At 42.6% G+C, this 72,089-nt stretch overlaps 1 protein-coding gene across 1 annotated transcript; it reads right to left on the bottom strand.

Moving 5' to 3' along the window:
* Positions 1-27,857: 27,857 nt before the first annotated feature.
* PIK3CG (phosphatidylinositol-4,5-bisphosphate 3-kinase catalytic subunit gamma) lies at positions 27,858-58,934 on the bottom strand. The gene is made up of 10 exons (XM_082662397.1): positions 56,928-58,934; positions 53,782-53,847; positions 53,444-53,669; positions 51,847-51,950; positions 49,252-49,398; positions 47,760-47,850; positions 46,715-46,845; positions 45,625-45,736; positions 44,271-44,428; positions 27,858-28,478 (listed from the first exon to the last, which is right to left on the bottom strand). The coding sequence occupies exons 1-10, from the start codon at positions 58,920-58,922 to the stop codon at positions 28,200-28,202; spliced, it is 3,309 nt and encodes a 1,102-aa protein (XP_082518523.1). The 5' UTR covers positions 58,923-58,934; the 3' UTR covers positions 27,858-28,199.
* Between the last annotated feature and the right edge of the window lie 13,155 nt (positions 58,935-72,089).

Genomic DNA, 72,089 nt, shown 5'->3' with positions numbered 1-72,089 from the left:
GGAGACCTTTGAGTAGACAAGGACAAATCCAGCTCTCCCTGATGCTTCAGCTCTTCATCTCTCTCCCTCTGCCTCAGGTTGCTTGAGTGCTGTCCTGCATGCTCAGTGCAACACGGTGGTGAGGAAGACAGGTACAGTCCCCGTCCTCGTGGAGCTTACAATCTAGAGGGAGAACGATCACAAACAGGTAAAGGACAAATAAATAATTTCATGTTGTTGAAAATAGTCCCATGAAACATACAATTACCTTCTGGCTCTAGAATTGCTCCTCATACTTTCTGGACTACAGAATAAATATGGGCTATTTTAAAATAGAACATTATCATTTCCTTATAGATAATCTATTTTTATTTCTCTAATTACCATGTAAATTACCATCTCTAAGACTTTGAGCTACACAAACGAATATGAAAGATTTAATAAACTCTCAACAGTTGAAAAAAGCTTAAAATATGTATCACAACAGAAAAGGAAAGTTATATTATCCAATAACAGATATACATTATTTAGCATAGGCAATCATTAAAGATACAGATGAAACTGTAATTTTTTTTTTTTTTTTTTTTTTTTTTTTGCGGTACACGGGCCTCTCACTGCTGTGGCCTCTCCCGTTGCGGAGCACAGGCTCCGGAGGCGCAGGCTCAGCGGCCATGGCTCACGGGCCCAGCCGCTCCGCGGCATGTGGGATCTTCCCGGACCGGGGCACGAACCCGTGTCCCCTGCATCGGCAGGCGGACTCTCAACCACTGCGCCACCAGGGAAGCCCTGCAACTGTAATTTTAACCTTTTAAGTGGACAAGTGGAATCATTGTGTGATTGTCAACATCAGTTGCTACACTATTCAGCAGCAGCAAGGATAAAGTATTTTATCTCATTGCTAATGTTTATATTATTGCAGAAAAATGCTAAGCATGATAATATTACAATTATTACTAAAGAAAAGAATTATTGCAACAAAAGATGAATATCTATTTAAATTAATATATATATTAATTGTAAAATGTAGAGATATGGGGTAATTTTTAAATTGTTATAAGACTAAAATATTCCATTAATATGTTTTAGTTAAAAATAATAATTCAGGGCTTCCCTGGTGGCGCAGTGGTTGGGAGTCCGCCTGCCGATGCGGGGGACACGGGTTCGTGCCCCGGTCAGGGAAGATCCCACATGCCATGGGGCGGCTGGGCCCGTGAGACATGGCCGCTGAGCCTGCGCATCCGGAGCCTGGGCTCCGCAGCGGGAGAGGCCGCAGCAGTGAGAGGCCCGCGTACCACACACACACACAAAAAATAATAATAATAATTCATGTTGTAACCAGAGCTTCAAAGGAAAGGTATTGGGATCATGCAAAGACCTTGTTCCCTCTGTGGCTCTGAGCTCCTCTGAATCCTGGTCCATAGCAGCACCACTGGGCTCCCCCAACCTCCCAAAGGGTGGCTCAGGCCCACGGTGCCCGTCCTCTTTTACTCCTGTGGCGTCCTAACCCGGACACCAACTCCTTGGGGCAGAGGGCCTGCGTGAGATGTTAGGAGGAGAGCAGCTGGCCTGAGCTAAGGAGCATTGCTGCTGAGTTAGGGGACTGACTGAACTTGACCTTGGACAGAAGAAAAGCGGGCTAAGTCAGACAAACTTTGGCTTACGCTTTGCCTTTGCCACTTGTTAGCTGAGAGACCTTGTACAGGGGATTCTCAGGCTCCCCTGAAAGCCTCAGGGAACCCTAGGCACCTTTCAGATTTTGAAGCCCATCACCCTTGGATTTTTTTTTTGTTTTTTGAGATATAATTCACATACCATGAAAAGTGTACAATTCAGTGGCTCTTAATAAATGTACTAGGTTGTGCAACCATCGCCACTATCTAATTCCAGAACGTTTTTCTCACCCCCAAAAAGAGCCCCGTACCTATTAGCATTCACATAGCATTCCTCCCCACCCCACCCCTGGCCCCAGCCATAGCCCCCAGGAATCTACCTTCTGTCTCCACGGACTTGCCTATTGCAGACATTTCATATAAATGGCGTCCTACAATATGTGGTCCTTTCGGACTGGCTTTTTTCCCTTAGCATAATGTTTACAAGGGTCATCATGTTGTAACATGACTCAGTACTTCATTCTTTTTATGGAATAATATTCTCCCTTGGGTTGAGTTAGCACCAGGGGTTGGCGAATTTCTATAGCGCCTACTTCTCTGCACAGATTTGCTATTGACGAGCAGTCAATGCCCACCTTCCCCTGAACCTGAGGCCTGTGTACGAACGCTTTTGCTTTTAGTGACTCCTAGGTTCTAGAGATGTGTCTTTCTTGGGCTTCTGTCGAGATGTAAAACAGAGATCATAGTTATCATCTCACAGGTTATTGTTAGGATAATTGAAACAGGTGATAGGAGCATCTACCCTCTCCCTTTGTATCGCCTATGCCGCATAGAGAACCCTCTGTTCCCACATTAAATAAGACCCCATCTAGCCTCCCTGCTCCTGTGACCTGGTCTGGGCACGGGGCTCTCTGAGGTGGTGGGACTTATGATTAAGCTGCGTCCTAGGTTCTGGGGGTGCTTCTGACTCTGGTGCCATATATATATATATATATATATATATATAGTGCTACTTGCTTTAGCTCCAGGGAGGCAGTAAGCAGTGGGTGTCTGGGAGAAGCTTGGTTCAGACAGTTTGTTCGCTAAATGCCTGAATGGCAAGCTAGTGAGTGTAAGTGACTCTGTGAGGCCCCCCAGTCTCCACTGAAAGTGCTGAGTGGTAGCTGGTATCTCTGTGCAGACAGTTCCTCGTCTTATGCTGCGGGTCCTTGGCCAGCCAGTCACCCTTCTCCTTGGCACTCCTTTCCATCAGGGAGTGACACTTTGGAATTGTCTTTAGAATAGATGGGGGACACTTCTTGGGCACTGAGACTCCTGGCTGGGCATTGGGATTTGGCAGAAAGTTAGAGCCTTGAACAAACCAGCACTGCAGGACTCAGAAATTCAAGTTAAAAGGGAATGGTTTGGGGAAAGAGTAGAGAGGTGACAGCACACTGGTTCAATTTTGGGGTACCCCTCTTCTGTGAGCCACCCTTCTCATCATCCCACTTATCAGCCTCACTCATTCTTATCACCTGGAGCAGCGATTCTACATCATCCCTGCTCAGCAGAATGACCTGGGGAGATTTAAATCACCTGGGGACCAGACAATCAGTAGGTCTAACAAGGCTTCCAGGTGGTTCTAGTGAGGCCCACGTTGAGGGGCACGGAGTTGGAGTTTCTCCTCACTCACGTCCAAGGAAGCCTCCTACAGGCTGCCATTCCACAGGCAGCAAGAAGCAGTCTCCTGTACATTTGGGAGAAAGGCAGCTCCAGGAGCAGCAGGGACCTCTGACCAAGCAGGCCTTCATCGGGGGCGTTCGTGGAACTCCATTCTCACTCTTTCGGTCCCTGTTACTGCTCACCCGGCTCTGCGGCTACGGGCAGCCTCTCCTGGGGCAGGAGAGCCTTTACCCCAGAGCCATCCTCGGTTCCAGTACTCGTGGAGGGCAAGCAGTCAGAAGCAGAGGACTTAGGCTCCAGGACCATCTCTAATCAGCTCAGATGTTTGATGGGCAAGTTATGTGACCTTTGTGAGGTCCACATTTCTAATCTGAACAACCTCCCTTCTGTAGCTGTTGTGAGGCTCCAACAAAATAATGTAGTCACGAAAGGACATTGTAAACTGTGAAGTACAATAAAAGTTCATTCTTATCACGGACCTCCAAGCCCCCTTCCCCTCTCAAGTGCTTCAACATCTCGCCAGTGGATCAAAACTCATCTCTGTCCCTGGAGTTGGGGTTCAAACAACAAGGAGTTGGGAGCAAACCTGTTGGTGAGTAAACCTTGCTAAACAACGTACCGCCAAACTGGATGGTGGGCACAGAGGTTTTGTTGTTGTTTTTCTGACAAAGCGGAAAAGGAAAGAAAACACAGTGAGCTCTGTGTGACTGAATTTGTCAGAGTCCTCGGTTCCAATTTGGGTTGAAAAGATGGGAGAGCAGGAAACCAGGAAAAGGTGGAGACAGCAGGGGGGATGGGCCAGTGCATTGGGGCCCATGGAGGCAAGGGCCTGGGGAGGGCCCTTCCAGGGTTGGGCCGGATGGCAGTGCGGTGCCGGGGGGCTGCAGCCTGAGTGCATGGAGAGGGAATGAAGCCAGGACCACAGCCTCCTCTGAGACCCTCCATAACCCCCCAGCTGCCTCAGTGCCCCTAAGGGAGCTCCAAGAGGGCCCCCAACATTCCCTCTGGGCCTGGGGTGCCGGTGTAGCCCATCACAGGAAATCCCCACTGCTCTCCCTGCACCCTCCTGGCCAAGGCAAACACGATTCCCACGCTGGCAGGAGAAAGGGGCATCTTTTGTTGCATCAAAGGTAGAGGCAATTGGAGGGTGCAGTGGACCCGGCAGGAGGCCTGGTCCTCGTGAGTAATGCCCTTGATGGGGAAGTGGGGAGATGAGGAATCCAAGCAGGGGGAAGTGGGTGGGGAGTGCGGGAGTCTGGAGGGCTTGTAGTTCGCTGTTGCTGGGCAGGGCTCTGAAGAAAGAGAGGAGGGAGAGAGAAGAGAGCCCCGGGCAGCATCACTGTAGCCTCCACGGCTGCTGCTGTGCCACAGCTCCAGCTTGCCCGAAAGCAAGTGGCAGTCCTCAGAATGAACATTGCTGAGGCCCCCAGAGAGCTTGTACGTAAGCTCGCGTGTGCGCAAGTCCCAGGGATGCGGCTCTGCGGAAATACCTATACCCAACTCCACTCGTGTGTGATTCCTTCCCATTTACGAAATGCTTCCTCTTATAACTTTCCGATTCTCACAACAATCCTGGAAGGCCAGTGAAGCCACTTTTATCAACGCATTTTATAGAGGAGAAAACCGGGGTCCTGAAATGTGTAGTAAATTATCGCCGAGTCCGGATTTGGAAGTGGTAGAGCTGGGAGTGCAGCACGCGTGTGCTGACCTGGAGTTGTTTGTCTCGTGCACTTTTTGGTTTTGCGTCTGCAGTGATTTGGAGGTGGCCTTACCGAGTGCGTGACGCTGCCAGGCCCTCTGGTGCGGCATCCCTTCATCTCGCCCTGCTGGGCAGGTGCTCCGCCCGACCACTTTTGTGTCTTGGCTGCTCTGGTGAGAGACTGTGGTTTGGCTGATGTGTGAACTTGAGCTCCTGCTTTTGCTCTAGGCATTGTGTGTATTTAATCATGTTTGACCGAATTTACTTTAGTCCAAGTTCAGGCCGTTCGCTTTCTTCCTCTCATTGTTGCTTTCATTTTTACTCACGCTCCGGGTCAGTGATTTGTCTTCTCTTAGGCCTCAAGTACACACTTCCCTCCCCTTGTTACCGAGTCCAAGATTGAGCGCTGGCCTCACGACAGGCCGATAAATCGAGAGATGAGCTGTTGAGGCAAGGAATAGCGACTTTATTTGGAAAGCCAGCACACCGAGAAGATGGTGGACTAGTGTCCCAAAAAACCATTTTACCCAAGTTTGGACGCTAGTTTCTTTTCTAGAACAAAAAGGAGGAGGTGAGGACGTAAAGTAAAAAGGCAATAAGTGGTCGTAAATATTTTTGGGTTCCGGCCAGACTCTGTAGGGGCTGTGTTAATTTTTTCTTTCCTGCAGCCTTTCACAGGTGGGCCTGGTCAGGATGTTTCCCCTGTGCTAAACAAAGGGATTTTAGCTTAACACGCAGGCATGGGAGATGGGGTTCCTGGAGATGCGCTACTGTGTATACTTGAAGCTATAGGCACCATCCCTTTAGTGAATAACTTGCAGCAAAAGCAATAGAATACAAAAGTTAAAGAAAAAGAAACAGATCCAGTATGGAGTCAGATTTGTTCTTCCTGATTACACCCTCACCAACCCCGACTGCCAGAGAAGATGCTCTCCCTCTTCCCCTTGGAAGGGCCTTTGCTTGTACGACAGACTGTTGCCTTGGGAAAAGAAGCCAGAGTTCTCTTAGCTTCTTGACTCTTTTTCTTCTTTAACCTGAAATTTGTTTTACTCTTCTTTCTCTGGCTCAGGTTTTCCAAGGTTCCCTCCTGGACTGTCTTGAGACTTCCCTGGTATAGACTGCCTGACGTTTTCCTGCTGCCTCTGGACACTTTCCCATTTAATTATTTAAACTAAGAATTATCATAACTGCTTGTTCTGGGTAAAAAAGGAAACTAGGAGCTAACATTCATAACGTGCAGCTCCCTTCTGAGCTCAAGAGGTTGCCGGGGGCCGGACTGTGTGATGCTTGCATTTCCTGGTGCGTCCAGGTTTGCTGAGTGTTCGCATGATTGCCACACCAATGGTGTGAAGCTGGCAGAGAAGGAACTATCATACCTGTTTTACAGAGGAGGAGACAGAGGATAACAGAGTCAAGTGTCATCTGACTTCATGTTTTGGCCTTAAACCTATGTATCTGAATTTTGCATAAGAAAACCCATTGTTTCAGAGTAGAGTATAAAAGTTCAAATATAAAAGTTCAAATATAGAGCCCAGGTTAATACTGGGTGTTGTCTCAGTCTGCTTGGGCTACCATAACAAAATAGCACAGACTGGGTGGCTTAAACAACAGAAATTCTAGGGAATAATTAAACTCAAGGTGTGGTCTTGAGAGCTCAAGGTATTAGGAGACTAAGGTGGTTTATGTATGGTCTTCTGCAAAGTGCTCCAGAAAGAAGTGGTGACACAAGTGACTGAGTTTGAGGTGAATGTGTAGTGAGGTCAGAGTCAAGAATGACAATGAGAGACTAAAGGCAGTATTAAAATTTGGAAGTGGAAATGGTAGGATTCTGCACACAAGCGGACCTTGAAAATACAGCACAGCTTCTACCCCAGATGACTGCAGAAAAGTGGGAGCCTCTGCGAGAGTGGAGAGCGGAGTTTCCTTCTCTGCAAGGATAGCAGAGGACCTAGAGTGTGGGGAATATCTTTGAATAATAAAAGTGTTTGTTTACCATCAAACAAGGAATGACAGCCAACAGTAGGTCTTAAGAAGGAGGCGAAGAGTGGGAACTTGGGCTTGAGGAGGAGAGTGGGGAAAGGGATAGATGATTAGAGGGTTTTGCAATGCTGATAATATCCAAGGATGGTAGTGGGGTGGCTGGAACTCGGATGCAAGTTGGGTTAACGTTGGTGCCGCGAACCTGGCTGTTCTCCATGCATAGGGCCCTTTGCAGTTCTTTGTCCTTCTGTGGGCAAAAGTGAAGTCGACGGGGACACAGGGAACTCTGGGACTTTTGTTCCCTCCTAAGGGAGTAATTTTCCACTCTAATCTAAAGAAGCAACTCTCCTGATAGGAATATCCACTGAGGGATTAAGTGTTAATCTGAAATTTTAATGCCATAAATACTTTAAACATTAAGCATTTCTCAGCTGTTTGCCTTTGCTACACTCTATAAACTGAGGTCAGATAAAAATGTGCATCTGTGAAAATGGTTTTCTGAAGAGTGTTTATCAATTATAATTTAAATTTATATAATGAAACTTTTCCCCTGAAAATATACATATTGTGGTTTTGTAACAAGGAGGAAGAATTCTGTTGGTGTGAATAGAGGGCCTATTTGGTCTAAGTTGGCAAAGCAGAAAGGAACATTCTTCTTTGCTAAAGGATTAGGGAAGACTTAAAATAGTCATCAAAATTGTCAGATCAGGAATGTTTTTTGTTTTTGTTTTGCTTTTTTTGCGATACACGGGCCCCTCACTGCCGTGGCCTCTCCCGCCGTGGAGCACAGGCTCCTGGACGCACAGGCCCAGCAGCCACGGCCCATGGGCCCAGCCGCTCCGCGGCATGCAGGGTCCTCCCGGACCGGGGCTCAAACCCGCATCCCCCGCATCAGTAATTGGACTCTCAACCACTGCGCCACCAGGGAAGCCCCTGATCAGCAATGTTTTTCTGCAATATACAAAACATTCATTAGCTTACTCACCATGATTTTGACATTGTCTTCTCTCTGTCATTCAGACCTACTCCTATATCACCAGGTGATGATGAGCAAGAAATTATTTGGGGAAAGCCCCAATTCTCTCACAACTGATAAGTGATTACTCTCCAGGGAAACAGAGCTGAGGGTTCTTGAGCTAATGATCAAACCCCTGAGTCCACATCTAGTTTGTTCATTCTGACCCCTGGGGGTCGGCTTCTGCAAATGCACCTACACGCTGGGACAGTATACACGTGACTACACTTCGGCCGGCACTGCCTTTAAAAAGAACTTTCATTGAACTGGAGCAAGGATGTGGAGCCATTTATCACCAAACTGAAGAGAAAACAGGTATTAAAAGGCACCTAAATGCAAAAGTGAGCTCATTGAAAAAATAAAACCAAACAAAGGACTCTGGAGTTTACTGGCAATTATGATTCCCCAGAAAAGGATGTATTAATTTATAGGGTGGTTAGGGAAGGCTCTATGATGAGGTGACTACGTCTCAGCTTTTCAAAACAGAAAAAAATGATAACCCAATGGCCAGTAAGGTGTTACCTGATTGGCCTAAGATGTCACCTGTCACTAGAGTATTTTATTCAATACTTGACACAAAGTGCATTGGGATAATCCATTTGCTCTCTACATGTGGCTGGAGAGCAGGCAGGGGGTGAATATGTGTGAGATGTAGAGGAGGATTCTTGGAGAAGACGGGCTTTGAGCTGAGCTTTAGGGAATGAGTAAGGTTTTGACAGAAAGACAAGGGAAAGAATGACATTCCAGGCTGAGGGAAAGACTTGAACAAAAGCCCAGAGGTACTGGAGTACTTACTGTGCTTATTGCAGTTAGGTACAACAGACTGTGTTAGCTTTTTATTACCGTAGGAAGAGGGAATAGGGCATCGTTCTCAGTCCGGAAAACACACAGCACCTGAGGTATCTCAAAAGGAGAAAATTTAATGCAGAAAATTGGTTCCATGGCCAATGGAAGAGCTAAGAGGTCTCACCACCTCTGTTGTCTCACCAACAGAGACAGCTCTAAGTTTATCAACAGCAGGAAGCTGCTACCTCCAATCGGGCTGGAGGGACAAAGAGTGATGTTATCAGAGCCTGGGATCTGGTACCATCTTGTGGGAGCAGCAACCAGAGTAGACCTCCCTACAGATGCTAGGTCCATGGAAGACCATGTCCCACGGCAGCTGGCGATACAGTCAGATGAAGATCTGAGCCGAGAGAGAGGGAGAGATACCCTGGCTTCTTCCCAGCTCCTGCCAGGACTCCTGCTGGCCAACTCAACCGGAAGCTGAAGGGCAAGGGAGCTTGGGAAATGTAGTTTCCTGTGACAGAGCAAAGGGAGAAGGGCGGGGAGTGGATCTGAGAGTGGACGGGCAAATTATCCCCAAGGGGGTGAGGGGAGCAAAAGAGGAAGGGCAAGGCAGTTCTGATTATAGGAGATTATAGGCTGAAAGGGAGGGGCGGATAAGAAACAAATCATGGCAGCCTTTGGTGGGCTAAGGAGTTCGGGCTTTATTTTTTTCCCCAAAAGGAGCCACAGCAGGATTAAAAAAATGAATTTCTTTGAGTTTTTAAAATTATAAAAATAATATACATTCATTATAAAAATATTCTAACAGCACAGGAATGTGTAATATAAGAGTAAAACGTAAAGGTTCTTGAGTTCCTTTCTGAGTGCCTTGCTTCCCACCCACCACCCCACTCCCCAGAGATTAGGAGTTGGGGATACTACACAGACACTCTTGAGGTGTATACAAATACTACCGCCACACACACACCACTACTACTAGTACTACTGCTACTTATAGATATAGGCATAATGTGCCTCATTCATGTATTTTAATATGTATGTATTTTATGTACATATGAATACATAAATGGAGCATACTTATATTGCATATTTGTATGCAATATTATAATGCATGTTTATATTGATATTGAAATGCTTAAATGGACTCATATTCAACGTTCTCTTCTGTCATTTTGTTTTTTCCACTCAAAATAAATCTTGGGCGTTTTCTGTGTCAGTAAAGGCAATGTATACATCAACCCTTGGTTTTATTAATGACTGTATAGTATTCTACAGCATGGAATTTATTTAACCAGTGCCTTATTAACAGGCATTTAGACTGTTTCCAGTATTTTGTTCTTAAGAACAATGTTGCAATGAACATCTTTATACATACTCTTGTATTTTTCTCCAAGTCTGTAGAAATACAATTGCTGGATAAAGGGGAAGGTACATTTCTAATTGAAAATATATGATCAAATTACCCCCACTAGCAGTGAATCAAAGAGTTTCTCCCACCTTCTCAATGCTGATTGTTATAAATGAAGTCTTAGCTGATCTGATAACTTATGTTGATATTTAATTTTGTTTAAAATTTATATTTATTGAATTATAAAGAAATTAAATATTTTCCCTATATTTATTAGTCATTTGTATGCCCTTAGTGCATTTTTCTATTGAAAGGTCAACTCCTTTCTTACTGATTTTTAAGAGCTTTTTGTATTTTATAGAAATTAGGCCTTAGACTTTCACTTTTGTTGCAAATATTTCTATTTGTCTGTTGGCTTCATGATTTTTCCACCAAACATTTGCTTCTAACTTTCCCCCCATTTGCTTTTAATTATAGTCAGTAGTTTTTTAATGCCGTCAGAATTTTTTTTCATCCTAGAAAAGCATCTCCCAGTACTGTAAAAATATTCATCCATATTTCTTTCTATTACTTTCATTTTTTATATTTAAATCGCTGACCTATCTAGAATCTATTTTGATATAAGGGGTGAGTTACAGATTTTATTTTACTTTTTTCCACATAGCTGCTGAATTGTTCTAAAAATAGTTATTAATAATAACATTTTTTCCTAACTAATTTGAAATGCCACCTTTATCATACACTAAATTTCCATATATATTTGGGTCAATTTCAGGAAAAATTTTTCTCTGCCTCTTTCTACATGAATCCCATATTTTACTTAAAGTAGCTTTATTTTTTTTAAATTTTCATATCTGGTAGGGCTAGTCATCCCTCATTCCTTTCATTTTTCAGCTTATTACACACGTATTGTTACATATGCGTTCTCATGCAAGGTTTTCTGAATAGAAGACAGCCACTCATGATGATGATGATGATGACAGTGCATTTATTGCATGCTTATTAAGTGCCAGGTCTTGTTCCAAGTGCTTTACTATTATTGATTAATCTCTGCTATGTTGTGAATACTAATATTATTATCATTTCCATTATGGACATGAGAAACCGAGAGGGTGAGGCCCTTATGCCCTCCTCAGTATTTCTTAGTTTAAAAATTTCAAGACAAGGATTCATCTTCATCAACTTTCTGTGCCAGGATACCTCATGTGTCATTAGCCAAGCTATGGACTGGCTCATATTCAACCATCTTCGGGTGAGGTCACAGTCTCTTGGAGCAAAGCAGAGCTCCTTAGCTTGGACTGTGGTGGGACAGGCATCATGGCTGATATATTTGGTACATCCTCTGAATTACATCATTTGGGGAGTGCTTTCTCTTTTTGTTTGTTTGCTTGTTTTGATTTTATTTGTATTTTATTGTCTGCTCTTGGAAAAGAAATCCATGTCTACTTAGGGATTTTGAATATGAGCAAATAAACTTCAATAAAACTTCTTGGGGGCAGAATCAACCTGCCTTTTAGGAGACATAGGTGAATTCATATGGGATCAGGGTGTTTTGCCATGGCACAACTATTTAACAGGTTCACTAGAACTGCTGGGCAGTCAAACTTATTAGCGAGCTTTATCTGGTTGGCCTATCCAAGACTAAACTCTCAGGTTTAATAGTGGATATGATATTAGGTTGCAGCATTAGTAGTTGAAGCATTAGAGGAAAATGAGAAAATATAATGGATATGACACATGCTACAAATAGATGGCATTCACACCCAGAGTATTAAGAGCCTTTATAACCATCGTCTAAAAGAAAAGGTTTTTCTATAATTCTGCCAGAGAGAAACCTCACTGTTTGCTTTGAGAGAACATTCCATTAATTCTGTGGTGCATAAAGGGAGTTGGAGTTTTGCGTTTGTGAAAGTCTCAAATATTTATGCATGACATTTGTGGATATTAAGGTGTTAGTATTACCTGTGTTTTTACGGAAGCTATCTAAAGAATGACCCAAGTGTTGAGGGAATCTAAAAACACCTGGATCTTTTAAGCTCACAGAGAGTTAAACAGTTTTCTACTAGAGTCTCTGGCTTACTTTCGAAAGCTTCCTCTGCTCTTCTGACTTATCGTGGTTTGTTCTTTTAAAGGATGCAAATCTCCCCATGAAAAGAGATCAAAGTGCTGGAGTATCAGAGGGCTTGAGTGTTGTTTTTAACCAGGACAGCAAACTGGAGAAAATGATGTATAATAGTGTGTAGAAGATCTCATATTGGGATGATTGTTTAATATTTGCATTTTATTCAAATTCTTAGCAGCTCCGGGAATTAAACACGGAAGGAAAGCTGTAGGAAAATCATCAACTGAATACCCATGCTGATGGCTGACACTTGTCACGCTCTGCCTTGTGTCCAAGTTATTTGTGCCCTTTATCCCCTCATTAGACTCTAAAAAGATCCTCGAGAGTTGTATCTAAGTCATCTTCTTAACCCCCCCAGCGACATAATGTATTCACTAATCATTGTGCCGAAATGGAATTTCATTTAAAGACAAAAGTTTCACAATTTTAAGGAAACTAGGATTCCATGAGCATAAGCATCTGAAAAAAAGCACAAATTAAGGACAACATTATCTGGAGAAAGGGCTATCTTTTTTTCATGTGGGATCTTCCCGGACCGGGGCACGAACCCGCGTTCCCTGCATCGGCAGGCAGACTCTCAACCACTGCACCACCAGGGAAGCCTGAGAAAGGGCTATCTTAGTGTGGCAAGCTCTTACTGCATTAAAATGAATTATAGTTATTCCATGATCAAACTTTTCTAGATGAGGAATGCCTCAGCCAAAACACTCTAGGACAGCTTTGGAGACAATGAATATGAAGTATAACCTGAGGGCAGGCTACCATCTAAATACGCTGGGTAGAAGGAAAACTGATAGAACTCCAAATTAAAAGTCTCATATTGCTTTTTATCCGCCACTCTTCTCTTTCTCTTTTCTAAATTCTTAGAGAACTCGCCTCCCGCAGGAAAAGATATTTTTTCAGCCCCTTTCCTCACACTCGCCAGTCACTGGTTTCAGATTTTCGGAAGACTGTGGTGTCTTAAAACCTGCTGATACTAAAGGCATCTGGCAAAGAGAAGTTAATAACGTTAAATTAAGGCACTTAAAAGCACCCATGGAAAGAAGAAAAGGACCTTTTGAGTTTGGCAAAGCTGTAAAATAGTAATCAATATATCATTTTTTAAGATGACGCTGTTTCTAGTAGGTGATAATTTTCCTTTTGTTTGCAGTTCGTTTGCCACAGTATCCCTTGAAATTGATAGGGTCAGATCATCTCGTTTTAGAAATAACAGGGAGAAGTGAAAGCAGAGAGCAAGTAACTCATTTGTACAGCATCACTCTTGTCCTAAATTATCAATAAGATGTGAGACTTTTGCTCAGACTTTGCAGTAAAGAACCAAGCCCAAGATGAGACCAACAGAACAGAAGCATAATATGTTAGTACCAGAGTCGTCGTTCTAGAATAGAAAGAGATTAATGTTAGTCTAAAATCTAATGTGAGGTTGGCCTTAGGGAAGACTCTGTTGGTTCCTGGAGTTGCTGTCAGAACTGGAGTGGTTTATTGAGGCACCTCGTGTGTGCTTTTTTTCTTAAGGGCCAGTAAACAGAACAGATTTTCATCTAGTGTCATTACACAGAGGTCACACCTGAAAACAAGATAGGTAAGCTGACTTAGTAAATTGTTGACTCTTCTGATCTTAAGTTTCAGTGATAGGAGCATTGATTTTCCTGGTATTATCTCCAATTTGCATTTATCTATCTATCTATCTATTTTTATTGAAGTATAGTTGATTTCCAATGTTGTACTGGTCTCTGCTGTACAGCAAAGTGTCTCAGTTATACACATACAAACATTCTCTTTGATTTACCATTTTTAAATATAAAAGTTTTATTGAGATATAATTTACATACCATACAATTCACCCATTTAAAGTATAGCAACAGAGTTGTGTAACCATCATTGCAACCAATTTTAGTACATTTTCATCGCCTCAAAAAGAAACCCCATAACCACGGATAGTCACTCCCCTACCACGCCCTGCCCTAGGCCTGGGTAACCACCAATCTACTTTCTGTCTACAGATTTGCCAAATCTGGACATTTAACATAAACGAAATCATACAATATGTGCCTTTTGTGACTGGCTTGTTTCACATAAACTTGGTATGATGTTTTCAAGGTTCATCCATGCTGTAGCATAAGAGTACTTTATTCTTTTCGTTGCTGAATAGTATTCAGTTGTACACCACGTTTTAATCCATTCATCAAGTGGTGAATTCTGTGTTTCTAATTTTTGCCTGTTATGAATAATGCTGTTATGAACATTTTGTACTAGTTTTTATGTGGACATAGTTTTCATTCCTCTTGATATATAACTAAGAGTGGAATTGCTGGGTCATATAGGAACTTGATGTTTAATCTTTTGAGGAACCATCAGACTGTTTTGCAAAGCAGCTGTGCCATTTTACATTCCCACCAGTAGTGTATGAGGGTTTCAATTCCTCCACATCCTCAGCAACGCTCATTATTCTCTCCTTTTGTTTTTTTTTGCGGTACGCAGGCCTCTCACTGTTGTGGCCTCTCCCGTCATGGAGCACAGGCTCCGGACGCGCAGGCTCAGCAGCCATGGCTCACGGGCCCCGCCGCTCCGCGGCATGTGGGATCTTCCCGGACCGGGGCACGAACCGTGTCCCCTGCATCGGCAGGCGGACTCCCAACCACTGCGCCACCAGGGAAGCCCTCATTATTTTCTTTTTGATTAACTGTCCTAGTGGGTAGGAAATGGTATTTCATTGAGTGTTTGATTTACATTTCCCTGATGGCTAATGATGTTGAGCATCTTTTCATGTGCTTATTGACTATTTCATATTTTCTTTAGAGAACTATCTATTCATATCCTTTGCTCATTCTTAAATTGGACTCTTAATTCTAGTCCGTTGATCTATGTGACTATTCTTATGTCAGTATCACATGGTATTGATTACTGTACCTCTGTAGTTAAGTTTTGAAATTGAGAAATGTTAAGTCTTCCAGCCTTGTTTTTCTCTTTTGGAATTGTTTTAGCTATTCTGAATCCCTTGCATTTCCATAATTAGAATTAGCTTGTCAATTTCTACAACAGAGCCAGCTGGGATTTTCCTGAACATTGTCTTGATTCTGTAGAACAGTTTGGGGAGTATTGCCACCTTAACAATGTTATCTTCTGATCCATGAGTGTGGATGCTTCTCCATTTATTTAGGTATTCTTTAATTTCTTTTAATTTTTTTTTTTTTTTTTTGCGGTACATGGGCCTCTCACTGTTGTGGCCTCTCCCGTTGCGGAGCACAGGTGCCGGACGCACAGGCTCAGTGGCCGTGGCTCACGGACCCAGCCGCTCCACGGCATGTGGGATCCTCCCGGACCGGGGCACGAACCCATGTCCCCTGCATCGGCAGGCGGACTCTCAATCACTGCGCCACCAGGGAAGCCCTTAATAATGTTTTTATAGTTTTCAGAGTATAAGTTTTGCACTCCTTGTTAAATTTATTCCTAAGTGCTTTATTCCTTTGGATGTTATTATAAATCAAATTTTTTCTTTATTTCTTTTTCAGGTTGTTTATTGCAAATGTATAGAAATACATTTGAATTTTGTACATTTAATTTACTTTTGCTGTAAGGTAAACTTATGCTGGTAGCACAAATAGCTGCAAGATTTATTTTTTGTTCTAAGTAGACTGTGCTAATGAAATAACACATTATAGCCCAAGCAGTGTCTTTGTTTTATCCTAACGACTGAAATATGTCATCAAAAAGCAGATGCACAATGCAGTCATTTAAACATATCGTATTCATCCCATAGATGGTTTCTGACGCTCAAGTACCCCTGGAATAGGTGAATGGCATCATCTATTTCTACAGGTACTTAATTTTCTCCAGCAACAGCTGATAATTAACTAAGGGCTGGCATCCTAATTCTCTTACTTCAAGTCTTGACTCTGATGTTAATTCCCCACAAGGCCCTTCCTGACCCATCTATATATGGTTGTCCTGCTGCATTTACTTGGTAACAAATCATCTTGTTTATTTCCTTAATGACACATTACAATCTGTAATTACCTCATTCGTTTACTTTTTATCTCTACCATACCATGCAGGTCCATGAGAACAGGGACTTGCCCTGTATTTGTTCACTGCAGAATCCCCAATGACTAACTCATACTAATTTTTGTTGCACACGTGAATAAATGGACTTTAAAAGCATAACACAGACAACTGTAAATGGACTGTAAAAGCATAACACAGACAACTACTAAACACACAAAGCAACAAACAAGTGACGCTACATCACACTTGTATACGCTTTTGATGGACACCCAAAAGGATTGTAGAGATGTGGATGTGATGGGTCAGAAAGACTCGCTCATGAGCTGAATGCCTCACCTCCTTATATGAGCCTCACAGCTTGGGTTCAAAGTTGCTTTCCTACAAAAAAAAGAAATCAGTTAATACATACCATAGATCTTTAGAGTTACCCATCAGTAATTGAACTCATGGATGTTAGATCTGCTGGTGTCTGTGATGTATTTTGTGGTTGTCTAAGGAAAGTTCATGAGATAATTTTTTAAAATCTGAATACATTTAGATCCTAGTAATTCTAGTTGTCACAATATCAGCCGTTTGATTATTTAGTCCAATTAATTAGACATTCTGAAATCTTTGATTCTGTTCTGCAGTTTTTCTATCCAAAACTGTGTAAATTCAAAGTATTCTCGAGTCAATTGACATACTTGGTAAAGGCAAAATATTCCAAAAATTCAAAATATGCCCTACATATTTCACTGAGATAAATATAAAATTTTAAGAGAGTTCCAGGAAATCTGAGAAAAAGGGAATGCGGCTTTTAGTTATGAATCAATAGCATATTTCACTTGTGATTCGCAGAAACAGAGGATTGAACTTAGAGGGCAGGGCTGCTAAGAAAATGATGAGCCTTTATTGAATTTTGCAGGTGAGCTGATGGTGGCTCTTGCTTGCACAAATCCTATGTTAATTTGGGTTGCTGGCTCTATTTTCCTTCTAAGAAGAGCAAAGGCTGGGAAGGGTAACAATCATTCATCAGTGATAAACATTTGAAGAACTTGAGCTCTTGTGTTTTAGAATATTTGAAAAGCCAAGTTACTGCAAGAAAGTTTTTCCTACATACTACTTTATCCAGATTCATTAGGTGATGTGATTTTTTTCCTAGATGTGAGCCAGGAAAAGATACAGGCAGGAGACCTAATTACTCTGTCTCTGAAGGAATTGTCTGTTATTAATTCTGAATTCCGAAGATTTTCCATGGATCCTGGCACATACGTGTTTGATAATCACGTTGAAAGAGAAAAGGACATTATCGTGAAAGTCAATTGGATACATTCAGCCTTGACCTCATGGCATCCTGAGTGGTGAGGATGACTTCAGGTGGAAATGGGGCTATTGTTTTGGAGGCCTTGCTTAATAAGGGGTCTGGAGTAAGTGCTGTTCTGGCTAACAGTTCTTTCTCTTGTCTCTCCACAACTAGTCACTGTTATAGTTGTACTCCTGACCTATTAGAGTCATGCTGTCTCTTCCATATCTTAGAATGATACCCTCTTTCCCTGTGTGATTTGCTTGCTTTTCATTTGTTCTGTTGATGTTGGACATGGGGGAGGACCCTGAAATCAAGATACTGAGCTGATGCCTTAACATGTCAAGAGTTCCCAAAGAAGAAATAACATGGACCTCCCAAGATAAGCATCCCTAAATTAGAGGAAAAGGTTAAAGAGGCAGGCTGATTTCTTCCAGATAACAGCCCTGGTTGTTGTGAAGGTGGGAAGGGGAGGAAACAGGAAGAGGACGGTGAAGTGCTACAGTGGGAGGACTTACTTATGTAAGTCTCCTGGTTCACATTATATCCCTTCGAGCCAAGTAGGAATCGTCCTCAACCTTGCTCCTGTGGCACTTTGGGAATCAACGTATCAATAATTTCCTAAAATTATGCAAGATCTGATAGGTTGGGTTTGTCTTTGCAACTCTACCCAAGAGCTCTATAAGATCATAACTATTGAAAAAGGTCCTGGAACGGACACCAAATATGCATGGCTCCTTTCCAGGCCATTTTTATCTAATCTGAACATGAGAGTATTGGGAATTCGAATTCAAATAACTAATGATAATCAGTGAGCTATCTCCTCCTGTTGCCTGAGGAATCTCCACCGCCCATTCTGATATACACTATAGGACTTCTTCCACTTCCCTTTGGTAAGCCAGAACTGGCAAATGCTTCAAAAGGTGCCAAAAGCTACCTGGGAGAATCTTTCTCATAGAACCAGCCGGTAAAGAAAGTCTTGATACTACATAACCTTAAGCAAATAAGCCCAGTCACTGCTCCTAGAGCTACAGCTGAGAAGCCCTGGACTTGACCCTTTAATAGATGGCGTGGGCAAGGGGTCAGGGGGAGAATTCCCAGGCTGCAGCACCTGCTTCTTGAGAAGGTGCATGTGCAAGTTTCTTTAGAAAAGGTTTCCAGGGAAACAATATAACCTCCATTCTTTCTTTCTTAAATATACTGAGCACTAAACGTGCCTGCTGGTGCTTGGAGTTCTCGTTTGAAGTCAGAAGCTGCCGAAGAAGAGTGTTTGCATGAAACACACCCACATAGTCAGAAATCGTTCTTTATGCTTCCGTCACTAAATGTCAGCTGCATACTTAGCTGGAGAGAAGTAAATGACCTGGGTTCATCTGTGCGGTGAAAGATAGAGAAGATTAACTTGACTTGGTTGAATTGCCTTTCTTCCCTGTTATTGTGATGGCTACTAATTAATGATAGTGATGTTTGCATTCAGCAGTTGTGTCCTACCAGTTAGATCCTATATTAGGCTATGTAGAAAATGTGAATACAATAGAATGTCTTTATGTATGTTTTTTAATATGCAAAGATATATTCAAGCAAGAAAATCAGAAAACTTGATCAAAATGTTTCTATACCTACATATCTCCATTCATGGCCAAAGACTTTCAGAAACTTAGCCTGTTACCCTGCCCTTGTTTCCAGTGTAGTAGGGATAAATCTTGGCATCCACGTTTTCACCATGTCACCCCCACATCCCTAATCATAACTGATTGGCCCTGAGGTGGACACCTGACCAAAGCTGAGCCAGTCGTAACGTTTTTGTTTTTGTTTTTGTTTTTGTTTTTTGCGGTACGCGGGCCTCTCACTGTTGTGGCCTCTCCTGTTGCGGAGCACAGGTTCCAGATGCGCAGGCCCCGCGGCCATGGGTCACAGGCCCAGCCGCTCCGCGGCATGTGGGATCCTCCTGGACCGGGGCACGAACCCGTGTCCCCTGCATCGGCAGGCGGACTCTCAACCACTGCACCACCAGGGAAGCCCCAGTCGTAACCTTTAATGCAATTTAATTGGACCTCAAAGATGCTGGAGGTTTAAACTAGACCATCAAACCAGAGGAGAGCTGAGAGGCAGCCCTGCTTAGTTACTGCTCAACCAACCGGAGGAAAGCTGGTTTGCAGGGAGAGAGAGTTTTGTGGGTTTTTTTGGCTCTAGAGTGAACTTCAAAATCGGTCCAGAAAGTGAGCCTTCCTAAATTATATTTTATTAGGCAATATAGATAAATCTCAAAAGCATTATGCTATGTGGAAGAAGCCAGGCACAGAAGACCACATACTCTATGTTTCCATTTATATGAAATTCTAGAAAGACAAAACTAGTGATAGAAACATTTCAGTGGACAGATGGGAGGGTATTGACTACGAAGAAGCATGAGAGAACATTCGAATGATGGAACGGTTCTGTATTTTGATTGTGGTGGTAGATACATGGGTATATACATTTGTCAAAACTCATCAAATTGCACATTTAACGTGGTAAATTTTATTTTATGTAAATTAATCTTCAATAAAGCTGGTGGAAAAAGGTAAATAGGAATTAGTAGCCTTGCCAGTTGATTCCAGTTGGTCTGACTTGCTTTAGGCTCAGAAGAACCCAGGGACTAAGTTCCATTGATTAGAATAACTCATCAGAGAAAGATGCTATTTAGATTTCCTTGGTATCTGATGTTGGCATAGAATAGAAATTATTTCTCCTTTGAAGTCCTACTCGGAAGACACCATACTTAGAAAGTTGTTAAGATTTCCATCACTGTAAATACTCCTGAGGAGTATTTACTCCAAGGATGATGCCAATTGAACTTTTCATTTCGATTTCTCAAGATTCTTCAGCCTTCCTTGAAAAGGAGCAGAGAAAGGGCAGCTTTCATTTATTGAGCAATAACAGTAATGTAGAGCCAGACACTCTACTTAATGCTTCACTTTCATTATTTCATTTCATCTGCACAGTAATCCTGCAAATGAGGTACTGCTGTCCTCCCAGTTTACAGAGGAGAGGGCTGACATTTAGAGAGATTAGACAGTTTTTTCAAGTGACAATCAGTGCTTGAATTTGGAATGGTCTAATGCCAAAGCCACTTAACTACTCTCTTTACTGCCGCACCTACTCCAGACTTCCCCTGCAACATCTGGCACAGACTCTCGAAAGGATTACCGCCAAGGTACTGGCTAATCGTCCAGTATTTCCACTAGGAGCTCTCAAGGCTCAGACTCCTTTCAGTCTCCATAGATTAAAGGAGTCAAAAACATCTACCCAATGAAACCTGCAGAATATTCTCTGTCACCGTGAAGAATGATTGCCTAGGGCTTCCCTGGTGGCGCAGTGGTTGGGAGTCGGCCTGCCGGTGCAGGGGACACGGGTTCGTGCCCCGGTCCGGGAGGATCCCACATGCCGCGGAGCAGCTGGGCCCGTGGGCCATGGCCGCTGAGTCTGCGCGTCCGGAGCCTGTGCTCCGCAACGGGAGAGGCCACAACGGTGAGAGGCCCGCGTACCGCAAAAAAAAAAAAAAAAAAAAAAAAAAGATTGTCTAAGCAATTGGAGGTGCTTCCAATAATTATCTTCTCTGGTTTCCAGAACCATGAGTTGGAGAGAGGTCAGGGGTTTGGCAGTGGTTTGTGGACATGGGATTTCCCCAGTGGAAGCCCTCAGTAGCCACAGGCCGGTTGTTTTGTAGCACAGGTGCTTGGTGATGATGCAAAGGCAAGCTGCTGGGTGGGAGGCCCGACTGGTCCCTAACAGCTGGTGTTATACATCTGGCGATGGGAGGTGCTGTTCAGCCACAGACCTTGCACGTGGCTGGAAACGGTGGAGGTGATGGTGGGTGCATCTCTGCAGACAGTAGGGACCGATTTTACCTCTTCAGTGTAATCAAAAGAATTCTGAGTTTCATTCTCTGAGTATAAAACTTCTCCGATGACTGGCCATCTGCTGTGAAACACAGAGGAGTGCTTCTGAGGTGCTGCAAGGGGATTTTATGTTCCTTGGCAGGTCCCCATCCCCATTACATCCTCCCAAGTTAGATCAACCCGTGCATGGTGAACTCAGACTCAGAGCCCAGCTCCCAGAAGAGAAAATTCTTACCAAAGCAGCAGGTAGTGAGATTTAAGCTGCACTAATAAGCAAACATGTAGGGAAAAAAAATCTGACATTCATGAGAAGTGAAAATGAGGCAGTTTGCACCTCCAAGGGGAGCCTTAACCATGAGCTAGAGAGCTCAGCATGGCCACACGGGCTGCACAGGTTTGAAGAGCTGAGAAGAACTGAGCCGGGCAAAGCATTGCTTAATGATTGAAGAGAGCAGCGCTGGAGGCCCCCCTCCAAAAGCACTGACAGCCTTAGCGTAAACAGATCACAATCAGGCAGGGTCCTGTAAGACAGGAGACTTCGCCATTGTCGTCTTGATGCCAAGAAATTCCAACAACAGCTTTGATGTCAGTGCTTGATAATTATTGACTTTACGTGATTATTTTCCCTCTGAGAAACAAAATTTTCTGAGCTTTTAATGAGGCTCCATGTAAGCTAAAGGATAAGATTATCATGCAGACTGCATTTTTTCCCCAAAACTGAAAGACTTAATTTTTTATCCCTTGTTAAGAAATTCAACTAATAGAAAGTCAAATTCCCCAAAATGCAAGAGAAAAAATGAATGCAAGGTAAAAAAAAAAAATCACTACTAACCGTTTGGTGTGAGTATATCCCCCAGCCTTTAATGCATGTGCAAACCTACATGTTAGCTTGAACGTAACTTTGATGTAACACTGTCCTGTAACCACCTTGTTTCACTCCTCAGCAGGTCATAGATGTACCTGGATGTCAATAGATTTTGATCTGCCTTTTCAAGGGCTTCATTGCAGTCCAGCATATGGATATGATTTAATCAGTGTGCTATTGAGGAGGGGCTTTTCAGTTGTTTCCAATTTTTGGTTATTACAAAGAGTGCAGGCAACTGTTTTTATCCATAAGTCTTTGCGTACTTGTCCAAGAATTTCTTTTTTTTTTTTGCGGTACGTGGGCCTCTCACTGTTGTGGCCTCTCCCGTTGCGGAGCACAGGCTCCGGACGCGCGGGCTCAGCGGCAATGGCTCACGGGCCTAGCTGCTCCGTGGCATGTGGGATCTTCCTGGACCGGGGCACGAACCCACGTCCCCTGCATCGGCAGGCGGACTCTCAACCACTGCGCCACCAGGGAAGCCCTGTCCAAGAATTTCTGAAGGATAAATTCTTGGATGTGGACTTGCTGGCTCAGAGAATAGATACCTTCTTCATTTTCTAAATTTTGACAAAATACCAGGCATGAATTTACCAACATACTCTGCTTTCAACAGTGTGATAGACTGCTCTTTCAAAGTATCACGAACTCTGGGCATTACCAATATTTGCTTATCTAATGGGGAAGAGGAACCTAGGTTTTAATTTGCATTTGTTTAATCAACAGTGATTTGGGGTCTGCTGTCATACGCTTAATGGCCACAATGCATTTTCTGTGTGTGAATTGAATATTTTCCAATGAGGTATTTATCTTTTACTTACTGAATTATTATAAATTTTTAATATATTAAGAATATTAGCACTCTGTTATGTATTTTGCTCACAATTCAATCTTGTTGGTAACAGCAGAAAATATCAAACAGTTTTACTTACCTAAACTGTGTGATCCCCTAACCCCCAAAAAACCCCCACAAAAATTTTCATTATTGACACTGTATTAGTTTTCTAGGGATACCATAACAAAGAATCACCAACTGAGTGGCTTAAAACAATAGATATGTATTCTCTCACAGCTCTGGAGCCTAGAAAGTTTGAAACCAAGGCATTGGCAGGGCCATGCTCCCTTGGAAGCTTCTAGGGGAGGAGGCTTCCTTTCCTATTCTACCTTCTGGAAGCCCCAGGAGTTCCTGGGGCTTGTAGACACATGATTATAATCTCTACCTCCGTCACAAGGCATTCTTCCTTCCCTTCTGTTAAGTATACCACTCATAATAGATTAGGGCCCACCTCATCTTTTTTTTATTTTCTTTGCAGTACACGGGCCTCTCACTGCTGTGGCCTCTGCCGTTGCGGAGCACAGGCTCCGGACGCGCAGGCTCAGCGGCCATGGCTCACGGGCCCAGCTGCTCTGCGGCATGTGGAATCTTCCCGGAGTGGGGCACGAACCTGTGTCCCCTGTATCGGCAGGCGGACTCACAACCACTGTGCCACCAGGGAAGCCCCCACCTCATCTTTTTTATTTTTATTTAAAAAATTTTTACATTCTTTTTTTTATATTCTTTTCCATTATGGTTTATCACAGGATACTGAATATAGTTCCCTGTGCTATACAGTAGGACCTTGTTGTTTATCCATTCTATATATAATAGTTTGCATCTCCTAATCCCAAATTTCCAGTCCACCCCTCCCCTACCCCCCTCCCCCTTGGCAACCACAAGTCTGTTCTCTATGTCTGTGAGTCTTTTTCATAGGTAAGTTCATTTGTGTCATGTTTTAGGTCCCACATATAAGTGATATAATACAGTATTTGTCTTTCTCTGTCTGACTTACTTCGCTTAGTATGAGAATCTCTAGTTGCAGCCATGTTGCTGCAAATGGCCTTATTTCATTTTTTGTGGCTGAGTAGTATTCCATTGTATACATGTGCCATATCTTTTTTATCCATTCATCTGTCGATGGACATTTAGGTTGTTTCCATGTTTTGGCTATTGTAAATAGTGCTGATATGGACATAGGGGTTCATGTATCTTTTTGAATTACAGTTTTGTCCAGGTATATGTAAGGCCCACTTCATCTTAATTTGATTACATCTGTAGACCTTATTTCCAAACAAGGTCACATTCACAGATACCAGGGGTTAGGACTTCAACATATGTTTTGGGGGGACGCAGTGTAACCCACAGCAACCCCCATCATGAAGTGTCTACTCTCACCAGCAAATTATAAACTTTTTAAGGACTGGGACTGGGTTGGTCTAGTATTGGATATCGTTGGTCATATCCAATACATCACACAGTGTCTAGTAAGTAGTGGGCACTCAGTAAAGATTCCTTGAAAGAAAATTTGAATTTTAGGAATATCTGAACCTTCAGACATTGAAAAATGTATGCAGAGAACACACAATATCAGATTCCTTCTTTTATTTAAATTTACATTTAACAATTTGCAATGAAAATATAAATGCAAGTGGGGAGGATGAGACTGTCCGGAAGAGGGAGTGGCTAGCTCTCTGGGCTCACTTAAGCTAAGGTGTGTGCTTTAGTTCCCCAGCGTCTGTCCTGAAGATGAGTTTTTGGCAAATGCAGACAAGCACCCAGACTAGAACCAGATTTCATGACCGGAATTATTCGGTTGGATTAAACAGAAAATAATACAGCAGAAACTTTAAAAATCCAAATTTCTTTTTTCTTTACATAGTAAAATATAATTGACAATTTATCTCACAAGTCAAAGAGAGACTCACTTACCACATAAAGGCCAGGATTTGCTGCAGAAACTTACTTTCTAAATTATATTTCAGACTCATTTCCAAAAATAACTAATTTCCATTTATATAGCACTAACAGCCTCCAAATTGTGCAGAATTCCGACATCTAACCTTTCTTTAAAAAATAATTTGACTCTTGTAAACGATCTATTTAACAAAGTTAATTTTTTAAAATTAAGAGTTTGCTCTAGGAGTTGATATACTTTATTGCAGTTTCCACTTCCCCCTACTCTCACCGAAGAATCACCAAAGCCAGTCAAATGCAGTCATGTGGGACTAGGGCTACAGTATCCCCTTTGCTTTCCTTTAGTGGCCATAGTTCCAGTTCCAAAGCCATGGGCCTGTGTTTTAGGACTTCACGTACAGCCATAGAGATGAGGTATTTCAATTAGAGCAGAAGCAACATTTTGATCTGGAACGTTAAACTGCACTCACACAGGCGTGGTCTAAATGTAAGCTGAGCACCAAAGCCATCGTTCACACGTGTCCAGCGTCAGCTCCATGGGCTTGTGAGCTGGGTAGTGACGCACGCTCAGAAGGTTTAGTGCTCTGCTGTTGCTGTCTTGAATTTTGTAATGATTTGTGAACCACGGCCCCTGTGTTTTCATTTTGCCCTGGGTTTGCAAATTATGTAACCCATCCTGGATACACATATAAGCTGCTTTGACCTGAACCATCTGACTTGTGATCTCTGTTTTCATCTGGCACTGAAGATAGAGTAGGCGCAGTTCCCCAACATCTCCTCCCGATAGCAAGATGACCCAGGTTCTAGCACATTTTCAAAGATACAGAAGTTGTGGGTCATTGGGGATGATGAAGGAAGCACACAAAGGGGATTTTTGTTTATTTGTATGTCTACAGAGTTAAAATTGTACCTTCACTGGAATAGGGAAGAATCAACCCCAATGTGACACATATATATACAAAACAGCGTAACAAAAGAACTTGTTCTTTGGAAGAGCAAATTTGTACACACATGCACCAATAGGTTAAATATAAATACAATCCTCTGTCATTCTTCTGTCATTGAGATGATTTCTTGAGCAACTCAAATAACAAGTGGAATTCGTGCAAGGTCTGAGCTTGACTGTGCTATATAAGAACAAAGAAACATCCTCTTCTGAATGAGAAAGCATCATTCCTTTTGTTCTTCAAAAGAATGGTGGGGGGCTTCCCTGGTGGCACAGTGGTTGAGAGTCTGCCTGCCGATGCAGGGGACACGGGTTCGTGCCCCAGTCCGGGAAGATCCCATATGCCGTGGAGCGGCTGGGCCCGTGAGCCATGGCCGCTGAGCCTGCGCGTCCGGAGCCTGTGCTCCGCAACAGGAGAGGCCACAACAGTGAGAGGCCCAGTGTACCGCAAAAAAAAAAAAAAAAAAAAAAAAAAGAATGGTGGGGAATAGTTGGTTTAAAAATGCTACAAAATGTCTATTCTCCATTAACACAGAGGAATAAATATTTCATTACAGGCATGGTCCTCTGTACAGAGTGATAAGTGTGATTTTAAAAGGATGAGTTGTCAAGGAAGAGGAGCTTTTTCTGGATACCTTAGGAGCTGGGAAAAGGATCAGTAGAAAAGGAAGCAGTGTCACCTGCACCTTCAAGGGTCGTGCAGGGCTTTTGAACCCTGCTTGCATATTAGAATCGCCTGGAGTACTTAGGCAAACACTGATGTCTGGGCCTCATCCCAAACTAATGGATTACAAGCCGAGGTGGGTGCTCAGGCAGGGTACATTTTTAAAGTAACCCTGGTGATTCTGATTTGCAGCCAGAGTTAAGAACCACTGGGCTTTTGCATACTCAAAAGGCAAGGTTTGGGCTACACCAAAGTCCAACAGGTATCTATTTAGAAAACTTAAAAATTAAATATATATTTATATCTCATTAAACTTAAAACATAGACACCATTAACAGAGTTATTTCTAGGTCAAGTATGAACTATAGGTCATTTTAAGATATTTTATAAATAATTTAATGATCTTTCTCTGTTAACACTTCCAATAAATAGAAAATATTTAAGAGATGAAAATAGATTTTAAAGAAGACATTTGAATTACTTTTAGAAAATGTGAAGAATGTGTGGGAGTGTAGAAGTCCTTTAAACTGCAAGATGCTTAGGGCAAGTAGTGTTCTTCCTAACTTGGAGAACTGTTTTAGGTATTAAATATCTTCTTCCATTAAAAAAGAAAGAAAAAACTGCTGAGACCAAAATTTGAAATGAAGGCATTTGGAAACATCCATAATTTCAGGAATGTCTCCTTTAATAATGTACTTTTTAAAAACTCCAGCAAACATCTTTACAAATAAGTACCTAAAATTCTAGTATCCCTAGAGGAGAAATTCTTTTCAACTAATTTTGAGTTCTAGGGTAAAGGTATTCTTGAAGCTTTCACAACTCTGCATAAAGAGCTGTGAGAATGTGGAAAGTGAAGAAGAAGAGAGGCAGTGTGGGGGGGAAATATAAAGGCCCCAAATGAGTCCCTTTAGTTATTTCCTGTTTCTATGCTAAGAAGGCTATCATAATTGCACTTGAAAGTTTGCTCTGTGGGCAGAGTTGAGACAAATTTTGCTCTTCTTAACCCTGGAACCAGACCAGTGGAGAAGGGCCAGGGCACAAAGGTTCAGATGTTCCATTTTGTGTTTGTGAGTCTCAGTGGTAAGAGAACCTAACTACAAAAGACCCTGAAGAGACTAGCTCGCTTTGCTTACTTTTAGCACATCGCTAACATCTGCAACCATGGAGGGGCTGTTCGGAAGTGTCATTTACGGAATGAGACAAAGGTTACAATGATCATATTTTTTTCTTCTGAAAAGAGTTTGAGAAACACAAGGATAACCCAAATTGAGAAGAAGCCCAGATGAAAAGAGATGTTACCAATTACTCTAAAGAATTTCCAGAAGTACTCAATAGTATGATAGTCAAAACATCAGCCACAATGAGGAAGGAATTAGGCTGTTTAAACTTAGAATGTTCTCCAACATCATGGAGACAAATGAGAAAAAAACAAACCTGCAAATAAGGCTGAAATTGAACATCACCTAAACAGTCAGACGTGCCAATATTTTTCTCCAGTGAAGAGTTCAGCTAGAGAAAGAGCTATATTTCTCAAGTGGCAGCTTTCATAATGTCCTAGGACATTTTAAATCAAGTTTGATGACCGCCGTACAGATCTAAAGCTTTTAAATTCCAGCCCAAAGTATTAGGCAGAATGTTTCTCCCCTTGTTTGATGCCAAGAACAAGATGTAGGAACCAGTTAAACTGCACAGTCCATCCTTTGTCTCTGCAAACTTCAATCTGATCTAGAAAATACTTTTTAGCATCCTCCTCGCTCTTCCCCACTGTCAGGGCGTCCCGAATGTATTCGATATCTTCTTTGCTGGTTAACTGGGGCATTCCTGTCATCAGCATCATGGAGAAGAGGATGATGAGTAGGTTTGTGTGATGACGAAGGGCTAGGTAAGCCTTGACGCAGACATCCTGGATAAAGGGAAAGAAAACGCTGTTAACTGTTGTTATGGCATCGAAGTAGGCTGAAGACCAGCAGGCTGTTTTGCAATTTACATGACATTATCCTGTCCCTGCGAGGAAATCATCACAAGCAAGGCAGGTCCCCTGCCTCAGATGAAAAACTTGAGAACACAGACTGCTTTTATAATCTCTGAAGAAATGTAGTTTGGTTGCATACACCCAGGGTGTGCTCAAGGAAAACTAACTGATACAGTAAGTTTCATCTTATTTCTTACTCTTTTTACTTCCATCTCTTTTCTAGGCAAATGAGGGTGGAAATTTCTGTAGTCCCTGAAGAGGAATGAGTCAGTTTTTGAACACCAGCCAGGCATCACATAACTTTATGTAAGCATAAATAATGTTTGCCAAGAGCTAACGGAATCCAAAGAAGGGATGGAAATGTGGTGTTTGAGATTTAGGTAGTTTTCATCTTTATTTTCCAATGTGTCCTATACTAAGAAAACAGATGAATTAGTTTTTCATTGTCTGACTCTCAAAATTGTTGAATGACCTTTGGGAATTTAAAATAAATTCTGAATAGTGAGTGAGAGAGGGCTTTCAACAATGCTATGGCTGGTGCCTTCTCTAAAAGCCTTGGAGTAGGTGACAGGTGAGTTAAGCCCACTTCTGAAGCAACAGGCATGCTCATGCCAATTAAATTGTTCCAACATGAAGAAAAAGTTGCAAGGTTCCCAATTTTACAAAATCAGAATAGTCCAACCTTAATATCATAATTTGGCAAAGATGGCATATTAAAGAAGACTGAAATGAATGATTACAGGTTTAAATATTTCAAATAAAATACTGAGTAAAATGTTAAGAGAATAACACTCCATAGGCAACTAGGGTTTATCAGAAACTTGCAAGAGTAGCTCATCATAAGGTACTGGATAAAAACACACTTTTGATTTTTATAAAAGTAACATGTAGTTTAACATGTGACAAAAATGAAATGACGTGAAGAATGATCTGAAATTACCAGTCACAATCATTCTGAATAATGAGTCTGGGAAAAAGAAATGTATAAGATCAGAAAAGTGAAGGTAAAATCATTAGTATTTACAAATAACCATTGTCTTCTAGGAACACTGAAGGGGAAGAAAATTAAAATACTATTGTAACTAGTTTTTATTAAACTAGCTTTTTATAAAATTAATAAATAGAATGCTATAAGTAGGAGCCACCAGTTAGAAAGTAAAAAGAAGGATGCTGTGAATAACGGTAACAAAACCCCCATGATTCCTGAGATAAACACCTGAGATACATAAATTCCTGAGATACACAAAACATGCAGAACCCATTTTTTAAAAACTGTAAACATTTACTGAAGTAAGTAAAAGAAAACTTGAACATGTTGAGTGACATGGCATGTTCCTCAGTGATAAAACTATTATAAAGATAAAAATTTTTCTCAGATTAATCTATAAATATAATGAAATTGAATAAAAATTCCTATTGGATATTTAAACCCAGATATGTTTTTAAGTTCATCTGGGATAAGTAGGGCCTGAGAGAACATTCTGAAAAAATATAGTAACGAAAAACAGTGCTTGCCATCCTAGATATTAAAGCACATTATAAAACTATAATATTTAAAACTGTGTGATATAGTACCTATTCTTCTCCAAAAAAGATAAGAAATTTTGTGGAACACAATGGAAAGTTCAGAGACATATCTAAGTACATATTAAATATATAATAAAGGTGACTCAGATTAGTGGGGGAAAAGATTATTTGATCACCAGGGGTGGTACAACTGGCTCATAATTTGGGCGGAAAATAAAGTTTCTCCCATGTGATATACCAAAATAAATTCCAAAAGAATTAAACATTTAAATGGAAGAAGGGAAAATATTTAAATAATCATGGAATGAGAAAGGAAGGACTTTCTGAAGCTGATTTCCAAGGTGGAATCCATAAGGAAAAGATAGATTATGGAAACTTCAAATTTTTGAGAAAAAAAAGCTATAAACAATATTAAAAGAGGCAAATGACAACAGAAAACATTTGCAACATGACAGATCACTTCTTCATCCCTAGCCCCCGATAGCTCTTACAAAGCAATAAGAAAGAGATAAACAGTGGGCTAGAAATGTAGGCCAAAGATATAGTATATCATACTATAAGACATAAAACCAGATAGCAAACATATGAAAAAATATGCAACCTCATTAGTAATCAAATAAATGTAACTGAACATGAGATGGAAACATTCACATACGAAATTGGAAAATCTTTTTTTTTTTTTTTTAAATGTTTAAGGATAATCTCTAATGTTCACCTTTCATAGCCTGATGGTAGATGGGACTAGATGGTAGATGGTATACTTTTCCTAGCAGACGACTGACAACATGCATCAAGAGCTTTAAAATACTTATAAATGTTATATAACTTAATTGTGGTGGTGGTTACATAACTTTGTCAAAATTCAAAGCACTGCACACCTGAAAAGGCTGAATTCCGTTCTCTCTGAATTATGCTTCAATAAACTTGACTTAAAAAATGTCAGAATCCTTTTACCCAGCAATTTCCAGGCTAGGGATTTACCTTTAAAAAATTTAGATAATTTTGCAGTGATTTATCTACAAGAATGTTCATTAGAACATTGTTTAACATTGTGGAACCTTGAAAGCAACTTAAATATCCTACACTCGGAGATCGATAAAAAGGGTTTATGAAAGTACCTACATAGCTCTGTAACTACTAGAATTATCCTGTAGAAGAGTATTTAATAAGCATGTAAAAGCGAGTTTTAAAAAGCGGGTATGAAACACTACATGCAGTACAATCCCATTTTGGTAAATGGACACAAAATACTTACATAGGAATAAAGAATATAAGTTTACCGGTCAAAAATTTAATAGTGATTTTGCTTTTAGATGATCTTGTCTGTGTCACCTGCACGTGGCAGGGTAACCCCAATGATAGTGGGGGTCAGGCCTGTGTCATTCTGTATGTCAAGACTGGATTGTGTACGCATCACCCTGTCCAGGTACAAAAACCCATGGACTATTCTGGCATTTTTTAAGTCAAACAATATATATAAAATGCTCAACATAGAGGGTGGTACATAAGGAGCATTCAGTAAATGTTAGTCCTCTCCCTTCCCTACCTGGAGGGGAGGTGAACTCTGCATCTCCTCCCTGCTTACTTACCACAGAGCAGGAGACTCAGCACTCTTTGGGCTGTTCCTGCCTTGGTCCAGGCAACTCTTGCGCCCTGGAAGCGGCTGTGGTGCATTAGCGCCCTTGCATTCTTAATGATTCCACTTACGTCCGGAAATCATTTTCTTTTGCTCATCCCTAGGACCCACTGAGGTCTCTCTCATTTCTTGGCAATTACACAGGCTAGGGGCAGACTTCACCCCAGGCAACAGTCTCATTAATTGGCCAACTCGCACAATTTTCACAAGGGCAGATATGGGGATGCCTTTCGATTTTGAATTAGAGGACATTCTGATTTTTAATTATTTTCTAGCCTTCTGTCCACTGGGGGCTCCGGGCAGATCCCCTGCTGTCTGAGCCCACTGTGTGGTCAAACTCTTTAACAAGAACATTTTGAGGAGGAAAATTAATCTGGGGTCAAGTCATTATAACACCAATCCATGGGTGCTCAGTAAATATTTTAAGTGGCAATGCACCGATTCACCAATCGCTGTAGCCACAGAGAGACGTATGAAAGGGAAGAAACTGTCCTGTTGTTCTCCAAGGCCACCTCTCCTAGATAAAGAATTTCTGCTGGCTTGAATTTATTCAGTTAATTCTAATTTTCACACCCAAGGGTCACTTCTGTGAGAACGAAATTTCACCTCCAAATTTAACCATACGCTCCATCCTGGTCAGACACACTGTGTAAATTCTGTTCGGCGGTGCAGACTTAGAGACGTGGTACAGACTTAATTATCTTTTGCTTAAAGGCATGTGGAGCAGGGGTTAAAAGCACACAGTCACACCTCACTGCCTGGACTCAACTCGTGGCTTTATTATCGACAAGCTGTTTGTCGTCAGAGAAGTTACTTAACCTCTCTGGACCTTGGTTTCCTCATCTTAGAATCAGAATAATAATAACAGCAGTACCCGTGTCACGGGATTGTGGTGAGATTCAAGTGCTATGTAAAGGGTTGGCTATTATTATTGACAGTGTAAGAAGTCACACACTTCTCATCACTGAGGAGGTCACCTTGCCATCTAGACCACCTGTCCAAAAAGTCCCCTCAGACAGCAGAGACCTAGGGGTGGGCTGGGCCAGGGCAGGACGGAGATGAGCCCCACTCCCACCAGAGTCAATGGAGGGGGTGTCTTGACGCTGGCCCCAGGAGGTGAGGGGGATGGTGGAAGCATATAGCACACTGGCTACATAGCAGATGGTTCTCTCGCTAGGAGGGGCCCAGGTGGGCCCTTGCTCTGCCTGCTCAAGCCCCAGGGGTTTCATTTCTGCCCTTGGACTCAGCCATAGGGTCTGTCTGAGCTTCCTGACTGTGCTGCCTCAGCAGAGGCCTGTGGTTTGAGGGGCTGTGGGGATATGGCTTGGGGAGCTCGGGGGGAAGCACAGAACACAGAAGTTACTGGCTGTAGCAACAGAATTTTCCCTTCTGCCGGGGCTGCCGGCCACTGACCACATGCAACCTCATCCTGTCCTTCTCAGCTGCCGGTTGCGGCTCTGTACTATGGAGCAGAGAAGAAGGGGGAAAGGAAGAACCTGATGTCCAGGACTTGGTTTAAGATACTTGTTAACTAGTGTGAATGTGGGGAACAGTGTAACATTGTTACTGTCATTGGCTGGACCACTACCCATTAGTAGCTAATAAGTAGATTGAGCCTATATAGTAGGCAATCTGCTCTTTATTTCAGAGTTGATTCAAATGCCTTAATGACAGCAACCAGTACCAAAGGAAAGGTTGCTTTTTACAGTTACCCCTCTCCTAAGTCTTAAGAACAAAGGAAACTATTACCATTTCAGGGTCAACACTTTGACTTGATTCGTTCACTGTCCCAACTTATCAGTTTACTATACTGAAAACAAAGTCCTCTCTATGCATAGTCTATTAATTTTTTAACCACCAATGAACTGTGGCTGCTTTAGACAGTCCAAGGTCATGTGGAATAGTCCTACTTTTTCTTAAAACCAAACGCCTCCATTCTCATCTAGAAACAAAGTGGAAGTGAAATATTAGTGTACACAGCTACAAAAATAAGGAAGTAACCTCAGGGCCATAAAACAGAAACTCCAGAAAAAGAATCCAGGCTGAGAGGAGGGAGAGACAACACTCACATACACTCATCAATGAGAAGAAATGTCCTCAGCCACCTACTTTTCCTAAATAATAATGCAGCCTCTGTCTGCCACATTACTATTACTATTAGTTTTTCTCCCCTGTCTCCTTCCTCAGAGACAGGGGAGAAAAAATAAGATTTATCAAAGAGAATTTCATTTTTTTAATAAAAATCAATGAGTTGGCTAAGCAATGCCTTTAGAAGTTATTTTGGCAAAACAGAGAAGGTCAATGGTTAGGACCTAGTAATGCTGGAATCTGGTAAATCTGAAAGAAGAGTGTGTCCGACGCTTGGACTTGCATTTGTGGAGTTTGACTTAGGATTGCCATCTTTAAGGACTTAGAAATGATTCCCAGACTAGCTCTGTCTACCAGGGGGAAGGGCTGTACTGCCATCTTCTCAAGTGTTTAGCTAGAAGCTCATTAGAAACCTAAGGGTACAATTAAATGGTTCTACTTTAGTCAACTGTTCTAAACAGACTGTATGTATGTGTGTGTGTTTATTTGTGCCTTGTTCCAAAAAGGGTTGAAGGTGCAATATTTGGATACACAAAAGTCACAGTAACAGGGCTTCCCTGGTGGCGCAGTGGTTGAGAGTCCGCCTGCCGATGCAGGGGACACAGATTCGTGCCCCAGTCCGGGAAGATCCCACATGCCACGGAGCGGCTGGGCCCGTGAGCCATGGCCGCTGAACCTGTGCATCTGGAGGCTGTGCTCCGCAACGGGAGAGGCCACAACAGTGAGAGGCCCGCGTACCGGAAAAAAAAAAAAAAAAGTCACAGTAACATTAATTAGAAGTGGGTAGAAAAAGTAAAGGGATCCACAATGGGTTTGGAAAAGAGACTAAAGCTATACATCACACATCCTATATTCTTGCTAAGGGTGGCCTTCAAATGTATCTTCATCCAAAAGGGAAATCGAATCAGTTACTTCATCCAATGTTCAGAAGATTTAAAAAATCTATTTGTTTAGGAGAAGCACAACTTTTCTAAGACCTGATAGAACTTTTGCAAGAGGATCTTTATAAAAAGTACACTTTGTAACGTGGTGAATAATGTCCTCGATAATATTCTGTTACAAGACAAAACAATTCTCTAAGAGAAACTAAACACTGTGAGAAGGATGCCAGTTAGAAGGTTAATCTCGATAAATGTTTAAAAGTAACAGGGGTCTAATCTTAGGAACCGAGTGACACCGCATGCTGGTGGATTAAGGCACAAATCCAGTCCAAGGCCACGTTTCCAGTCTTGTGCTCATATGTTTTCCAGAAAAGTGATAAAATTTGGCAAGCTTATCTAAGTCCTAACAATTCTACAAGCCCACGCAAGTCTGCAGCTGGCAGAGAAATCACGCTGACATATGCAGGCTTCTACCCATGGCTGATGCGGACACTTCTCTGAAGGCATCTTCTGATGGAGAGTGTGGAGAGAGGAGGAAGTACTGGAGCCTTCAGTACTGGAATACAGGAGGCTGAGCTCGACCTCGTTAGTGGGCCAGGATGTAAATCCCAAGAGGATGCAAATCCTTTAACAACTCAATATATTAGGAACAACTCAACAAACTCATCTCCCTGTTGACTTATAATAGGCCTTCATTACATTAATTTGTGATTAATCATTTGAGCTCCAAGTGACTTTTTTGCTTGGCTCTCTACCCCCTAATGCAGCCCATGCACTGCTTCAAATTGGATCCAAATTTCCCTTCTCGCCTCAAATTCCACTCCACACGCCCACGTATACCTAGGTTCCATCCATTCTGGACGACTGTACTCTTTGTTCCTAAAATACTGATACTAAATCCTAACGTCATGCCCTCGCTCATGTTCTCCTTTCTGACTTCCTGCATCTGCCAGGAAAAATGAAGATGAACTCGGACCTTAAGGCCCCGGATAAAAACATTCCCTTCACTCCACGGCCCTATTCTACCTTCCAGGACAGGAATCACTGCTCCCTCCGCAAACCGTTGGTGAAATCCGCACTACAGAGCTATGTGCGCATCTCTTTGGCTGAGCTCTGGGGCCACGCCCCTGCTCGCGTCACCTGGGCCCAGCAGTGTGTCTGCCACACCATAGATAATCCGCAAATGCAGGACGAATGAATGCTTCATGTGCCGAAGTCAAGGTCAATGTGGGGCAAGATTCATTGCTTTAAAATCGGTGAAGGGCTTCCGTGGTGGTGCAGTGGTTGGGAGTCCGCCTGCCGATGCAGGGGACACGGGTTCGTGCCCCGGTCTGGGAGGATCCCACATGCCGCGGAGCGGCTGGGCCCGTGAGCCATGGCCGATGAGCCTGTGCGTCCGGAGCCTGTGCTCCGCAGCGGGAGAGGCCACAGCAGTGAGAGGCCCGCGTGCCTCAAGAAAAAAAAAAAAAATCAGGGTGAATTAGGGAACAGTCATATCTGAAGGGAATTCAACTGTAAAGACATGAGACTTCCCTGGGCTCATGTCGACTACCTCTGAGGTAGTCGTGTGTTGAATTGGCTGTGCCGTGTTGGATAGGGACAAACAGGGTCTGGTGACTCAAACAGGATGGGGCAGGAGGCTGAGAAAGCCCAGCCAGGCAGGCGCCAGGTACAGGCAGTTGGAGGTATATACACGTGCAGGCGAGTAAGGGCAGTCAGAGCCTAGGACTGGGGAGTACCACAGAAGAGTGTCAGAGGTAAAGTCTCCGTGGCCCCCCGGTCCCCGTGTCTGGGTTAGGGAGAGCACGGGAGTCTCCAGCAAGGCGAACGGCAGGAGGCAGCAGGGCCTCAGGCCTAGGGGCAGGTTAACAGGCAGGGTTAATAGGTTAATAGGAGGAACTGAGGCAGAAGTAGTTACAACAGCCTGGCATCTGAGGTGAGAGCGAGACCACTGCAGAGATGGACTCTGAATGTAGGTTCGTCGGAACCCGAGCCAGGACTCTGTGTAGAGACTGGGGGCAGGGCTGAGCCTGCTGGATGAGGGGCCTGGGGACGTCCTGGCTTGGGGACAACCCTGCCCATGGTGGTGACCCAGCTGGGGCTGATGAAACTGGCCTCCTAGATTAAAGCAACACCGTGTAGGGGCTCCAGACTTCTATCAAACCCTTCTTAAGAGTGACATCACTGATGAACATAGATGCAAAAATCCTCGACAAAATACTAGCAAACAGAATCCAGCAGCACATTAAAAGGATCATACACCATGATCAAGTGGGGTTCATTCCCGGAATGCAAGGATTCTTCAATACACGCAAATCAATCAATGTGATACACCATATTAACAAATTGAAGGACAAAAATCATATGATCATCTCAATAGATGCAGAGAAAGCTTTTGACAAAATTCAACACCCATTTATGATAAAAACTCTGCAGAAAGTAGGCATAGAGGGAACTTTCCTCACCATAATAAAGGCCATATATGACAAACCCACAGCCAACATTGTCCTCAGTGGTGAAAAACTGAAAGCATTTCCACTAAGATCAGGAACAAGACAAGGTTGCCCACTCTCACCACTCTTACTCAACATAGTTTTGGAAGTTTTAACCACAGCAATCAGAGAAGAAAAGGAAATAAAAGGAATCCAAATCAGAAAAGAAGAAGTAAAACTGTCACTGTTTGCAGATGACATGATACTATACATAGAGAATCCTAAAGATGCTACCAGAAAACTAGAGCTAATCAATGAATTTGGTAAAGTAGCAGGATACAAAATTAATGCACAGAAATCTCTGGCATTCCTATACACTAATGATGAAAAATCTGAAAGTGAAATCAAGAAAACACTCCCATTTACCATTGCAACGAAAAGCATAAAATATCTAGGAATAAACCTACCTAAGGAGACAAAAGACCTATATGCAGAAAATTATAAGACATTGATGAAAGAAATTAAAGATGATACAAATAGATGGAGAGATATACCATGTTCTTGGATTGGAAGAATCAACATTGTGAAAATGACTCTACTACCCAATCTACAGATTCAATGCAATCCCTATCAAATTACCACTGGCATTTTTCACAGAACTAGAACAAAAAATTTCACAATTTGTATGGAAACACAAAAGACCCCGAATAGCCAAAGCAATCTTGAGAACGAAAAACGGAGCTGGAGGAATCAGGCTCCCTGACTTCAGACTATACAACAAAGGTACAGTAATCAAGACAGTATGGTACTGGCACAAAAACAGAAAGATAGATCAATGGAACAGTATAGAAAGCCCAGAGATAAACCCACGCACATATGGTCACCTTATCTTTGATAAAGGAGGCAGGAATGTAAAGTGGAGAAAGGACAGCCTCTTCAATAAGTGGTGCTGGGAAAACTGGACAGCTACATGTAAAAGTATGAGATTAGAACACTCCCTAACACCATACACAAAAATAAGCTCAAAATGGATTAAAGACCTAAATGTAAGACCAGACACTATCAAACTCTTAGAGGAAAACATAGGCAGAACACTCTATGACATAAATCACAGCAAGATCCTTTTTGACCCACCTCCTAGAGAAATGGAAATAAAAACAAAAATAAACAAATGGGACATAATGAAACTTCAAAGCTTTTGCACAGCAAAGGAAACCGAAAGGCCAAAAGACAGCCCTCAGAATGTGAGAAAATATTTGCAAATGAAGCAACTGACAAAGGATTAATATCCAAAATTTATAAGAAGCTCATGCAGCTTAATAACAAAATAACAAACAACCCAATCCAAAAATGGGCAGAAGACCTAAATAGACATTTCTCCAAAGAAGATATACAGACTGCCAACAAACACATGAAAAAATGCTCAACATCATTAATCATTAGAGAAATGCAAATCAAAACTACAATGAGATATCATCTCACACCAGTCAGAATGGCCATCATCAAAAAATCTAGAAACAATAAATGCTGGAGAGGGTGTGGAGAAAAGGGAACACTCTTGCACTGCTGGTGGGAATGTGAATTGGTACAGCCACTATGGAGAACAGTATGGAGGTTCCTTAAAAAACTAAAAATAGAACTACCATATGACCCAGCAATCCCACTACTGGGCATATACCCTGAGAAAACCATAATTCAAAAAGCATCATGTACCAAAATGTTCATTGCAGCTCTATTTACAATAGCCAGGAGATGGAAGCAACCTAAGTGTCCATCATCAGATAAATGGATAAAGAAGATGTGGCACATATATACAATGGAATATTACTCAGCCATAAAAAGAAACGAAATTGAGCTATTTTTAATGAGGTGGATAGACCTAGAGTCTGTCATACAGAGTGAAGTAAGTCAGAAGGAGAAAGACAAATACCGTATGCTAACACATATATATGGAATTTAAGGAAAAAAATGTCATGAAGAACCTTGGGGTAAGACAGGAATAAAGACACAGACCTACTAGAGAACGGACTTGAGGATATGCGGAGGGGGAAAGGTAAGCTGTGACAAAGTGAGAGAGAGGCATGGAAATATATACATTACCAAACGTAAGGTAGATAGCTAGTGGGAAGCAGCCGCACAGCACAGGGAGATCAGCTCGGTGCTTTGTGACCACCTAGAGGGGTGAGATAGGGAGGGTGGAGGGGAGGGAGATGCAAGCGGGAAGAGATATGGGAACATATGTATATGTATAACTGATTCATTTTGTTGTGAAGCAGAAACTAACGCACCATTGTAAAGCAATTATACTCCAATAAAGTATAATTTTCAAAAAAAAAGTATAATTTTCAAAAAAAAAATTAATAGAAACCCAAAAAACTGAAAGACTACCAAAAAAAAAAAAGAGTGACATCTAGGGGCAAGTGCCTTTTAAATACGCTCATCGCCGCCTACTGTGCAGAGCTGTGCATGCGAAGAGGTTACTTGACTCCCCTGATTTCTTCAGCTCCATCCGACAACACACATTTGCTTAGTTCCTACTGTGTGCAAAGAACATCTTCAAAATGCTTGCTTGCTTCTACAAGGCCAAGTTTCACACTCCTTGCAAACTGTCCTATGTTGAATGTACACTATAGGTTTATCCTGAATGCCCCATCGGCATGACTACTGCTCTGACTGGGGAAAAACAAGTAATGTTTATGTCACTAAGGAAATCGCCACACAAATATGACTAGGCACCAGGTGACACAGGTCTGTATTATTTACCAAAACATTAGATTTCATAATTAGACTTACTTCCTCTCTGGATGTGTGGCATTTAACCGCATCTTGAAGGCTTATTAACTAACAGCCATGCAATGGCAGCTTGTCAATCTGTGTGTGAGTTACCACTTCATAAACTCACAGAATACGATGTATTGTGGGGAAGGAAGAAACCAGAGGGGCTCTCTAGTCTCATTCATCTCCTCCCCGGGGCAGGAATTGCTCCTCTACCGACTGGTACCTACTGAGGGCATCCTAGGTCTCAGGACCCATGTGCGGGATGCAGGTCAGACATGGCCCTGCTGCCCAGAGCTGCCTCTGGGAAGGGAGAGACAAGCGGCAGATGGTGCCGAGAACTACCTGCTGTGACGGATGCTCTGAAGGCAACACGCGGCGCGCTGTGGCCAGGATAACATGAGGGGCCTCATCTAGAAGAGGGCTCTGAGGGATGACATTTGGGCAGAGGGCAGTGAAGGGCGTTCCAGGGAGGAGGCCCGGACTGGGGGCAGGTGCAGAGGAAGGCCGCCCTGACCCAGTGAGAGAAGGAAGGCTGGTGCCATGGGGAGAGGCTAGAGGGGGCAGGGGCTTGTAGGGTGAGCTTAGATGTTCAGATATGATTCAAAACGAGATGAGAAGCCACTAAATGGTTTAAAGTAAGGGAGTAACATTGTGTCTGCTGTTTAAGTTCAGTTTTTAACCAAATTCTGATTAATTTGGTCTTTAAGGTGATAGTGGTTGAAATGGGATTAGAAGTCAGATTCAAACTCAAATTCAGAGTTTTTCCAATTTTGATGTCCCCTCTTCATTCCTTTCCTAATCAAAACAACAAGTGAGAAGTACAGAGTTTGAACATTTAAAGCTACAGTGATACCACTGATGAAAGAGCTTATTTAGGTAAAAGACCAGATATTTACAGAATGAAGGAAAACCACTAAAATGTTGACCGTGTTATTTTTGGAAGTTGGGATAGTGGGTATTTTATATCCTGATAGTTTTAATATTTTGCTGGCTTTGTTTTTTAAAGGAAGCATTTGCTACTTTTAAAATTGAGAGAAAAAAACCCCCACGTTCTTACATAAAAGTAAATGAGAAGCCAAATTTCATTTGCCAATGATATCAATGTATTTGCATGTGAGTGTGTTCTATAATTGGTCAGGGACATTTCAAATAAAGTGGTTCTAAAATACATGACCAGTGGGAAAACCATTGTTTAATTTTTTCTCTCTTTAGTAAGGGAGAGATTTTTTTTCTATAGAGAATTGATTTATCAAAATCATCATCATTGCGATATGTCTGTTTAGCACCCTGTGTGCGGGATGCTGTTCCAAAGGCAAACAGATAATCTTGGGTTCAAATAGTAGGCTTTGCTTTTATGTCTTGTTGTCTTATCATGGCTTGTTTGTGAACTCTGCCCTCTTTAGAAATAGCTCATGAATCTGGTCCTAGGCTAACCGAGCTACCTTGGAAAGAAGAGGGAGGCGGGACAGAGTCACACTTTCCTGTTTCAGTTCCCCTGACGCTATCCTCTTACCACGAGCTGGGTAGGTTTTTAAGTCTTTGTGGAGAAGGCTCCCCTCATGCTCAACAAAAAGTGGGCTGTCTCTTCTCCACCCTTCCCAACAGGTGATTCAAATATGCTGCGTGCATTCATGAACCTTATCAATGCAAAATTAGCGTTGCTGGAAACGAGGATACCTTTCATTCAAACAACATCTTCCAGCCTACCTAGAAATGGCAGCTTTGTTATACAAGATACTGGGATGCTATTGAGGGAGTTGAGAGACGCGCTCCCTGACCTTGAAGGACTTCATCTCAAAAAGAGAGCACAAGACGAAGAAACAGAATATCTTCTGGAAGACTTAGTAGTACGTAAAAAAAAACACAAAAAACAAAAAACTGTCAGCAGATCTGAGTCAAAAGATGAAAAAACTCGCTGCTCATCTTTGTCAAGCTAGAAACTTTAGAAATTCTGCAGATGTAGCATTGTACACATATATGTATATGTGTTCAGCCTTTTTCCTGATGTGACTGAGGAGGGTGGGAAAGGCTTGGAGACCAGCAGATAAGGGGGCAGGTGGGGGAGAAAGAGCCTGAACCCCTCACTTGCTCTTCCATGGGAACAATGCTACTTCGTTGTGTTTTATGTATTACAGACCTGCTTGAGGTCTCATTTCATAGAGGGTTTCTCAACCTAAAGATTTTCAAAGTCTGAGGACCCCCTGTGATGGATATGACGATGGAAGCTCCGTTGATAGAGTTCCTGCTGTGGACTAGGCACTAGGCCAAGCTTTCTACATATTTCACATAAAAAATCCCTAAAAAAACCCCCACATGCAGTGGGCCTTAGAATTCCCACCGCACAGATGAGGAAACCAAGGTTCTGAAAGGATAAGCAATTTGCATCACATCCATAGCGATTAAGCAGCAGAGCCAGAATTCAAGCTCAAGCTGATCTGCTCTGAAGCCCATCCTTTCAACTACAGTGCCGGGCTGATCTGTGTTTAAGGCTAAAGTCCGTACATTCAATCAAAGCGTATGCCAACACTGCAAAGCATAGACATATATAAGTACAATAAAATTTACCAAGGGGTGTTTTTGGCAGTACACATGCTGCCTAGATGTTGCTTTAGTGAAAGAGGTTCTAAATGCTAAAGAAACAAGCTTTGGTCACAAAAAGGATGGAGAAATGCTCCCAGACAGAGAGGACAGACTCCCTGCAAAGAGTTGTTGCTTTGGGCGGAAGCTGCCCAGATGGGGAGGCAACCTCTGGGGGGCCTCCCCAAACCCCAATCTTTTCATTAAAGAATATTTTGAAACTTAAAATGACAACAAAAAAGACTACAGGAGAAGTACTGCTGGGATTTTAGGAGTGACACGGGTACTATAGGGTCTATGGGAATGTTGTCAACAACAGGACAGATGGGCAGTCGTTCTGGAGAAAACCACTGGCCAAAAAGACCTCGTGTTTGCCTGAATGTTCAAATGGCACTATTGCTGCTGTGTTTGTTCAAAGGAGATGAACCCCACCTCCATGAGAGGAGAATTTAGTATTTCCCACCTCTCCTTTAAATGGTAAAACTCTTCCAGGTTTGTGTGTGTGTGTGTGTGTGTGTGTGTGTGTGTGTGTGTGTGTGTGTGTGTGTGTGTGTGTGTATGTAACCATTTTTCTCTTCCAGGAAATTGTCACAATGTGTGACTTTTAACCTTAAAGAAACACAGGACTGAAACGTGTCAAATCCCTGGAAATAGTCTGAAACCCAGTTGAGTTTACTCAGAAAAACACACTAAAAATCCTAAGACCATCTGGCCACAGAGATCTCAGTTTCTCTGACAACCACCCCTGGAGCTGTGAGAGGGGAAGTGTGGTAACCACCACATCGAAAATCAGCCAGGAGAACAAACAAGCACAGATAGGTTTCAAAACAATACATCCCAGTTCCTGTTCCACTGAAGGTCAAGGCGCATGTCATCTCTCAAGGCTAACATGGTCCTCAAGTAGACACGCAGGAGGAAGAGTCAGTCCTGAAATGCTGGTACAAATCAAACCATGTTTCAGAGGCGCTAAGGGAGGGGGCTATTTAAAGGGAGCCCGAGACAAATGTGCACGTAAAGTAATCACTTGTTGCCTCGACTGATCTGTTTTGTGTTCATATGGCTCTAAAATAGGTATATTGCAGTAGCAATGGCGACTTTTCTGAGTTACGTTCATTCACAGTTAGTAAATTTGCAACAGTGAACATTTTACTCCTTGGGTATTTGAAATACCATTTGATAGTCAAAAGTGAACGCAGACCAGGAAGGAATAGAAAGAGAAAGCCGAATGTGGACGCCCCCCACCCAGGGAGCTGGGAGACCAGTGGAGGAGCTGGTGGACAGGTGAGGTGGGACAAGCCAGGGCTCTCAGGACAACCTGTAGTTGAGCTGACGAGGTTTCAAATGAGAGAAGGGACCCTCCTCTACAAAAAGAGACAAGCAAGCATTTCCTGTGTCAGTAACTGATAAATACACACCTGGAGCAAAAATCAAGAGAAGCTCACCATCATTGGCGAGTCCTGAAAAATATATGTAAAATTTGCATCTTCTAGGCAACGTCTTGATTAGGTAAATATTCAAAGGCTAAACCTGCCTGCCAGGAGCTCTTCCTTAAAGCCCTGTCCTTCAGGGCTGTGTCATCCTGCTGTTCTATATTTGCCAGTCTCACTGATTATGGAATTCTTCTATTTGCTGTCTGGTTTTAGGAGAAGGGCTTACTGAGAAGCATCATTTTGCACTTGGGGAAGGAACAGAGGCGACTGGGGGGAGGGGGTGGGTCACACCCGAAGCGGGTGGGCAGAGTTGAGGGCTGCAGGCACCATCTGGTTGATGTTCCCAGTAGGTGGTCGTGAGGGAGGCCAATTACCTGAAATTTCTGGAAGTGTCGACTCGTCTTCTTTCCAGAAGTCCCCATCACAAACAGGAAGTCTGGAGTTAGCACAAATGGTACTCTCTCTTTATTAATGCCCAGGAAACTTTTGTAATTCCCAAGAATGTGCCCAAAGTCGATATGAAACAGATTTCCTTAAGAGAAGAAAATGTCTGACGTCATTATACTGGCCTCAGCACTTGCAAACAACACCCTGGTTTGTTCACTTCTTGAAATATTTTGAAGTTGCCTGAAAATGAGCTATCTTGGGTGGGAGAGCTATTTTTACTCTTTGCTTGTGATGTATTTTGTCTTAGCAGGTGTGTGTAGTAGTGGCCACAAAGCACTCTTCGAAACAAGCGTAGTTTTGATATCCTTCTGGTGTTCTTTCAATGACAGCCAAACACCATTAAAAAAATTCTTGTCTCAGAATTATTCTTACAAATATAAACCAAAACTCTCTGGCTTATATGTCATCATTATGCCCAAGACTCTGTTAGGCTCTTTCTGTAACTCAGGAGAGACTGATGTTTTGCTCTGTTTGGGGGAGGGGCAGTCACCTTTTATTTTTGAGTAGCAGGCTAGAAATACATCATTTTGAATCTCCTTTGGGTCAATTTCTACCACTGTCACCATCACCACCACAATTCCCTTCCTCTCTTCTCATTTACAGAGCTCTCTATCGTATGAATGTTCCATAAATGCATTATCTCTTGATTCCCACAGAGAGTTAGTGATTTACCCCGATATGGTGTTTTTTCCAGACTCTACTCTTAAATTGGTCCAGATTTCTTAGAGGAAAATGTCATGGTATGCAGCCAGTACTGACCACTGTCAGAATGGACAGTGACCCAGTGAGGAAGGCACGGCATTTCAGATTGGAGGGTATCAAGAAAAGGTGACTCTGTTCGTTGCTTCTCTGCACCCTCTGGCACTGTTGATCACGCCCACCTTCCTAGCTTTCTAGCTCCTGTCTGGCTTGTCCTTCTTAATTCTCCTTTGCTGCATCTTCTTCTGTTACTCACTCCTGGGTCCTCCGTAGGGTGGTCACAGCCTCTGTGTCCCTATACAATAATGACCTCTAGATCTTTGCTCCAACCTTGAGCTCCATTTAAAAATTACTCTGTGCTGGGGAAGGCAGGGATGGGGGGGTTAGTGTTTAGTGGGTACAGAGGTCCCATTGGGGAAGATGAAAAAGTTCTGAAGATGGATGGTGGTGACGGTTGTACAACAATGTGAGTGCAGTTAATGCCACTAGAGTACACACTTAAAACTGGTTAAAATGGTAACTTTTATGTTATGCATATCTTACCACAATCAAAAAACATTACTCTATAAAAAACAAACTCACCTGTCTCTGAGATCATAATATTGTCATTGTGTCTGTCACCTATTCCAAGAACAAAGGTTGCCACACAGTAGCCAGCACAGGAATAAACGAATCTCTCCACCGCTGCCTGAAACTAGTTAAAATGCAACCAAATATTAGTTGTGTCCCAACTACAAAGAGCAGCATGAATCTGTTACAAAGGACTCTCAAAAAGACACTGTTCTGGGAATCATTTTCAGAGAGCAAGTTAGTGGTACCTCATATCATTAATGTTCTATCTATTAGGAGCCAACTTTCTCATTGCTCTACTTACATGTTAGGTGAAGATACAATGAATCACAGTAGCATGAGGAGGAAACGACAGTCAAAGGACAACAGTACTTTAATCAAAGGTTCACTGCCTTTCCATGCATCATTTGCCAACGCCAATACAGAACCTGTAATGATTCCTCCTTCCTTGGTGAACATATGTTTTGCTTGTGACCACTTAAAAGTACGCACGGGTTCACAAATCCACATTTTAACAGACTAATAAATGCTACTAATTATATTTCCTCCCCGAAAGACTGCTACCCACGCAAATGAGAAGTGCTAATCCTCTACAACAGAATTTTAACCAGCAGCTGAACAGCTTGTGAAGGACTCAGCGGATGTACTTCCGAGGAATGGAAGTGACATTTTGAGCATCCGTAATTTACCATTTAAATTAGGGTGCAGTGGTAAATTATAAATTACTTTTTAGGGTCTGTAGTGTTTCCAGGTAGTAAAGAGTTTATCTGTGGTAACTAAATTTTTCTGCTGAACGACAGAAATAGATGGTCATAAAAAATGCTAACGAGTTATTTCCCAGAACCAAATTTTATGCAAAGCAGGCCTGATAATCAAAGGAGAAGCAAATGCTCAGCGAGGTCTGAGTGAGCACCTCTGTTTTGCACAGATCTGCTGTGTCACCAGGGGAAATTGCTTAAACCCCAAGGAGCTCAGGAGGAAGGTGCTTCACCAGTGAGTCAGGAGGCATGGCACTGGTAGACCCCTTAAAAACATGTCATTATTCAGCTGTATCATGATAACTTGTCAGGAGCCTTCAGAGTAGGGAGAAGCAGGAGCCCACCTTTTCTTCAATAGGGCATTTCTCTTTGAGCCAGTGATTCAGCACTTCATCTTTAAAGGCGCCCGTGTTGCCCACTGTGCTTTGCTGAATTTTGGCGATCGTCGTGGCGTCTTTCACGATCTCGATCATTCCTGCGGGAACATGCGCAGAGTCTGATGTGAACTGGGGCTGAGTGCCTGACCCAGAGGAGGAATGGCTGTGTCTTTGTTGAGTGGAGGGCAGAGAGCTTTCTTAACCACAGGGTTATTTTCCACGTTTGTGCTGGTGGTTTTCTTAGGAGGAAGAGAAAGAAAAGGAGGCGGATAGGGAAGTTGTGTGGGACCTGCTTTCACTATCCCTGGATGAAAAGAGGAAAGGGTTGGTTTTGAATAAGCAAAAGCATTAATGTGCCAAACACATCCTTCTTCCCTTGGCAACCTTTGCCTTTTCCTTTTTTACATTTCAGGGTCAAATGGGAATGATGTTCTCTACTTCTCAAATTGGAAACTTGACTAAAAATCGGTTTGACTGAAATTAAAATGTGAAATGCACCTAAGAGGAGAGTATGTAATAGCTTTGATAATGTAAAGTCTGGGATGGTGAAACAAGTGACAGATCTTTCCATCTACTTTTAAATGTTATTTGTGAGAGAGAAGTTTACTGTGCAATGAAACGAGTGAAAATTTAGCGGTGGAGAAGTAAAGAGGAAGGAACAAGTTCTCACTAAAATCACCTCCATGTACAGTCAGTCACAAGGAGTTGAATCAGGCATTCATATATTTTCAACATGTCCGTATTAAACTGAGTCACATGCACCAGCCTTGGAACATCTTCTTCCTTTTTATATGTATTATGATTGTAAATTTTCTGTTATTAAATGCCAACACTGAAGGGATGATGGCCGCTTGGCATGCGGGATCTTAGTTCCTCAACCAGGGATCGAACCTGTGCCCCCTGCAGTGGAAGCGCAAAGTCTTAACCACTGGACTGCCAGGGAAGTCCCATGGGATGGCGGTCTTTTAAAATGAGACGAGCAGTATATTCATCTTCTGAGGTCCCCACGTACCTATTTTGTCGCCAGTTGAAATGCAACCATATGGCAGGAGGCACAGATCCAAAGATTCAGTCTCCCAAATGGACTCCATGATTCGTAGAATCTGGGCATCAAAACACAAAAACGTTTCCATTATAAATATGTATTATTCTTCTCTGTTAAAAACAACAACAGTCTTCTCTGGTAACACAAAATATTGAAGTGAACATAAAATATGTAAGTAACAAATGTACTTTTATTTATCAACCTGGTACTCTAATGTTTCCCTTCCTCGGGAGCCTGTTAATTTTGGTCCCTGAGAGGCACCTTGGGGAAGAGAATAGTTGGATTTCTCTGGGCGTAGGTTTTAGCCATGATTTATCTATTATTCAAATGTTCCTAGTTATGTGTATTTTACCACAATAGAAAAAGTTCCACTCTAACATCTTTACACATTTTTATCCATAAGGCACTCTTGGGCTACAACCAAGGCAACAGTAACGGCGATGATAATGGTAGCTGACATTCACCGAGGACTGTTTTATGTTGATCCTTTTTATTAACCCCCTAGTGTGGGTATGATTACTTTTCCCATTCTTTTTCAGATTCTTTTCCATTATAGGTTATTACAAGATATTGAGTAGAATTCCCTGTGCTGTACAGTAGGTCCTTGTTGTTAATCTATTTTATATATAGTCGTGTGTATCTGTTAATCCCAAACTCCTCATTTATCCCCCCTACCCTTTCCCCTGTGGTAACCGTAAGGTTGTTCTCTATGTCTGTGAGTTTATCTCTGTTTTGTAAATAAGTTCATTTGTATCATATTCTAGATTCCATGGTTTGCCTGTTTTAAATAAATCACATGAAATATTAGAAATGGTGTTACTTCTACAGTATTAAACTAGGGTATAGAGAATATTACTTTACAAATCTGCAAAGCTAAAGTTTATGTTAGATAATATGAAAATGATCAGCATTGATACCTTCACCATCCATCTTCTGTTCTAGTAATCTGTTCACTCTTGTTACGTAACTGCATAAATTCTGCAGTCACCTACGTGTTCACCTTCTCCCTCCTTCCTATCACATCATTCACTTCAGTTTGTGTATGTGGATGTGTACCAAAGGTGATGTATCTAAGGAGAGCATCTGAGAGTGTGTGGCTATGTCTGTGGATATGCATAAAGTGGATACTTGGGGGTAAAATAGGTTTCTATTCCATGTTGCCACACTAGGAATGCGTTGTATAAGAAAGAGGTTAGGGCAGGGAAGTGCACCTGGCTATTTGGGAATGCTGGGTATGCATCTCCTCAGGAATGGACAGAACTGTGAGGCTCACTAGATTTCGTATCTAATGGTCCACGGCTATATTCCCCCAGTGAAAACTCTATTATGTCACCTTTGATCACTGTTCATCATACAAAATAGGAGAATGGAACAGGGTCAGTAGAAGGCACTTTTTTAGATCTAGTACAGAATTCTTGTTTCAGATAGCTGAAAAAAAAATTCCTTAACAGCAGCACACCTGTAAAATCAGCATGTCCTGGCGCAGATCGTCGCCGTGTTTAAAGATAATTCCAATTGTTTCATTTGACAGAGCTGTAGGGTCGGCACATTTAAACTCAAGCCACAGGGGCTTTTTCTTGGAGGCCATCACTTTACATTTTTCAATCTGTAAGAAGACAGCCACATGTTTCCCACACACAATTGAAGACACATTGTGGAGATGCACACCCTCTTGCAAAGCATCTCTGTAAACATCTAGGACAAAGTCCCAGTTGGAAAAGGATTTTCAATGATTTGGGTAAAAATGCAGAAGGCATTTTCACCAAATCCAAAAATGCTAGTGAGAGCAAGTTACAACACTTAAACCAGTGGTTCTCAAAGTGTGTTGCAAGGAACTCTAAGCATCTGTGGGGGTGCCTAAGAGGTGTGGCATATTCCATCCTCTGTATACCCCCCTCCCGTAGGACTCTTGTCCCCTCTAACAAAGAGCAATTGTGCTGTTATTTGTCTATACATATCTGGCCTCCCTCTAAGAATTAGTTTGAAAAAAAAAAAAAGAGTTCTATTGCTACCATAGTGTCTAAAAATGGTTGTCAAAAATCAGATGCAGTCTAATTCCAGGCCAAATGTAACAAGATGAAATTTAACAGCAATAGATGAGACTCTAGCACTCTGGCACAATGCCTGTCCCCTCCCCCAAACCCCCATACGTCGAAATAAATTCAAGGTGGGAGAAAGGTGGTTTAGCAGCCACTCATTCAAAAAGAGAAAATCTTAGGAGTTTTAGCCGAAAGTGAATTCACCAAGGATCAAAAATGTGACGTGGTCTTTAAAAAAAAAAACAAACACAATTTGAAGCTGTATTAATATATCATTATTCCTACTAATTTCTGACTTCAAAAGGACAGTGGATAGTGTGTGCTTTTGCTAGAGAGCGAGTTTACTGCTAATTGTATATAAAATTAAACATGGATCAAAGACTTAAATGTGAGATTAAAACTTCTAGGAAAAAATATTTGCTACATTGAATTAGGCAGTGTTTCTCAACTTTGGCACTGCTGACATTTGGGGCTGGATAATTGTTTGTTGCAGCGGGGACTGTCCTGTGTATCGTAGGATATTTAGCAGCACCCCTGGGCTCTACCCACTGGATGCTAGTAGCATTCTCCCAGTTGTAACAATCAAAAATGTCTCTCGGGCTTCCCTGGTGGCGCAGTGGTTGAGAGTCCGCCTGCCGATGCAGGGGACACGGGTTCATGTCCCGGTCTGGGAGGATCCCACATGCCGCGGAGCGGCTGGGCCCGTGAGCCATGGCCGCTGAGCCTGCGCGTCCGGAGCCTGTGCTCCACAATGGGAGAGGCCGCAACAGTGAGAGGCCCGCGTACCGCAAACAACAAAAACAAAAACAAAAAATGTCTCTGGACGTTACCAAATACCCCTTGGTGGAGGAGGTGGAGGTCCACCCCTGGTTACTGGATGAAGCAAATATTTCTTAGGCCACGAAATTCATGAAGCATAAAAGAAAAAGTGATAAATTGGACTTAATCAGAATTAAAACCTTCTGCCGCAGACTGGGAGAAAATATTTGTAAACTATATGCCTGATAAAGGATTTGTATCCAGAATATATAAATAACTCGTAAATAAGAAGAAGGTGGTAACCTAAATTAAAAGTGAATGGAAGATATGAATAGAAACTTCTCAAAAGAAGATGGAAACTTATCAAAAGCACATGAAAAGATGCTCAGCATCACTAGGGAAATGCAAATAAAAACAACAGTGAAGTACCACTTCATACCCATTTGAATGGCTAAAATTAAGAAGACTGATGATAACAAGTGTTCTCTAGGATGTGGAACAATCAGAACTTGCACACATTGTGGTGGGAAGATAAAATGGCACGGTTGCCATTATAAAATGGAAAACCAGTTTGGCAGTATCTTATAAACACACACGTCCCTTCTGACCCAACGATCTCACTGTTAAATATTTACTCAAAAGGTGAATGGAAAACAAATTGTGGTATAACCATATAAGGGAATATTACTCAGTCATAAAAAGGGACAGATCACTGAGACACACAGCAACATGGATGGATCTTCAGAGCATTATGCTAAGTAAAAGAATCCATATACGAAAACTACATACTGTATGATTCCACTTCATGACATTCTAGAAAGGGCAAAATTACACGATAGAAGACAGATCCGTCATCCGGGATGGAGGATGGAAGGAGGAAGGGACTAACTGCAAAGGGATATGAAAGAATTTTTTCTATAAATTTCTATGGAAATATTCTATATCTTCATTGTGGTGATATGGTTGTATACGTTTGGCAAAACTCCTTGAACTGTACACTTGCAATGGATACATTTTATTGTATACAAATGTTTTCTCAAGAAAGCTGATTTAAAACAAAATGGATGGAAGATTGCCTGGTGTTGAGGTTTTTAGTATCTAGCAATTAGGGAAGGGCTTGATGGAAGCCCATCTGGGGACTTTCCACCTTCCCTGTCTCTCTATAAACGTCAGCTTTTATCCACTAGGCCCAGGAAAGCAGGCAGAGCCATCGTCAAGACATAAAGACCAGGGAGAGACATCAACGCGATACCTACCACCAGGGCTCCTGCTTTCAGTCCAGGGTCATATGGAACTCTGAAGCTTTGGGGGAGATTCAAATGCTGTAGGATTTCAAGCTTTTGCTTAAGTTGGGAAATAACTGTAATTGTCAAATGCACACAAGAGTTACATGAGTTCAAGAAATCACCAATATCATCTCTAACATTTCCTGAGGCCGCAGGTATTGACAACATTCTATATATTTGGTAGGGTGAGGAACAGAAGAAGAGGGGGTAGGTTTCTGTCTTTGAGGAACTAACCATTGAGGGTGGCAGGGTAAGTCAGGCTTCCTGGGAGCAACAGAGCCACGTACACACATTACAACAGGGGACAGAAATATCTGAATATATATGGGATACCCAGACAGTCAGAGGGAGAAGGATGCTTTATGGATAATGGTAAGGAATTACTGTAGTTTTCTTTCCAACGTGTGAAGCTTTAAACTGCCATCTGATTTGGGAAACAGGTATCGGAAGACCATATTAAATGGAATTCGGTTAGGGTTTGGGAAATTCTTTTCAGAAGAGGAAGTTAGGTTGTGTGGAGGCAATATGATAGTCTCAAAATTGTGAAGGCAAAATACATAAATTAAAAATTACTGCCTATTCCCAATAAAGATGTTAAAAAAGAATAAAATTACTGCCTGGGTACCAGACAGACTGGAGGCTGGTACAAATGTTGCTCTTTCTTTCTTACAATAAAAATAAAAGCAAGATTATTATTACCATTATTATTTTTAGAAGAGACCATTATTGGTTTATTGGAAAAGATTCAAAGGCAAAAATGGCAAGTCAAAATATTCAGAAGTTTAAAATACTCGCTGAGTATGTTTGTGAGTGTCCATTATGAGCCATAGTGGTGGATCGAGATATACAAACGTGAATAAGAGATAATTCCTAGCTTCAAGGCTCATACAGTTTAACAGACCAGAAAGATGTGTTAATGAGTTTAATTTAATGCAGTAACAACCAAAACCTATGGGAATACAGATAAAGAGTGATTAACTTTCCTAAAGCAGGGGCTGAGGGACAGGATTTCTTAGGGATAAGAAGACAACATTGGAACACAGAGGAGGTGATATATATGTTTTTATAGAAAGTACATATATAAAAAAAATATATGTACATATAGCTATATATGATGTATATGTATACATATACACAAAAAATTTAAAATAACTTCTCAATAATTCATTACTTTAAAAGACTGAGGACTTGAAAATTAGACGCAAGTATTGAAAGATGGGGAAGAAAAGATATTTGGAAATAACTAATCTTTTTTGTGTGTGTGCATAGTTGCTCTTAAAAAATACATCTTACATCTGCATAATGCTGTTTTAAGTTTTCAAAGAGTTTAACATCTATTATCATACGTACATCATTAAAATATATATGTAGTTTTAAAAAATATTAACTTGTAAAGGGGGAACTTTAAATTTGCTGACTCCGTGAAGACAGAAGATTAAAAAATGTATCCTTGGCTACCTTGAGGAAGGTGCGACTTGCGTTCCAGAAGGAAGAAGGATCACAGGAACGATGGCATTTGGAGACAAAGGCATTTGGAAAGAGAACCAAGAGAACAGAGCCACCGTACCTTGGGAACTGACGTCATACTTTTCTGCAGAGAGCGATTTAATATCCATGGTGACCTTTTGTAACATGTCAATTACTTGGACTTGCTGGGTGAAGTCGTGCAGCATGGCCGTGCCGCAGCCCCTCAGATAGGCTTCCAGGATCACTGCAAACCTCTGCTGATAGTGTCTGGACTGGGCGATCTCACTTCTCAAGAACCAAAATAAGAAGTGACCAATTCGTTTGTTCTGAGGATGAAACCAAGAAGGTTGCCATTATTACGACTAACGCTCTAGATCTATCAGCCAATTCTCTGTAACTTTTTAAACGTCACGCTCTTATCAAAATGGAAGTACTTACTCTTAAACCACGCTTCAGCAGAAATCTGGCAAGGGCACTGTCATGGTATGGTTCAAATTTCACAGCCTAAAGGAAGAACACATTGGCATTTGTGGGATTGCATTCTCCATTGATTAATCGGGAAACAGGAAAGGGAGAAAAACTGGTGCTCTGCCTTAGTGGGTTTGTATGGATAGGGCGACGAGAATCTGAGCAGTCACTTAAGTTCAATCCTTTCTTTTCAAGGACAGTTTGGGCCAGGGTGAACCACTTGCGGAAGGACCAGGATTGGAAGCCAGAACTCCTGACTCACAATCACGTGCTTTTGATGACTTCAGAGGTGAAGAGGTGAGGGCTTTTGTTCCCATGAAGGCTTACCTGATTTGTTGGAAAGATAGAAGGGAAAGATGGAGATGGCTATAACACATCTATAAAGGTGGAAGGGAAGAAAGGTTGTTGGAAAGAAAATAGACAGTGGGGATATTGTACATGCAGGGAGAGAAATGTTTGTTAGATGTGGAGATCCTAAAAATCCTATAGCTTCTCTTCTCAAGTTGTGTGGTTGGCCTCTCACTGGCAAGTCACTGTGCTGCCTCCCAGGTTCTTACTGCAACTGGTCATTACTCCCTGCCATGACGCAGTGCATACAGGGCTATTGGTCTGAAAATCTCTTGTTTTATCTGGTTCCTCAGGTTCAGCAGTGTGTAGTAGTTTTCACATCACTTGGCTAATAACAGAGATAGTCACATAGGTGGCAGCTCTGTGACTGAGGAAAAAGAACCAATGACAAGTGAAAAATAGGGGCTGGACCGAGAACAGGGCCCAGGTGGGTGGCTGTCCCCAGCTCGCCCCCCACCCCCACCCCCGCCCGCTGCAGCCTAGCCAATTAAAAATAAAAAAGAATTAAATCCTGGTGGGTGCATGGGTATTTGTTACACCGTTCTCTACTTTTCTGCAAGTCTGCAATAGTTCATCATTTTAAAAGCAGTAAGACTCGCAAAAATTGATTATTAGACATGCACATGTAAAATTATAGGGTAGATGTCATGTATAAGCATAAAGAGAGGTTTAAAATTAAATATCTCAGAGTATCTCCTGTATAAATAGATACGGTCTATCCTGTTTTCCTAAGAAGTAAGAGATATTCCCATTCCACTTTATGTTTTAGGGCCTGGGGGCGTTTGGGTATGATTTCCAATCCTTACTCTGGTTTTTCAGTTTGGAAATGATCAGAACAATCCTAACTGGATAATATTTCAGTTATCCCCATGCTTTCAAAGGTGAGGTGTGCTCTCATTGGTGCCACGGTAGCTGCAGCTAAGCTCTTCATTCTGAGCCTGTGGCTAGTTAGCCACCAGTAGTCACTTCAGAAATGTTAAGTTTCTAACCCAAACGTGAGTCTTTCTGACATTCTTTGTGTTTCACTTCTGTAAAGATGATGAAGATCTCAACCAGGAGACCATTTTAATTAGGAATGAATGAGTCATTTGGCCATATCTGCAGTGTCTCAAATAGTTTTACAAATGACTACTTCTTCAAATTTAGGACCACAGATTCAATGTTAATATTACTTATTGACCTCTTTCATTTAAACATTTCCAAGAAGAACACTATTCATTTTCCAACTCTGCAAAGTTTACTTGTGAAAATGACAGTGGAAAATAATTCATGATCGCCTTGGGACTTGGAACAGATCTCGTGCAAATTTGTTTCATGTTCTTTTTGTTATGGAGAGCTAGAAAACTGAGGAGACTTTGATTTTTCTAAAATTTTCAGTAGCGTTTATGCCAGCCTCTGAACTCATGGAAGATAAAAATATCGGTTCTATTTGATAGATGAAAGCAAAGGCCAAATATAACGTTTCAAGTATCTGCCTAAGGGGAAGGTGAAGATTCAAAGTTGAGAGTATCCAAAATTCGCATCAGAAAACTTCAGAAACTTCCTATAAATATAGATAATGATTAGACAGTTTGGTGTCCACCAGTCAGCCTGGCTAATCCTAACCATCTCAGATCAAACATCACCTACTCAGAACTGTCCCTGGCTTCCTCGGTCTCAATCATGTGTCCCCAGAACCCCTGACTCTTTTCTCATAACACTCTGTAGCTTTTCCCCAAAGTGTCTGTCACAACGTGTTACTCAATGTCTGCCCGTATGTGTACTCATTTGGTGTCGGTCTTCATGCACCACAAGCTACACTAGGGCAGAGTCCAGCCCTGTTTTGATCACTGCTCTATATCCAGCAACCAGAACTGAGGAAGCATTCAGTCTGTGCTGTTGAATTCATGAATGAACACTTCTGCTCTCTAAAATTGAATTCCCTTCCAAGTCCTTTCCTTCCTCCTGTCAAGCAGCACAATATGATTTGAGAATGGCTATCGTGAGCAAGAGAACTCTTCCTCCTTTCTTTAACGTCCTAAGGAAACCCTTGATAATTTAGTCGAGGGTTTAGCAAATGATTTAGTCTCTCTGGACCCCAAGGAAAGGCATGTGGAGAGCAGTGGACACACAGTACCAGACCTATCTAAAGAGAGCGGCTTTCAAGGTCCCATGCAGATATGAGATGTTACTCTATGAATTGTGATAAAGACAATCAGAGAGTATGACGTTTTTCCTCTAGGACACACTATCCTGACACTGCTGGGTTGATGCCAGATATTGGGACGCAGTGAAAAGAGCAGGGCCAGGAGTCAGACCTCCTGGGTTTGAATTTGACTTTCAAAGTATGTGACCTTGGGCACATTACTTAGCCTCTCTGTGCCTCAGTTTCCTGATATATAAAATGCAAATATTAACTTGACCTCTATCATCGTTGTTGGGAGAGTTAAATGTGATAATACACGAAAAGCATGTAGATCCCCTGCAGCCTTGGCACAAGGGAGCATTCGATAAGTCAAGTCTATCATTGATACAGTAAATGAGAACAAAGTATTCCCACAGGAACGGTTCTCCTAAAAAGCAGAAATATTAATGTCATCAAAATGCTTGTCAACAAGCCCTCAAAGACAGTAAAAAAGTAAGTGGAACAGTTTACTACTTTTTGAGGTAGTTTCATTAGATCTCCTTTGACTGGTCGTGACTCTCTAGACAAGGGGCATTGGAAGACAGCTGAATGGGGCACCTGTGCATATGCAGATAAACCCCTTGAGATGAGTGCATCCCCCTACCTGGACCAGCTGCAGCAGGTAATGTAGCACGTCATCGTCTTCCAAGCTCTCCAGTTTCTGAACTGCAATGGCTCTTACGTTTTCATCCGAAAAGTTGCAGTCCAGGAGTTGCATTGTTAATCCAACATCCAAAGCACTTTGATCCCAGACCTCCCTTCTGGCTAACAGTTGATATGTTTTGGCCACAATTTCTTGCTGTCCCCATTTCACTGAGCTAAAGAGCTTAGGATACGCTTTGGGATCCTTCAGACTTTCATATCTGAAATGCCAGAGCAACTCTTTGTCTTCGGCTGTGAGAGGGTTAAGGGGATCAGTGGCTATGATCGCCTCTAGTTGCTTCCGAAGCTGATTGGGCATTTCTGCTCGAACCCGGTCCCCTTCCGGGTCAGGGGTGGGCCGATGCTTAGGCAAGGCTATGGGGTGACAGTAATTGTCCAGAAGAATGGAGATGGACATTGAGTTCTCCTTGTCCGGGTTGGTGGCAGACGTGAGCTTGTCAGCATTGATGCTGCCATGGTCTTCCGCCTTCCCGGATAGCTGCCACATGTGGAGCACGTACTCCCCGTGGCGCAGGAGGAACCGGTGGTCTATGAGCAGCAGGTTCACGTAATACAGAAGCTGAGCTTTGCCTCTGGACTCGGGACTGGGAGTCTCCGCAGAGGCCTTACCAGACAGAGCTGGAGCTTTGCCGCAGTAGATCTGGAGGTTCAGCAGAGCCCCTTTGGGTAAGTCTTTGATCTTGATACTGAACTCAAGCCACACATTCCACAGCACCTCCTCCGTGAAGGGTTTGGGGCTGGTTCTCCTTTGGCAAAGGACTTGCTGCCCATACTGGATGTTTGCCTCCACAAAAACCGTGAGGTCCGCGTTCCGGGGCAGGACGGGGATATCAATGCCTCTGATTTTTACCCTGAACTTGCGGTCACAGTCCCACAGGGACACGGTGAACACGCTCTCGTGGTCCTTCCCGTGGATGGTCAGCTGCTCATGGTAGCCGGTGACTCCCGTGCAGTCGTCCACCAGCGGCCACTCTTCCTTCCTCACCTCGTCCAGGGCTGGGTCCGGTGGAGTGTCAAGCACCAGGTGAATCTCTTCCCCGTTCTTGAGGCACTGCCTCACCCACTGGAAGTTTCTGATGGGCGTCTCACCCACCAGGTACTCATCCCGGCCACAGACGCGCAGCACAAAGTCCTGTTCGTTCTGGCTTTCAGGGATATCCATCAGGGACTTCTTCTTGGCCATCTTGGTAAAGAAGCTCTGGAGGATGGTGCCCGGGGTGTCATCGGCTGAGACCTTGATGGTCTGGCTGGTGGTGCTGCGATGAATGACAATGAAGATGTAGTTGTTGGTGATCTTCTTCAGCAGGTACTCGGGGAGGGGCTTGGACGTCACCCACGGGTGCATGGCGTAGAGCTTGGTGTCGCGGCCGGCCACCTCGGCCATGCGCGGGCTCACCAGGCGGCGGCGTGTGAACTCCAGCTCGTCGTCGTGCACGTTGCTGACGTCGGTGACGTCGTAGCCAATGAGGGCCGTGAGCTGGCGCTGGAAGGCCAGCGTCTCCTCCGAGGGCGCGAGCCTCTGCACCACGTGGATCTGCCCGGGGCTCCGGTGCAGCACCTTCCAGTAGCGCAGGCAGTCCAGGGTCTGCACCACCTGGTACTTGTCGTAGATCTCGTACCACTGCCCCTTCTTCTGGTAGAGCAGGAGGAAGTGGTCGGGGCTGAGCCGGTGGTAGAAGTCGGCGGCCACGCTGGTCTCCAGCGCGCGCAGCCACACCTGGGCCTTCATCTGCTCCACGTTGCCGTGGCCAGCCACGTGCAGCAGCGCCGTTTCGGGGGTCTTGGTGTTGCGCTGGCTGGTGGGCAGCACAAACTCAATGGGGATGAGCTCCATGGAGGACAGGCTGGCCGCCGCGCTGCGTGGCTTCATCCTCCGGCGCCTGCGGCGGTTGTCCTCTCTCAGCACCACGTGCTGTTCATGGTTCTCCAGCTCCATGCCCTCTGCGACCTGGGAGCAGAGAAACAGAGGGCTCGGTCACAGGGCAGGTACTTGCCCTTCATGGTTTCCCGCGAGCTGGCAGAAGGAGAAGGTGTAGACGAATGACAAGGACGTGCGCGCGAGGGCACCGGGCTTTGGAGTCGGGGCCCAGGAATCCTGGTCCCCAACACTTAGAATCTGGGGGACGGGCCCTTTAAATAATCTCTGAGCCTGTTTCCTGTCTGTCAAATGGGTTAGCAGTGCCTCAGAGGGGTGAGTAAGGTGACAGTTAAATGAGGTAATATACTTGTTGAGTATGGGCCATGGGTCGATGGGGATTCATTAATCATTCTCTCTGCTTTCATTTCGTTTGAAAATTGAATTTTAAAAGAGAGAGGTAAAGCACTGATCTAGCACTGTGTCTGACCTGCTGTAGTAGTTCTAAGTGGTCATTTTTGTTAAGCATACTGAATTGCATGGATGAGTCAGATTATCCAGTTAAAGGATCATGTCCTGGTTTATAAGGTGCAATGTGAGGTGCTGAAAACCCCCCTCTGAAAAGAGGCCTTTGACTTATTTCCTCTTCGTTTAGTCTCATTTGTCTCCTAGGGGACCCAGACACCTTACCCAACTGGCCTCTCAGTCCCTTTTCAAACTTTCTGGATCAGGTATCTGCTCCCTAGTCAACTTCCTGTTTTTGTTTTCTTTTCATTTTTTTCTTTCTTGTTAGGAGAGGTAGTCATTTCATTGATAAAACTCAGAAAGATCAGAATTGGTGAAGTTGCGCTCAAGAACATTTGCAGATATTTAAAACTGTGAATCATGAAATGTGTAAGCATCGTGGCTGTCACTGCTCCGTTAGGGCAGTATCTTAGGGGAGTCCCCAGGGCTGTACTTTCCAAATATGAACATTCAGATAATTTTAACTTTGTAACCAGTTCATCCCATCTGCCTCTGGAGAAACCACAGGATGGAAGGAAGGACCTGCTTTTGGGCCCCAATCGATTATTTAACTTCTTTTTGCTCTAATATTTTCATCTCTATAACGAGAATTCACCAATTTATTCTCAACAATTTATCCACTGTACCTTCACAAAGCATTTAAGTATAAATGTGACTTATTGCAGTAAGAAACTCTCCAAATAAGGATTGACATGCTAAACATCTTAAAATTGAGATATGAGTAAGGTATTTTGACTTTACTATTTAGTATCCTTTAATATTTTGTAAGATGTTCTAAATAAGAATCAACTAGTGAAACAAAAATTAATGTTTCAGAAAATATTATTTACTTCTTAAAGGACTAATGTTAGTGACACTCATATATACTTATTTCCTTAAGAAATAGTGGAGCATTTGACACATACCAGAAAGGAGAGTTTGATTAAAGGGTAAGAAAGGCAGGTTTCATTAGATCCAAACTTCTGTACTCGGCTTAAACTTACTTTTAAAGTCAGTAGTCCCTCTCTTAAAATATTATGAAGTTACACTTAGTAAATACATGAAATCAACTGTCCCAAAGGACTGTCTCTTACAGCTTAAGACCTTCACTATTTGCTCTTTTGCTACTTTACATAATAACAAAGAAGAGAACTGTAAGTTATGTGAGTGTTGGCACTAACTTGAAATAAAATAGGTCCAAATTTAGGCAACATGCAAATACACAGCAATCACTTCTGCCTCCATGACATCAAGTAGACTTACAAGATACGAGGTGCAGAAGAAAACTGGCTGACTCAATACTCACTGCTTTCCTTCATGGTTGAGGCTGTGAAGCTTTCTCCTTTTACGAGAAGATGTTAGAAACACTGTTCAGTACACTAATCGCGAAGAGTGCACTTGTAAGAACGTGAAGGCTGCTGACACAGCCCCCCGTGCCTTCCCTCTTCCTCCCAAACAAAAACAAAAAAGGACCGATGCACCTGCAAAGCTATTGCCGGAACCTTGTGGATATCCACACACAAGGGTTGGACTAGACAATGAAACAGACATTCAGTGGCAGTATCGTCAGATGAACGACAACAGTTCCAGATACAAATCTTCTGGCTGAGAAGGAAGTGTCACTATGCCGAGTCAGACCCAACAAAGGGCAAAAAATAGAAGGAAGCAATACCTGATAAAGCAGCGGAGGTGATGATGTTGAAGGATCATTTGTTTAATTTCTGAAAACAAAACAAATTCAAACCTACCCAGTGTGCTTCTAAACTCTTCCGCTTTTCTGGGTCTCCCTTCATATCCAGATGCAGAGGAAGTGTTGCAGTTACCAGGAAGGAAGTTTTAACCAAGTTGATTATACGTGTGATTGCTCATTTAAAAAGTGTCAGAAATGCACTTCCTGTTGAAGCACACACAGCCCAGCACGAACGTGAGCTAAGTTGACTATATATTTTTTACTCCTTGAACTAATTTTGTAAAAAGTGTGAGAGTGGAAATGAATTAAAATGATGTAGAGCTAAATCAAAAATACATTCATGAGACACAAACACACAAAATGTCTTTCTGGCTGGTTCACAGTAGAAGGAAAGGCCTCATAGCCACAATATTAGAGAAACAACCCGGTGGGAAGATTTTTACTTATATTTTTATTTTTTTAAAACATCTCTATTGGAGTATAATTGCTTTACAATGTTGTGTTAGTCTCTGCTGTATAACAAAGTCAATCAGCTATATGCATACGTATATCCCCATATCCCCTCCCTCTTGCATCTCCTTCCCACCCTCCCTAACCCACGCCTCTAGGTGCTCACAAAGCACCGAGCTGATTCCCCGTGTGATGCAGCTGCTTCCCACTAGCTATCTATTTTACATTTGGTAGTGTACATATGTCCATGACACTCTCTCACTTCATCCCAGCTTACCCTTCCCCACCCCGTGACCTCAAGTCCATTCTCTACGTCTGCATCTTTATTCCTGTCCTGCCCCAGGTTCATCAAAACCTTTTTTTTTTTTTTTAACATTCCATATATGTGTTAGCGTACGGTATTTCTTTTCCTCTTTCTGACTTACTTCACTCTGTATGACAGACTCTAGGTCCAACCACCTCACCACAAATAACTCAATTTCGTTTCTTTTTATGGCTGAGTAATATTCCATTGTATATATGTGCCACATCTTCTTTATCCATTCATCTGTCGATGGACACTTAGGTTGCTTCCATGCCCTGGCTATTGTAAATAGTGCTGCAATGAACACTGTGGCACATGACTCTTTTTGAATTATGGTTTTCTCAGGATATATGCCCAGTAGTGGGATTGCTGCGTCTTATTTTTAGTCTTTTAAGGAACCTCCATACTGTTCTCCATAGTGGCTGTATCAATTTACATTCCCACCAACAGTGCAAGAGGGTTCCCTTTTCCCCACACCCTCTCCAGCATTTATTGTTTCTAGATTTTTTGCTGATGGCCATTCTGACTGGTGTGAGGTGATACCTCTTTGTAGTTTTGATTTGCAGTTCTCTAATGATTAGTGATGTTGAGCATCCTTTCATGTGTTTGTTGGCAATCTGTATATCTTCTTTGGAGAAATGTCTATTTAGGTCTTCTGCCCAAATTTGTATTGGTTTGTTTGTTTGTTTGTTTGATATTGAGCTGCACGAGCTGCTTGTATATTTTGGAGATGAATCCTTTGTCAGTTGCTTCGTCTGCAACTATTTTCTCCCATTCTGAGGGTTGTCTTTACGTCTTCTTTATGGTTTCCTTTGCTGTGCAAAAGCTTTTACATTTCATTAGGTCCCATTTGTTTGTTTTTATTTCCATTTCTCTAGGAGGTGGGTCAAAAAGGATCCTGCTGTGATGTATGTCATAGAGTGTTCTGCCTATGTTTTCCTCTAAGAGTTTTATAGTGTCTGGCCTTACATTTAGGTCTCTAATCCATTTTGAGTTTATTTTTGTGTATAGTGTTAGGGAGTGTTCTAATTTCATTCTTTTACATGTAGCTGTCCAGTTTTCCCAGCACCACTTATTGAAGAGGTTGTCTTTTCTCCATTGTATATTCTTGCCTCCTTTATCAAAGATAAGATGACCTGACGCACGGCTCGGTGGGGCTCATCATGGTGGTGGAGAACCAGCACCCCAAGTCTTACCTGCACGTGCAACGTTACTGCTCAGACAGCTTCAACGTGGTGTCCACACGTGGCAGCCTGTGCACCCAGGACAGTGTGCCGGCTTCTCCATCACCCACCGCCTGGTGCACTGCAAGGCGGCCCAGGTCTCCCTCAGTGACTGGATGGCCTCCGAGGGCAGCCACAGCCCCCCATTCACGCCCAAGGTCACTGGCCTCCATGGGCCCTGGCCGCTGTGACCACCTTGCCTGCCCCCATACACACTTTATGAGGGAAACCCCAACACAGGATGCTTGAACCAGAATCTCAGGATCCCCACCCCGGGAGTGCCAGCGGCATGGCGCAGCTTCTCCTGGGCCTTCCTTCCTGCCCCTCCCTCCTACCCAGGGCCTCACAGCCACCAAGCAGAATACCTCGAAGCGGCCTCTAGCTCGAGGGAGCTGTGTGCCAGCTCCTCTGACCAGCCCACCTTGAGGTCTGGCTCAGACTGCCAGGGTCAAGGTAAGACTGCCCCTTCCCATGGCCTGGGGCCTCCTGCCCGGGTGAGGCAGCCAAGAGCTCCATTCACAAAACCAAATCTGGGGGGTCAGAGGCCAGGACCCTGAGGTGAGCAGGGACCACCCCCGCACCTTGTGGGGTCAGGCCAGGACCCCAGGTGAGAACAGGGACAATCCCTTTTTTGGGGGGTCAGAGGCCAGGACCCCAGGTTGAGAGCAAGGACCACCCTCTTGGGAAGGTCAGAGGCCAGAACTCCAGGTGAGAACAGGGACCACCCCCTTTGTGGGGCACGAGGTCAGGAGCCTTTTCTCCCCAGTTTGCCCCTAGGTCCCATCTCCCCCCAAGCCCTCATGAGGCAAGCAGGGGTTCCTGGAGTCCCCGCAGTGTCCCAGGAGGCAGGTGCCTGGTGACCATGGGCTCAAGCAGGGGTGGGGAGGGACACTCTGCTATTCCTGGAGCGCCAGCCAGGATGGAAGCCATGCCCCAGGCTGGGGTTGTGGCAGCGGGTCAGGTGGACCTGAGCCTGGGCCCAGCCCTGTGCTTGGTGAGGAGGTTTGTCCTCAGCATCACCTGACCTCTGCTGGGAGGAACAGAGTCCAGGAGAACTCCTTGGCCAGCCCTGTCCAGGCACATGCAGGGTGTAGCCCCTCCCAGCCCCGCCGCACCTCAGAAGCCCAGCGTCCTCCCTGTGGCTGCTCGGCCCTGAGTTCTGTGTCTGCCCCAGGATGACTGAGGCCGGCTTCCTGGGCCACCTGGCCTCACTGCCCCGCAGCCTCTAGGCAGCAGGTGGCCAAGTCTATGGCCTCTTGCTTCCCATGGGGCTTGAGGGGGGGTGGGTTTACACCTGGAGAAGCACCCAAGAGCACTAGACTCCCCTTTGGGCCTCCTTTATATTCCTCCCTCTACTCTGAGCTGTGGGTATTTTTAACCCTGTACATACGGCAGCTCTTCTGACACAGAGGCTATTTTATCAATTGTCAGTACCATCCCTGTAGGATGATTCTCCATGGGTGTTTCCAGACTCAGGCTCCAATGGATCAGATAAAAATGTTTTGTTTTGTTAAAAAAAAAAAAAAAAAGGTGACCGAATGTGCGTGGGTTTATCTCTTGGCTTTCTATCTTGTTCTGTATTTCTGTTTTTGTGCCAGTACCATACTGTCTTGATTACTGTAGCTTTGTAGTATAGTCTGAAGTCAGGGAGCCTGATTCCTCCAGCTCCGTTTTTCTTTCTCAAGATTGCTTTGGCTATTTGGGGTCTTTTGTGTTTCTATAAAAATTGTGAAATTTTTTGTTCTAGTTCTGTGAAAAATGCCATTGGTAGTTTGATAGGGATTGCACTGAATCTGTAGATTGCTTTAGGTGGTGTAGTCATTTTCATAATGTTGATTCTTCCAATCCAAGAACATGGTATATCTCTCCATCTATTTGTATCATCTTTAATTTCTTTCATAAGTGTCTTACAGTTTTCTGCATACAGATCGTTTGTCTCCTTAGGTAGGTTTATTCCTAGGTATTTTATTCGTTTAGTTGCAGTGGTAAATGGGAGTGTTTCCTTAACTTCTCTTTCAGATTTTTCATCGTTAGTGTTTAGGAATGCAAGAGATTTCTGTGCATTAGTTTTGTATCCTGCTACTTTACCAAATTCATTGATTAGTCCTAGTAGTTTTCTGGTAGCCTCTTTAGGCTTCTCTGTGTATAGTATCATGTCATCTGCAAACAGTGACAGTTTTACTTCTTCTTTTCCGATTTGTATTCCTTTTATTTCCTTTTCTTCTCTGATTGTGGTGACTAAAACTTCCAAAACTATGTTGAATAATAGTTCTGAGAGTGGAGAACCTTGTCTTGTTCCTGATCTTAGAGGAAATGGTTTCAGTTTTTCACCATTGAGAACGATGTTGGCTGTAGGTTTGTCATATATGGCCTTTATTATGTTGAGGAAATTTCCCTCTATGCCTACTTTCTGGAGGGTTTTTATCATAAATGGGTGTTGAATTTTGTCAAAAGCTTTCTCTGCATCTATTGAGATGATCATATGGTTTTTCTCCTTCAGTTTGTTAATATGGTTTATCACATTGATTGATTTGCGTGTATTGAAGAATCCTTGCATTCCTGGGATAAACCCCACTTGATCATGGTGTATGATCCTTTTAATGTGCTCTTAGATTCTGTTTGCTACTGTTTTGTTGAGGATTTTTGCATCTATGTTCATCAGTGATATTGGTCTGTAGTTCTCTTTCTTTGTGACATCTTTGTCTGGTTTTGGTATCAGGGTGATGGTGGCCTCTTAGAATAAGTTTGGGAGTGTTCCTCCTTCTGCTGTATTTTGGAAGAGTTTGAGAAGGATAGGTGTTAGCTCTTCTCTAAATGTTTGATAGAATTCACCTGTGAAGCCATCTGGTCCTTGGCTTTTGTTTGTTGGAAGATTTTTAATCACAGTCTTGACGTCAGTGCTTGTGATTGGTCTGTTCCTATTTTCTCTTTCTTCCTGGTTCAGTCTCAGAAGGTTGTGCTTTTCTAAGAATTTGTCCATTTCTTCCAGGTTGTCCATTTTATTGACATATAGTTGCTTGTAGTAATCTCTCATGATGCCTTGTATTTCTGCAGTGTCAGTTGTTACTTCTCCTTTTTCATTTCTAATTCTGGTGATTTGAGTCTTCTCCCTTTTCTCCTTGATGAGTCAAGAAAATCAATTGTGTTTATCTTCTCAGAGAACCAGCTTTTATTTTTATTGATCTTTGCTCTTGTTTCCTTCATTTTGTTTTCATTTATTTCTGATCTCATCTTTATGATTTCTTTCCTTCTGCTAACATTGGGGTCTTTTTTTTTTTTGTTCTTTCTCTAATTGCTTTAGGGGTAAGGTTAGGTTGTTTGAGAGTTTTCTTGTTTCTTGAGGTAGGATTGTATTGCTATAAACTTCCCTCTTAGAACTGTTTTTGCTGCATCCCATAGGTTTTGGGTCATTGTGTTTTCTTTGTCATTTGTTTCTAGGTATTTTTTTATTTCCTCTTTGATTTCTTCAGCGATCTCTTGGTTATTAAGTAGTGTATTGTTTAGCCTCCATGTGTTTGTATTTTTTACAGTTTTTTTTCCTGTAATTGATATCTAGTCTCATAGAGTTGTAGTTGGAAAAGATACTTGATATGACTTCACTTTTCTTAAATTTACTGAGGCTTGATTTGTGACCCAAGATATGATCTACTCTGGAGAATGTTCCTTGAGCACTTGAGAAGAAAGTGTATTCTGTTGTTTTTGGATGGAATGTCCTATAAATATCAGTTAAGTCCATCTTGTTTAATTTGTCATTTAAAGCTTGTGTTTCCTTATTTATTTTCATTTTGTATGATCTGTCCATTGGCGCAAGTGGGGTGTTAAAGTCCCTTACTATTATTGTGTTACTGTCGATTTGCCCTTTTATGGCTGTTAGCATTTGCCTTATATATTGAGGTGCTCGTATGTTGGGTGCATATATATTTACCATTGTTATATCTTCTTCTTGGATTGATCCCTTGATCATTATGTAGTGTCCTTCTTTGTCTCTTGTAACAATCTTTGTTTTAAAGTCTATTTTGTCTGATATGAGAATTGCTACTCCAGCTTTCTTTTGATTTCCATTTTCATGGACTATCTTTTTCCATCCCCTCACTTTCAGTCTGTATGTGTCCCTACGTCTGAAGTGGGTCTCTTGTAGACAGAATATATATGGGTCTTGGTTTGTATCCATTGAGCCAGTCTATGTCTTTTGGTTGGAGCATTTAATCCATTTACATTTAAGGTAGTTATTGATATATCGTTCCTATTACCATTCTCTTTATTGTTTGAGGTTTGTTTTTGTAGGTCTTTTCCTTCTCTTGTTTCCTGCCTAGAGAAGTTCCTTTAGCATTTGTTGTAAAACTGGTTTGGTGGTGCTGAATTCTCTTCACTTTTGCTTCTCTGTAAAGATTTTAATTTCTCCGTTGAATCTGAATGAGATCCTTGCTGGGTACAGTGATCTTTGTTGTAGGTTTTTTCCTTTCATCAGTTTAAATATGTCATGCCACTCCCTTCTGGCTTGCAGAGTTTTTGCTGAAAGATCAGCTGTTATCCTTATGGGGAGGGTGTGGGAATATTTTTAAAGAGCCAAATTAAACCCATTAGTCCTGCAAAGCCCATCAATTAATTTTCCCTCATGGGAGTGCACGTGACTCCTTATTCTTCCCTGTAACAGAGGGATAAGGTAAGAGAAACCTAGTAATCCGGGGGATTGAGTTATGAAGCTGAACGTTTTCAAATACAAAGTCTGGAAGTTCACTTCCTTAGGCTGGTGAGACAGTTCTCTATTTTTTCAAAGCATTTGGTCTCCAAAATATCACTGGCTCAGACTGAAAGTACAGTGTGCATGTGTTTGTGTGTCTGCCAGGGGTGGAAACTTACTGAGAGCAATGATTGACTGCAGACAAAATAGAAGGAGGTTTCTTGGTGTCCCGGGGATTGAGGGCTGAGCACTGCCCCACTGTCAGCCAGAGGGTCACTGGGAGATGGGATCCTGATTCCCAGGCAAGTAGAGAATCCATAGAAAAGCCATCCTCCATCACTTTTACAGCAGCTCTGTATCTCCCAGGTGACCTCTCTTCCTTCTGGATCCTGAACCAGTATCCCCTCTCCTCCATCCCAGGATTTCCTATACTAGAGTTCGTCCCCAACCTAGGCTCTTATGAACTCCAGCTGAGGCCCAGGACAACAGGGAGAATGGCCTTGGCCTCACTGGTTTCTTGGAGATGGATAATTAAGAGTTCCTCTCAGTTATTCTGACATCAAGATAAATGATTGTCTCATCTGATCTATTTCCTTTCACAGTAGTCCTCTTGGAGTTTAGCCTTCTACAAACAGTGCTGTAATAGTTGACATCAGCAGGCAAACTATTTAACTCAAAGGCTGCCTCCCTCCCAAATATTTAGAGCGATCTTACCAGTTTCCCAAAGTATATAGGAATACACGCTCAGGAAACTGGCGGCTTTAGAAGCCTTGAAGTTGGCATTCTTGGTTGATTCAAGGGAGGGACTAGGGAGACACACCTTAGAAGTTTGCCAAGCTGTACTTCACCCAGAATGGGAGGGATAGGTGGGCTGGGTGGGAGTTTGGGGCTGGTAGGGCTGACCACAGGACCATGAGCTTGTCCAGCTCTGTTCCACAGATCATTCAACAGATTCCTTCCCTGCCCTGGCTCTGTCACACCCAGGAGGCCAAGTCCCAACCAGACACCACATACACACACACACTAATTATTTCAGAAATGCTAGACTCCAGCTCTTGGGTCTCCTTGCCTCTGTAGGAACTACTTAGCTAAGTCCAATTATGCAAAGATTGTCCGTTCTATGACTAAGCTTGCAGATACTTCATGCTTTTTTGGTGGTTTGAGATTAAGTACCCTGCTCTTCCCCAAATCCTAATATAGCCACTAAAATTTGACTATATGTAGTAAATGTTTCAGGGGAGAAATAATGGCCAGATTCTCATTCCTGTATGTGGATGTTTCCTCCATGCAGAAGAATTCTTTACTAGTTGGGGCCTCTTGTATCCCCAGATTTTTCAGGTTAGAAAACCCCTCAGCCTTATCACTATCTTGTTTTATTACTGTGTTTTTCTCTTTTCTTCTTTTTTTCTCTTCTGGGAATCTCCATACATCCAGCACCATGTTTTCCATGTAGTAGACATACACAACATTTTGACTGGAAATAATGCAATCAAATAGCCTGACCATCTTTATCACATCCAACCATCATGGGAACAATGAGATCAAACAGATTAGAAAATAAGAACAGAGTAAGAGGTGACAACAGTCTAGAAACAGATGAAGAATGAATTATTTGCTATGAGGAAGTCTGCTTTGTGACAGCCTTCAGAGAAAGTATTTGTGGTCTAGTTAGAGAGACAAGATATGCAGATGAAAACAATAATGTACAATGTGATAGTATGTATAGGCCGAGTGGTTTTGAAAGTGTATTATGTAATGGTCCTTACATAATACAATAGTTTACTGGAGGAGGTCACTTGGGGTGGGATTTCAAGCATTTTAAATATGCAAGGGGAGGTCCAGGGTTTAAGGCAAGAGGAATCAGCGGGGAAAGTCTTCAAGCCAAAAAGTATTTGAGGGACAGTGAACTGATCAGTTCCCTGAACTGGAGGGTTTTTGAAAGACAGCATTGGGAGATATGGGAAAGACATAGGAAGGCAGGCCTGTGTTCTCAAACTTATTTCATGTCTTGGCACATGTAAATAGTAACAACATTTGTGTGGTACACTGGGTGCAGTGGATTAAATGTTTGTGTCCCCCCAACTCCCAATTTGTATGCTGAAATCCTAACCCCGCAATGTGGTGCTATTAGGAGGGGGGGGCCTTTGGGAGGTGATTAGGTCATGAGGGTTGTGCCCTTATAAAAGGGTCCCCAAAGAGCTCTCTTGCTGTGTTTCTGCCCTGGGAGGACACAAGGAGAATATAGCAGTCTGCAACCCAGAAGAGGACCCTCACTAGAACCCAGCCATTTTGGTGCCCTCATCTCAGATTCTTAGCCTTCAGGACTGTGAGAAATAAATTTGTTGTTTATAGCCACTCAGTCTATGGGACTTTGTTATAGCAGCCAGAACTGACTGTGACACTGGGATAAAGTGAAGAGGTTTCTCAAAGCATGAGACAATGCCTGTATCTCCAAGGGCCTGGGTTGCCTTTGAGGCACACTTGTTGGGAAGCTGTTATTGGTTATTGTTCCTGGGTAGAGTAGCTATCTGACTCAGACATGTGGGTATCTCGCAGCTTGACAAAGGATTGGAATCCATCTTTTCATATTTTTTAGTTCAGCCTCAGATGTTTGAAATGAAGGAAATGATAGCAAAGATCAATAAAACTAAAAGATGATTCTTTGAGAAGATAAACAAAACTGATAAACCGTTAGCCAGGCTCATCAAGAAAAAAAGGGGGAAGACAAATCAACAGAATTAGAAATGAAAAAGGAGAAGTAACAACTGACACTGCAGAAATACAAAGGATCCTGAGAGATTACTACAAGCAACTATATGCCAATAAAATGGACAACCTGGAAGAAATGGACAAATTCTTAGAAAAGCACAACCTTCTGAGACTGAACCAGGAAGAAAGAGAAAATAGGAACAGACCAATCACAAGCACTGAAATTGAGACTGTGATTAAAAATCATAGTAAAAGTTTAGAGAAAAGAAGCCACAGGAAATCAGTCACAGTCAGTGCAACCCCAGGGATCTACAGTCAGATCCCGGTGCTTGTGGGGACATTCCATTCTTATTATCAGAAATCGACCACTGAGGGCACTTTTCTCGGTTTCCTTGTTCAGCTCAACTTGGCTGATAAAGTTTAGTAAGCGCTTGACAAATTTCCAGAAAAGATTTTTCTGTAAATTGATTTTTAGAAGCCCACATTCCTTGGCGTGATGCATCAGACCCTTTATGATCCATCCCTTAGAGTCTATCGACTGTTCTACGCCATTTTCTCTAAGGGACTTGAGCATCCCTGGAGTGCGGTATCTGCTGGGGTCCTGGAACCAGTGCCCTGAGGATACCGACAGACCACTGTATGCAGTTTGCATAACCTCCCCTGGGAGGGCTTTCTAGATTAGGGTTAGGAAAGCTTTCCTCCATTTGTGATCACCACAGAAGTAACAGTAACATCAACACTACCAAGAACAAACTCTTCCGTAGCTCTTTCCACGTGTCTTATATTATTCTAAGCACTTTAATATTAATTCATTTAATTCTCACAACATTCCAAGGAAAAGGGCGTTACTATGACGCCCACGGGCAGATGTTGAAAGTAAGGCACAGGGGAGTTCAGTGGCTTGCCCCAGGTCCCACAGCTGCTAAGAGGTCATTGTCATAGCGCTTCTCCGGGGTGACAGCTGTTTACCGGGCTGCCTCCTCCACGAGGTTGTGAGTTCTTGGGGGCTGTGAGCGCTCTGTTCACCACGGAATTCCCCAGGCCTAACATAGTGCTTGGCACATGCAAAGTGACGGCCTTAGTAACTATTTGTGGATTAGATAATCTGCACAGAATATCTCTTCTTGGAAAGTCAGTGGATTCCCTTGAATTTACAGGAAGAAACAGGGATATTGGATGGTACCCCTGAAGCCTCCCAGATCAGCAGAAACCCAGGCATCCCCTCCCTCCCATGGAAACTCCTAACCCAAAGCCCTGTAATCTACCTGCTCTTAAAACCTCAGCACAGAAAACTTGCGAGGATAATGGTGTGTAGAGTATGGAACTTGGGAAGGACCCCAGTTTGACTAATGTTAATTATAAGGAACTGTTCAATACAATGCTTGAGAAATATTCCCTTTATAGCCCCTTTGCCTGATCCAGTTTATTAGTTCTCTTTGTTGTTCCCTTATTAATTGTGACAGAAATATAAGACTGAAAACTGCCTGTACCACATCCTTGTGAGCAAGAAATCCTCCCATATAATGGATACCCAGACCCATCCCTGGGACTCTGCCTTCTGAATTACCAGCAGACTGTCTATAATTTTAATCTGTCTGCCTACACACCTGTCCAATCACCTACCTCTTCTCTATCTACCTCTTAGACACGTCCCATGATCCTGACAGAGACAAAGCTGTTTGCAATA

This window comes from Grampus griseus (genome assembly GCF_964374135.1).
Source record: "Grampus griseus genome assembly, chromosome: 9".
NCBI lineage: Eukaryota > Metazoa > Chordata > Mammalia > Artiodactyla > Delphinidae > Grampus > Grampus griseus.
Note: the sequence above shows the minus strand (reverse complement) of the source record. Positions and strands in the feature narration are given on the sequence as shown.

What these genes read in the sequence shown, in the direction of transcription:
- PIK3CG (XM_082662397.1), bottom strand. Translation starts at nt 58,922, where the DNA reads ATGGAGCTGGAGAACCATGAACAGCACGTGGTGCTGAGAGAGGACAAC. An exon ending in AATGCCCTATTGAAGAAAAG is followed by an intron (nt 45,737 to 46,714) that starts GTGGGCTCCTGC and finishes CATTTTAACTAG; the next exon opens with TTTCAGGCAGCGGTGGAGAG. An exon ending in TATTATGATCTCAGAGACAG is followed by an intron (nt 44,429 to 45,624) that starts GTGAGTTTGTTT and finishes TCTTCTCTTAAG; the next exon opens with GAAATCTGTTTCATATCGAC.